At 39.6% G+C, this 71,700-nt stretch overlaps 5 protein-coding genes and 1 pseudogene across 9 annotated transcripts in view; 4 read left to right on the top strand and 2 right to left on the bottom strand.

The window, feature by feature from the left end:
- Positions 1-328, top strand: part of LOC145905860 (putative methyltransferase-like protein 24) — a 4,132-nt gene extending 3,804 nt beyond the window's left edge. For both annotated transcript variants that reach the window (XM_082993166.1, XM_082993167.1), the window contains exon 7: positions 1-328. This exon is cut by the window's left edge and continues 841 nt beyond it. The gene's annotated coding sequence lies outside the window, so the exon portion shown is untranslated.
- Positions 329-23,082: 22,754 nt separating this feature from the next.
- Positions 23,083-27,551, top strand: LOC145905713 (putative methyltransferase-like protein 24). Of its 4 annotated transcripts, none has more exons than XM_082992982.1 (8): positions 23,083-23,119; positions 23,272-23,351; positions 23,682-23,783; positions 25,136-25,224; positions 25,289-25,505; positions 25,849-25,962; positions 26,233-26,327; positions 26,401-27,551. In XM_082992982.1, the coding sequence occupies exons 2-8, from the start codon at positions 23,300-23,302 to the stop codon at positions 26,713-26,715; spliced, it is 984 nt and encodes a 327-aa protein (XP_082849108.1). In that variant the 5' UTR covers positions 23,083-23,119; positions 23,272-23,299; the 3' UTR covers positions 26,716-27,551. The 4 variants fall into 4 exon arrangements, with proteins under 4 accessions (XP_082849108.1, XP_082849107.1, XP_082849105.1 ...); XM_082992981.1 differs by having other exon boundaries at positions 23,091-23,198; XM_082992979.1 differs by lacking the exon at positions 23,083-23,119 and having other exon boundaries at positions 23,163-23,351.
- Positions 27,552-36,254: 8,703 nt separating this feature from the next.
- LOC145905614 (putative methyltransferase-like protein 24) lies at positions 36,255-49,939 on the top strand. Its single transcript, XM_082992860.1, has 7 exons — positions 36,255-36,377; positions 47,257-47,376; positions 47,720-47,808; positions 48,210-48,414; positions 48,586-48,699; positions 48,761-48,855; positions 48,914-49,939. The coding sequence occupies exons 1-7, from the start codon at positions 36,284-36,286 to the stop codon at positions 49,226-49,228; spliced, it is 1,032 nt and encodes a 343-aa protein (XP_082848986.1). The 5' UTR covers positions 36,255-36,283; the 3' UTR covers positions 49,229-49,939.
- On the bottom strand, positions 42,664-44,259 carry LOC145906276 (uncharacterized; annotated as a pseudogene).
- A 3,270-nt stretch (positions 49,940-53,209) lies between the features above and the next one.
- LOC145907121 (arylalkylamine N-acetyltransferase 1-like) lies at positions 53,210-54,458 on the bottom strand. The gene is made up of 4 exons (XM_082994556.1): positions 54,279-54,458; positions 54,003-54,140; positions 53,461-53,585; positions 53,210-53,405 (listed from the first exon to the last, which is right to left on the bottom strand). The coding sequence occupies exons 1-4, from the start codon at positions 54,456-54,458 to the stop codon at positions 53,210-53,212; spliced, it is 639 nt and encodes a 212-aa protein (XP_082850682.1).
- A 4,935-nt stretch (positions 54,459-59,393) lies between these two features.
- On the top strand, positions 59,394-60,641 carry LOC145907120 (uncharacterized). The gene has a single exon (XM_082994555.1). It carries the CDS (start codon positions 59,394-59,396, stop codon positions 60,639-60,641), a length of 1,248 nt encoding a protein of 415 aa, XP_082850681.1.
- Positions 60,642-71,700: the final 11,059 nt, after the last annotated feature.

The raw sequence follows: 71,700 nt of genomic DNA, 5'->3' as shown, positions 1-71,700 counted from the left end.
CGTCAACTTTTTGGTACAGAAAATTGAAGTACGAACCGGGAAAAAGTAATCAATTTGTTTTTACTATTAGCAAGATTTTTTACATATAAATGTAAAGTGGCCAAAGTGCAACCCTGTTTTATTATGTTTCGTCGAAAAGTACAACAAGTTGGGGCAGCAAAAAAAAACTGCATTAAGAACTAATAAAGTGAATGAATTCAAACTGAAATGGAATACTTTGTAATTTAATATTGATTTGTGTATTAGCGTACGTTTCTTGAGATCGTGTTTTGTTCTCTTTTCCTTTGTCGTTGTTGTAGTTCTTTTGGGTGTAAATAAAAAAAAAGAAAACGTCCACAATTTGTTCTTGCCTCGAAGGTTTTTTTATGCAGCACCAAAGGGGAAAGTCTTCATGTTAATTACAACTAATCTTTACTTGTTCAGTGATCAGCATATATATAAGCTTACTGTGAAAAATGAAGATGTTAAGAAAAGACTTAAGATTTGTTTTTGGATCGTTGTTAATCCTGTTCGGTATGAAAAATGTGGTTTGGTAAAGCAACAAGTCTGGTAAGTTTCGTTCATTGATACGTGAAATTTGTGTAACATTTAGATTTATTTTTGGGCCAAGTTTATTTTACTTATCACCGAGTGTCATTGATTTGTTGCTTGGTTGATGTTGTGCTTTTACTTTTGGTGACACGTCGCAATGCGTTCTTTTTCCATTAAACAAGACTTTTTGTTATATGACAAAAGCTGCTTTAATTATGCCTCTTATCCCACCCACTGCAAACTGCGAGATATTTATTAAAAGTTTTGATTTTTTAATCTTAATGCTGTGGTTCAGAAGTTTTGTAAACCTTGAAACGTTCCATAATATCCTTTTTCTGGCAAATCGTTTTCAGCTGTCTACAATTAAAGATTTATTGAAAGCAAAGATATGAAACAAAAACAAATCCAATCAAATTTTTCCCTCAGTGAGCACTTACGGGATGTTACCAATCCTATCAGGAATCGGGTGCAGTAGTTTTCCAATTACGAAATCTAGAGTTTTTGAGGTGTGGCAAAACAGAAAACAGATTATTTAAAAATCCTTGCGAAAAACGACAAATCACAATAAAAAGAAACGAAACAAAATCAGCCCAAGCAATTCAACCCATGAGCCCAAGGGTATACTGAGCAACAGAAAAAAATTAATGTAAAGCGTTTTGTTGCGTTGATAGGTCCAATAACACATTTCATAAAAAAAATTGAGATGTTTGACCGTTAACCCCCATTTTCTGGTGGGGTCACCTGTGACCCATTGTGCTCTGGAGGATATACAATGAAAAAAATTATTATCCGCAGTGGCAAGCCTGCATCGCACTCACGACAGGTGCCTCTGCGAACGCTGTCAAACAATTTTCCGAAGGTCATTGGGCCCCTCTTGCTTTCTTCAGCCGTCAGTTGAGAGTCGGGAACGAAGTACTGCGCCTTTGACCGCGACATTCAAGAAGACTGCCGACCCTTGGTCTGTTCGTCAGTAACGTCAACTTTCTTCTATTTCAGAGTTCATTACCGATGTCCGGCACATTAGCGGCAAGTCGAATGCTGTCGCGGACGCACTTTCCAGGTCTCTCTTGAATGCCCTACGGGTGCCTCTGTTCGACTTGATAGTGAGGCTCTGGCACGCGCGCAGCAAACTGATGAAGTGCAGTCTTATTACACAGCAATTACCGGGCTGTGTCAGCAAGATGTCCCGGTTGGCAATTCAGGAACCACGCTGCTGTGTGACACATCCCTTTGAAGACCTCGGCCCGTCGTTCCCTCGTCCTGGCAAAAGAGGGTGTTCGATGCCGTTTACGGGTTGTCCAACCTGTCCATTCGCACCACGAAGAACCTTGTTGCCTCCAAATTTGTTAGGTATGGGTCAAAGAAGCAAGTAGCGTTGTGGGCCAACCAATGTGTAGCTTGCCAGCGCGCCAAGGTTCAGCAGCACGTTCGGCTCCACTTGCCTAATACAGCCCTTCGACATCTCGTTTTCAACACATAAAACATTAATATGGTTGGTCCTCTTCCACCTTGTCGAGGTCAAAGGTATTTATTAACTGTGGTTGACCGCTTCATCCGATGGCCGGAAGCGATACCAATCGATGACGCCACCACCATCACTTGTGCACGTGCTTTCGTTTTTCATTGGGTTGCAAGGTTCGGCATTCCCAGTCACGTTTCGCCAGAACGTGGCCCTCAGTTTACGTCCCAACTGTGGATAACTAGAGGTCAACTGCTGGGTATCTGTCTTCACCGCACGACAGCTTTTTACCCACAATCGAACGGCCTGGTGGAGCGCTTCCATCGCCATTCTATACGCCAAAGGGTATCGCTTGGTTAGCGGCCCACCATATTCCTTGTATTCATTCATCCGTGATTTTTTACCACAGACGCTTTGCAGCGGATCTTATTCTGGGTAGCTCTGCGCCACTACATACAGAAAGCCAATTAAACCCAGCATTTGGACACCGGCCAATCGGCACCTTGCGGCCATCACGCTCTGTGTGCCGTCATGGTAACCGTGAGTCCATGATTCACGCGACCACCGTTCTATATGCACCTTCAACGGCACAATCAAGCTGTGGCAGCAACTAACATGTCGCGATTTTAGGATTTATGTGGGTTCGTATAAAACATGCGGAACCCAGTAACTGCTGGGTATCTGTCTTCACCGCACGACAGCTTTTCACCCACAAGCGAACGACCTGGTGGAGCGCTTTAAACGCCATTTAAAGAGCGCGGTAATGGCGCGTCTAACTGACTCCAATTGGTTGGATGAGTTATCGTGGGTGTTACTTGGTGTTCGGACCGCACTCAACGATGATCTGCAAGCCTCTTCCGCGGATCTTGTTTACATGATCGAGAAGTTTGTCCTGCTGAGGACCACTTTCTTTTAGTTCTTATTTCAGCAGCACATGCCTAAAGATATTAGGGTGGTTTTGGCCCGTAAAGATACAGACCGTCGGCAGCTGACCCAACGCGCAAATCTATTCTCGATATCACAAGACCAGCAAGGCGCAACACCGAAAAGCTCTCAAGAATGAGTTTTTGACACAGACGCTCTGCAGCGGATCTTACTTTGGGTAGCTCTGTGCCTATTCAAGTGAATAGAGAACAAATTTTTTGTGTACTTGGCGATGTACATATTAACCACGAAGAGTTAGTGGACTTAAACCCACGGCCTTGTGAACTCATCTGGGCAGGAGTATTTCCAAAAACACCACGTTCTTCGCCAAAAGAATTTGGCCTGCAAGTCAATGCTTTCATTGTTTATACTGCAGATGACCAACAATACTAAATAAACTGTACCACTATACATACAGCAAGCCAATTAAACCCAGCATTCGGACACAGGCCAATCGGCACCTTTCGGTCATTACGCTCTGTGTGCGGTCATGGTAACCATGAGTCCATGATTCACGCGACCACCGTCCTATATGTACCTTCAACGGCACAATCAAGCTGTGGCAGCAACTAACATTTCGCGATTATAGGATTTATGTGGATTCGTACAAAACATGCGGAGCCCAGTATGTTAGGTAGACAAAAAATATGGTCTCCACCCGTTGGAAAAAGCACAGAGTTACCTTGAATAACTTTTAAGTGCTTGCTAGACTCTGATGCAACAACACTTGGGCAATCACTTCCCATTTCAGCACTGTCACGCTTCCCGGAAAAAGCCCACGCTACAAAATAGCTGTAGCGTGATGAATTTTTTTATAGTTGAAAAACGTAATTGATTTAAATGCAAGCTTGATTCTAGTTCGATGCCAAACTGTCTAAGTGAATACCAGTAGAACTGCGTTTCTATTTTGTATGATACCAAAAGTGTTGAAACATCCCCCTCCCCTGTTACGCAGTCAGCATATCGTTGCTGTTTTCTTAACGGCAACAAAACTCGTCAACGACAAAATTGATCGGTACCTGCCCGTTCAGACAATACCAATCACGTTATATCAAGCGTGTGACTTTTGTGATCACATTAGCTTATGAGAACCACCATTCTTGTGTCTCAGTACAATCTTCGACTCTTTTATCGGTAAAACAGCCTAAAATTGCAATTCAAACACAAAGTTTAACCTTTAACCCTTTGGAGTCCCAGGGGTCACCGGTGACCCCATGAATTTAAAGATCCAGACAAGAAAGGTTTCTGATTATTAAATTTTTTATAACCTGAAACCCCCCCTTTTACCCCCTTGACTTGTGCATAAAGAGTCGAAGATTGTACTGAGACACAAGAATGGTGGTTCTCATAAGCTAATGTGATCACAAAAGTCACACGCTTGATAGAACGTGATTGGTATTGTCTGAACGGGCAGGTACCGATCAATTTTGTCGTTGACCACCACCATCACTTGTGCACGTGCTTTTGTTTTTCATTGGGTTGCGAGGTTCGGCATTCCCAGTCACGTTTCGCCAGAACGTGGCTCTCAGTTCACGTCCCAACTGTGGATAACTAGAGGTCAACTGCTGGATATCTGTCTTCACCGCACGAAAGCTTTTTACTCACAATCGAACGGCCTGGTGGAGCGCTTCCATCGCCATTCTATACGCCAAAGGGTATCGCTTGGCTAGCGGCCCACCATATTCCTTGTATTCATTCATCCGTGATTTTTTACCACAGACGCTTTGCAGCGGATCTTATTCTGGGTAGCTCTGCGCCACTACATACAGAAAGCCAATTAAACCCAGCATTTGGACACCGGCCAATCGGCACCTTGCGGCCATCACGCTCTGTGTGCCGTCATGGTAACCGTGAGTCCATGATTCACGCGACCACCGTTCTATATGTACCTTCAACGGCACAATCAAGCTGTGACAGCAACTAACATGTCGCGATTTTAGGATTTATGTGTGGGTTCGTATAAAACATGCGGAGCCCAGTAACTGCTGGGATCTGTCTTCACCGCACGACAGCTTTATACCCACAAGCGAACGACCTGGTGGAGCGCTTTAAACGCCATTTAAAGAGCGCGGTAATGGCGCGTCTAACTGACTCCAATTGGTTGGATGAGTTATCGTGGGTGTTACTTGGTGTTCGGACCGCACTCAACGATGATCTGCAAGCCTCTTCCGCGGATCTTGTTTACATGATCGAGAAGTTTGTCCTGCTGAGGACCACTTTCTTTTAGTTCTTATTTCAGCAGCACATGCCTAAAAATATTAGGGTGGTTTTGGCCCGTGAAGATACAGACCGTCGACAGCTGACCCAACGCGCAAATCTATTCTCGATATCACAAGACCAGCAAGGCGCAACACCGAAAAGCTCTCAAGAATGAGTTTTTAACACAGACGCTCTGCAGCGGATCTTACTTTGGGTAGCTCTGTGCCTATTCAAGTGAATAGAGAACAAATTTTTTGTGTACTTGGCGATGTACATATTAACCACGAAGAGTTAGTGGACTTAAACCCACGGCCGTGCAAACTCATCTGGGCAGGAGTATTTCCAAAAACACCACGTTCTTCGCCAAAAGAATTTGGCCTGCAAGTCAATGCTTTCATTGTTTATACTGCAGATGACCAACAATACTAAATAAACTGTACCACTATACATACAGCAAGCCAATTAAACCCAGCATTCGGACACAGGCCAATCGGCACCTTTCGGTCATTACGCTCTGTGTGCGGTCATGGTAACCATGAGTCCATGATTCACGCGACCACAGTCCTATATGTACCTTCAACGGCACAATCAAGCTGTGGCAGCAACTAACATTTCGCGATTATAGGATTTATGTGGATTCGTACAAAACATGCGGAGCCCAGTATGTTGGGTAGACAAAGAATATGTTCTACACCCGTTGGAAAAAGCACAGAGTTACCTTGAATAACTTTTAAGTGCTTGCTAGACTCTGATGCAACAACACTTGGGCAATCACTTCCCAATTCTGCACTGTCACGCTTCCCGGAAAAAGCCCACGCTACAAAATAGCTATAGCGTGATGAATTTTTTTATAGTTGAAAAACGTAATTGATTTAAATGCAAGCTTGATTCTAGTTCGATGCCAAACTGTCTAAGCGAATACCAGTAGAACTGCGTTTCTATTTTGTATGATACCAAAAGTGTTGAAATATCCCCCTCCCCTGTTACGCAGTCAGCATATCGTTGCTGTTTTCTTAACGGCAACAAAACTCGTCAACGACAAAATCGATCGGTACCTGCCCGTTCAGACAATACCAATCACGTTCTATCAAGCGTGTGCCTTTTGTGATCACATTAGCTTATGAGAACCACCATTCTTGTGTCTCAGTACAATCTTCGACTCTTTTATCGGTAAAACAGCCTAAAATTGCAATTCAAACACAAAGTTTAACCTTTAACCCTTTGGAGTCCCAGGGGTCACCGGTGACCCCATGAATTTAAAGATCCAGACAAGAAAGGTTTCTGATTATTAAATTTTTTATAACCTGAAACCCCCCCTTTTACCCCCTTTGCCCTGATCTACATAAAATTTTAAAGCCGGTATATGTCGCATAACGAATTTTTTACTGACACAGCTAGCACACCGGAAGGAAACGCACAAGACATCTGGGACAAAAGGTTAGGGGAAGACACCCCATGGCCCCTTGTTTACAAGAACGTCTACAAATCAACCATAGAAACCAAATTAAGAAGCTTCCAAATTAAATTAAATCTCAATGCCGTTACAACCAACAAACAACTACATTCTTTTGGGAAAGTAATTAGTAACATGTGCGTTTTCTGCAAGAAGCAAGTGGAAACTGTGTGTCATCTTTTTTGTTCATGCCCCATTGTAAATGTATACTGGGAGGAGGTAATTTCATATTTAAGTGCTAGAATAAGACAAAATTTAATTTTAACAGATGCAGAAAAACTTTTTGGAATGCATTCTGATTTGCCAAGTCAACTTTTTATGAATTGTGCGTTGTTATGCGCCAGATATGTGATTTACAGTAGCAAATACGCGGAAACGAACCCGACCTTAACGAAATTTGTGCTTTTTTTGAAGAATCTACGTAACTGTGAATTTAACCTAGCAAAAAAAAGAAATACTTTATATTTGCATAAAAGTAAATGGTCGCATACTGTCTAAAGTACTCAACGTAATTTGTCGTGTTTTTTTAACTTTTCGCTATGCTCCCTTTGGCTCTGCTTCTTATGTGTATTGTGGTAGCGTAATTGTGTAAAATAAATGTCACTGAGCAAAAAAAAAAAAAAACACCGGAAGGAAACGCAAAAGTGCTTCATAAGCTACATCTATATATGTAAAAAATATCAGTCAATTGGTGAACAATTTGCAAATAAAGTTGGTAATCCTTTAGCTAAGGCCTTCTATAGTTTCGAGGTAGTAGAGTCCAGCCCGTGAATGCTATCACTCTTCACTTATTAGGGATCTGGCACTCTTCACGTACGTTGAATCGCGCACACTTCACTTGGTCCGAGATCGCGCACTCTTCACTTGGTTTGCATTGGTCAAGCGCCCGACCCATATAGTTTCAGGTTATAAAAAATTTAATAATCAGAAACCTTTCTTGTCTGGATCTTTAAATTCATGGGGTCACCGGTGACGCCTGGGGCTCTAAAGGGTTAAAGGTTAAACTTTGTGTTTGAATTGCAATTTTAGGCTGTTTTACCGATAAATGAGTCGTAACAGGGGAGGGGGCGTTTCAACACTTTTGGTATCATACAAAATAGAAACGCAGTTCTACTGGTATTCAGTTAGATAATTTGGCATCGAACTAGAATCAAGCTTGCATTTAAATCAATTACGTTTTTCAACTATAAAAAATTTCATCACGCTACAGCTACTTTGTAGCGTGGGCTTTTTTCGGGAAGCGTGAGAGTGCTGAATTGGGAAGTGATCGCCCAAGTGTTGTTGCATCAGAGTCTAGCAAGCACTTAAACGTATTCAAGGTAACTCTGTGCTTTTTCCAACAGGTGGAGACCATATTTTTTGTCTACCCAACGTACTGGGCTCCGCATGTTTTATGCGAAGCCACATAAATCCCATAATCGCGACATGTTAGTTGTCGCCACAGCTTTGATTGTGTCGTTAGAGGTACAAAAGGAATATATGGTAGAACGCTAACCAAGCGTTACCTTTTTAGAGAAAGGCAGATTTTCCTTTTGAACGTCGATAATTTGTTGTTGCCTCGAAAGTTTCTCAGAGCGCAGTAGGTAAGATGTCAGCGCATTCGCAAAATATAGAAGTTCAGGCAACATTTACAACAAAGGTTTTAATTGATTTAATTCGGTTTATTTCGTTACAATTTCTTTCTTTGGAAACCCATGTTGTGATATTTTTGTAAACGGTGTGTTTCCATTTTGGGGTTTTGGGATTAAAGTGGTTTGGGTGTAAGACTTTTTAGAAAAATATCATCAACGCTACCAAGATATACTCACCGAGTACATGACTTTACTGTATATCAATAGTGCTGTACTAAATGACTGACTGCATTAACATGTCCAGACCAACATGCACGGTTTACAAATCAATCCACGCAGATACTAAAACGGGAGTAGTAGGAAACGAGCTGTGTTTTTTAGTCGAGCAACCTTTGTACGTGGTGTTGCAGAAAGCTTCACGCGCACATAAATAATTTTACTTGTAGGTTTGTCGCCCCAATCTTTGTTATCAGGTTTGGTGATGTCGAATTTATGCAGCACCAAACGGAAAAGTCTTCATGTTAATTACAACTAATCTTTACTTGTTCAGTGATCAGCATATATAAGCAAGTTACTGCGAAAAATGCAGATGTTAAGAAAAGACTTAAGATTTGTTTTTGGATCGTTGTTAATCCTGTTCGGTATTATATATGTGGTTTGGCAAAGCAACAAGTCTGGTAAGTTTCGTTCATTGATACGTGAATTTTGTGTATCATGTTGAGTTTTATTTTGGGCCAAGTTTATTTTACTTATCACCGAATGTCATTCATTTGTTGCTTGGTTGACTTCCAAGTCGATGGCAAACATAGTAAGTGTAAAGCTTTTGTCGGCCAACCGTCTGTATCGTTCGTAACTATTGACTCCTGGCGCACCCTCCCAAAACAATGCCGGGCGTCTTTTAAGTTGTGGCGGTCAAGCATAAAATAAATTTAAAATAATATTCCTTCCGTTGGTGCCACGTCGCAACGCTTTTCGTTTCCCATTTAACAAGACTTTTTGTTATATGACAAATCTGCTTTAATTAAGGAAGTTTTCCCACCCACTGCAAATTGCGAGATATTTATCGAAAATCTTGGTTTTCAATCTTTTTGCTGTGGTTCAGAAGTGTTGTAAACCTTGAAACATTCCATAAAATCCTTTTTCTGGCAAATCGTTTTCAGCTGTCTACAATTAAAGGTTTATTAAAAGCAATGATATGAAACAAAACCAAATTCAATTAAAATTTTCCCTCAGTGAGCACTTGCGGGATGGCTTGTTACCAATCCTATCAGGAATCGGGTGCAGTAGTTTTCCAATTACGAAATCTAGGGTTTCTGTGTTGTGGCAAAATAGAAAACAGATTATTTTAAAATCCTTGCGAAAAACGACAAATCACAACAAAAAGAAACGAAACAAAATCAGCCCAAGCAATTTAATCCTTTAGAGCCCAAGGGTATAAACAGAAAAATATTAATGTGCAGCGTTTTGTTGCGTTGTTTGGTCCAATAACACATTTCATAAAAAAATTATTAGATGTTTGACCGTTAACCCCCATTTTCTGGTGGGGTCACCTGTCATCCATGGGCTCTGGCGGATGACCAATGAAAAAAATTAACTTTCTTATTTTTTTGGAATCAGTGAAGCTATGCATTTCTTTGGTAGTACAAGTAACAACCTGAATGAAAGTTATTTTGTAGCGTGAGCTTTTTCCAGAAAGCGTGACAGTGCTGAATTGGGAAGTGATTGCAAAGTGTTTTTGCATCGGTGTCTAGCAAGCACTTAAACTTATTCAAAGTAACTCTGTGCGTATTCCAACGGGTGGAGATCACATACTTTGTCTACCCAACATACTGGGCTACGCATGTTTTATACCTGTGGTTCACAAAGTTGGCGCCAGCGCCCCCCTGGGGGCGTTTGCAATCGTACGGGGGGCGCTGGAGACCGAATGGGCGATAGAGGGGCGTTAGAAAGGAAATGACCGATTGGTGGGCGCTTGGTGACAGGGAAAATTTTCTCTTGTAGTGTAAGTCAGTGTTTCCCAACCGGTGGTACGCGTACCACTAGTAGTACGCGACCGCATTCCAGGTGGTACGTGAGCACCTTTCCGTAGTTTGCGTATAGTTTGAATTTAAAAAATCGTAACTGATGAAATTTTTGATAGGTTATCCCCTAGGTTACTTTGTTACTCCCAATAAGGTGGTACACGACGGAATTGTTTTACCTCCAAGTGGTACGCCACCATAAAAAGGTTGGAAATCACTGGCCCAAATGATTCAGTCCAATCTTTGTATGATTCATGCTACTTCAGAAAGGGCATTTCTCGCATGCTGAACTAGAAGTTTAACGTCACAACGAATTTTATTTATGCCACAATGTGTCATCAAAAAAGGCTAAATATTCAAATGAGACTTTTTGATGGTATGGTTTACTTCTTTTTAACTAAGGTTTGGTATTGGAATATTAGAAATCAAACGAAATTGGTGTCATACCACCAACCTCACCCGTCGCATTAATTGACAAGCAACAAATAAATTCGTTATGTGTTTTGGATGTTCTGTTTGGCGTTGTTAAATGACTAAGGTGTTTTGGGGGCGGGGCAAAAAAAAGTTTGAGAAACACTGTTTTATTCGAAGCCACATAAATCCCATAATCGCGACATGTTAATTGCTGACACAGCTTGATTGTGCATAGAACATAGGACGGTGGTCGCGTGAATCAGGGACTCATGGTTACTATGACCGCACACAGAGCGTAATGACCGCAAGGTGCCGATTGGCCTGTGTCCAAATGCTGAGTTTAATTGGCTTGCTGTATGTAGTGGCACAGTTTATTTAGTATTGTTAGTCATCTGCAGTAAACAGTCAAAGCATTGACTTGCAGTCCAAATTCTTTTGGCGAAGTACGTAGTGTTTTTGGAAATACTGCTGCCCAGATGAGTTCACACGGCCGTGGGTTTAAGTCCACAAACTCTTTGTAGTAATATGTAGATCGCCAAGTACACAAAGAATTTGTTCTCTATTCGCTTGAATAGGCACAGAGCTATCCAGAATAAGATCCGCTGCAAAGCGTCTGTGGGAAAAACTCGCGGATGAATGAACACAAGGAATATAGTGGGCCGCTAACCAAGCGATACCCTTTCAGAAAAAGACGGATAACTTTTTGCTTTTTATACGTCAATAATTTGTTGTTGCCTCGAAAGTTTCTCAGAGCGCAGTAGGTATAAGATGTCAGCGCATTCGCAAAATGTAGAAGTTCAGGCAACATTTACAACGAAGGTTTTAATTGATTTAATTCGGTTAATTTCGTCACAATTTCTTTCTTTGGAAACCCATGTTGTGATATTTTTGTGAAAGATGTTTTTCCATTTTGGGGTTTTGGGATAAAAGTGGTTTTGGGTCTAAGACTTGTTAGAAAAATATCATCAACGCTATCAAGATATACTCACCGAGTACATGACTTCATTGTGTATCAATAGTGCTGTACTAAATTACTGGCTGCATCAACATGTCCAGACCAACATACACGGTTTACGAATCAATCCACGCAGATACTAAAACGGGAGTAGTAGAAAACGAGCTGTGTTTTATAGTCCAGCAACCTTTGTACGTGGTGTTGCAGAAAGCTTCACGCGTACATAATGGGCTCTGGCGGATAACCAATGAAAAAAATTAACTTTCTTATTTTTTTGGAACTAGTGAAGCTATGCATTTCTTTAGTAGTACAAGTAACAACCTGAATGAAAGTTGTTACAGCGATAGTTGAAAACTTTTGCTGGTTAATGATTATTTATACCAATAAAATTTGAATAAACACAAATAGCTATATTACCGTGCACAAAACAAAAACCTGACCCGAAATCGAGATAATAGATGATGCACGTATTATTTCTAGTATCATGTGATGCTGTTATGTAATAATAATAATTAAAAAGCTTAAGCATGATTCAAAAAAATTCATCGTAATTGTCACCAATGCCCTATGTCATATACACGACCCCATGAAATTATAAGGTGTGCCGTTTCTTGAAAATACGTGCTACGAATACCTAACTTTTTTTATAGATACTATACAAGGCCTTAGCTAAAGGATTACCAACTTTATTTGCAAATTGTTCACCAATTGACTGGTATTTTTTACATATGTAGATGTAGCTTATAAAGTGTTACGACTTTTTTAATGGCAGTTATCACAGTGCCACACTGTAGCCGCTCAAACATAGAATGAAAACCTACAATGAACGTTGAATCCTTTTCAAGTGACTCTATTAGTCACAAGCTTATATACTGTTCATGCGTCAACAACACATACACGTATGTACAAGATATAAAGACAATGTATGTTATAAAGCACTTTCGCGTTTTCTTCCGGTGTGCTTTCTGTGTCAGTCAAAAATGCTTTCTGTGTCAGTCAACATCTACAGGATTTAAAATTTTATGTAGATCAGGGCAAAGGGGGGACTCTGGGCTTCAGGTACATAAAAATGAAAAATCAGAAACCTTTCTTGTCTGGTTCTTTAAATTCATGGGGTTACCGGTGACCCCTGGGGCTCTAAAGGGTTAAAGGTTAAACTTTGTGTTTGAATTGCTATTTTAGGCTGTTTTACCGATAAAAGAGTCGAAGATTGTACTGAGACACAAGAATGGTGGTTCTCAAACGCTAATGTGATCACAAAAGGCACACGCTTGATGGAACGTGATTGGTATTGTCTGAACGGGCAGGTACCGATCGGTTTTGTCGTTGACGAGTTTTGTTGCCGTTAAGAAAACAGCAACGATATGCTGACTGCGTAACAGAGGAGGGGGTCGTTTCAACACTTTTGGTATCATACAAAGAAGAAACGCAGTTCTACTGGTATTCAGTTAGACAATTTGGCATCGAACTAGAATCAAGCTTGCATTTCAATTAATTACGTTTTTCAACTTTAAAAAAAATCTAATATATATATTCTTATGTGGTATTGTTTGATGCAAAATGTGCTGAAAGTGTTCTCCTAACTGTTCCCAAACCAACACCAAGCACATATGACATAACACAAACCTATTCAATTGATAGAGTGGCTGGCGGAGCTTGATCACTGGAGCGTTTCTTACGACATTTAAAACATAATGTACGTCCGCATTGGCGTGAACTTTGCAGTCGCGTCAATTCGATGATAACCAAACTAGATACAAACCGAATAATGTAAACCAGCACGGTGGAACTCATTATAAACAAGCAACTGCTTAGGAACCAATAGTCTGTGTGAAACAAAAATCGAAAAGAAAATATGACATGTTTAAAGCTATAGGTTCATGCAGGTCTAAACTGCCTGAAGGTGGTTTCCGCACAAAAATCACGCCACAGCTACTTTGTAGCGTGGGCTTTTTCCGGGAAGCATGACAGTGCTGAATTGGGAAGTGATTGCCCAAGTGTTCTTGAATCGGTGTATAGCAAGCACTTAAACTTATTCAAGGTAACTCTGTGCGTATTCCAACAGGTGGAGAACATATTCTTTGTCTACCCAACATACTGGGCTTCGCATGTTTTATACGAAGCCACATAAATCCCATAATCGCGACATGTTAGTTGCTGACACAGCTTGATTGTGCCGTTGGAGGTACATGTAGGACGGTGGTCGCGTGAATCATGGACTCATGGTAACCATGAACGCACACATAGCGTAATGACCGTAAGGTGCCGATTGGCCTGTGTCTAATTGCTTGGGTTTAATTGGCTCTCTGTATGTAGTGGTACAGTTTATTTAGTATTGTTGGTCATCTGCAGTAAACAATAAAAGCATTGACTTGCAGGCCAATTCTTTTGGCGAAAAACGTAGTGTTTTTGGAAATACTGCTGCCCAGGTGAGTTCACACGGCCGTGGGTTCAAGTCCACCAACTCTTTGCAGTAATATGTAGATCGCCAAGTACACAAAGAGTTTGTTCTCCATACGCTTGAATAGGCACAGAGCTACCAAGAATAAGATCCGCTGCAAAGCGTCTGTGGTAAAAACTCACGGATGAATGAACACAAGGAATATAGTGGGCCGCTAACAAAGCGATACCCTTTTAGAAAAAGACAGACAACTTTTTGCCTTTTGAACGTCAATAATTTGTTCTTGCCTCGAAAGTTTCTCAGAGCGCAGTAGGTAAGATGTCAGCGCATTTGCAAAATATAGAAGTTCAGGCAACATTTACAACGAAGGTTTTAATTGATTTAATTCCGGTAATTTCGTTACTATTTCTTTTTTTGGAAACCCATGTTGTGATATTTTTGAAAAAGATGTGTTTCCATTTTGGGGTTTTGGGATAATAGTGGTTTGGGTCTAAGACTTGTTAGAAAAATATCATCAACGCTATCAAGATATACTCACCGAGTACATGACTTCATTGTATATCAATAGTGCTGTACTAAATGACTGACTGCATCAACATGTCCAGACCAACATACACGGTTTACAAATCAATCCACGCAGATACTAAAACGTAGTAGAAAACGAGCTGTGTTTTATAGTCCAGCAACCGTAGTACGTGGTGTTGCAAAAAACTTCACGCGCACATAAATAATTTTACTTGTAGTTTTGTCGCCCCAAGCCTTATTTTCAGGTTTGGTGATGTCGAATTTATGCAGCACCAAACGGAAAAGTCTTCATGTTAATTACAACTAATCTTTACTTGTTCAGTGATCAGCATATATAAGCAAGTTATCGCGAAAAATGCAGATGTTAAGAAAAGACTTAGGATTTGTTTTTGGATCGTTGTTAATCCTGTTCGGTATCATATGTGTGGTTTGGCAAAGCAACAAGTCTGTTTTTTTTCGTTCATTGATACGTGAATTTTGTGTAGCATGTTTAGTTTTATTTGGTGCCAAGTTTATTTTACTTCTCACCGAGTGTCATTCATTTGTTGCTTGGTTGATGTTGTGCTTTAACTTCCAAATCGATGAAAAACATGGTAAGTGTAAAGCTTTTGTCGGCCAACCTTCTGTATGGTTCGTAACTATTGTCTCCTGGCGCACCCTCTCAGTGAGGCAAAACTGTGTCGGGCGCCTTTTGAGTTGTTGCTGTCAAGCATAAAATAATACTCCTTCAGGTGGTGCCACATCGCAATGCTTTTCGTTTCCCATTTAACACGACTTTTTGTTATATGACAAAAGCTGCTTTAATTATGCCTCTTTTCCCACCCACTGCGAAATGCGAGATATTTATTAAAAGTCCTGATTTTTTAATTTTATTGCTGTGGTTCAGAAGTTTTGTAAACCTTGAAACGTTCCATAAAATCCTTTTTCTGGCAAATCGTTTTCAGCTGTCTACAATTAAAGGTTTTTTCCCTAGGTGAGTACTTTCCCTCAGTGAGTACTTACGGGATGGCTTGTTACTAATCCTATCACGAATCGGGTACAGTAGTTTTCCAATTACGAAATCTAGAGTTTTTGAGGTGTGGCAAAATAGAAAACAGATTATTTTAAAAATCTTGCGAAAAACAACAAATCACAATAAAAAGAAACGAAACAAAATCAGCCCAAGCAATTTAACCCTTTAGAGCCCAAGGGTGTAAAGAGAAAAAAATTAATGTATAGCGTTTTGTTGCGTTGATTGGTCCAATAATACATTTCAAAAAAATTGAGATGTTTGACCGTTAACCCCCATTTTCTGGTGGGGTCACCTGTCAATCATAGGCTCTGGCGGATATACAATGAATATAACTAGTGAAGCTATGCATTTCTTTAGTAGTACAAGTAACAACCTGAATGCAATCGATGTAATATTTTTCTATGTTTGGTCAAACAACTAAATTTTAGACCTCCTCTACGTGTGATTTTCGTGTTTCGCAGGTTTATATGGGCAGAAAACTTTGTTTTTCAATGTTTAAAGCTAAGCAACGCCTTATTTAGGTCCGTGTTGATGCTGCACAAGTTGTAACAGCGATATTTGAAAACTTGTGCTGGTCAATTATTATTTATACCACTAAAATTTGAAAAAACCTACGCAAATAGCTATATCACCGTGCATAAAACAAAAACCTGACCCAAAATCAAGACAATAGATGATGCACGTATTATTTCTAGTATCATGTGATGCTGTTATGTAATAATAATAATTGAAAAGCTTCGTACTTGTCACCAATGCCCTATGTCTCATACACGACCCCATGAAATTATAAGGTGTGCCGTTTCTTAAAAATACATGCTACGAATACCTAACTTGTTTAAAGGATTACCAACTTTATTTGCAAATTGTTTACCAATTCATAGGTATTTTTTACATATATTGATGTAGCTTATAAAGCATTTTTACGTTTCCTTTCAGTGTTTTTTTGTAGGTGTACAATTGAAGAAAGGGCTAAGCAAAACGACAAATAATAAGGGTTAAACGTAATGGCGAGAAACCGGCACATAGGTATGCACGTCAAGCAGCTTAGGACCACTTTCTTTTGTAAGATTTCGGTTCGGAACGGTATTTCTCACTGGCGATGTTTAGTTCTATAGATCTTTTTGTTTGCAACATATTTACAAATTATGTTATTGTTGGTTTCCTCTTAGCATGTTTGCATCGATAAATTACAAATCGGGCACACAGAAGGGCGCAGTTTAAAAAGCATTCAAAATGGTGTTATTTTGATGAAACCCGAACATGCGAAGAAGAAAAATACAAGAGGAAACGAAGTTAGAACTGAGCCAACCGCATACATTTTCCCAGTAATGTTTTACAATATGGCAATTTACAAATAAATGTAAAAGAGCATTTTCGCAGACACATGAACCTGTTTCTGTAAACTTCAGATCCTTTAACTTTTTGTTGGTCACAGTGGCCCTGAGATTTAGCTTAAATTGAAAGCTAATTAATTTAGTTTCCACTGTAGCTTGAGGTATATTTTTATATATATTTGCATCCAAGGTACTCTGTCATTGACTAAGGACTCCCATACAGCTTGTGCTTTGGGTTGAATTGTATTGGCGGTTTGGAGCCACGAATACAAAGCCTTTGTGCTCTCGCAATGTCTCAAGATCTTTTTGAAACGTCTGTTAGCTTTTTATGTGAAGGCACAAGTCCATAGTCCCACTCCTCGGGTATGCATGCTATAAGTTGAGAAATTTAGTGAAATCTGTTGTACTTGGGCCAAGACTAAATTTAGTAGTAAGTGCATCATATTTCAAATATTCTCCGTTGTGGTCTAGCAGGTCGTTGTGGGCTATTACTCCAGCGTCTATAAATTTTTCGAAATAGAAAGGTTTACTGCGTTACTTGTTAAGCCAGAGAGGTCTGTTGCATGCATGGTCGGGGTTTTTGCTCAGGATTGATTTTGCAATGTTTATGATACAACGGAGGGTTCTCAATGGGATGAGGCTCCTCCCAATTGTACTTGATGGGCCGACCGTCGAGTTTAATAGTGCCTCCAATCTGTTTGGGTGTAAGAATTGGAGTTTGAAGACCCGTTATATTTTTTGTTTCCTCGCAAATTAGTTCCCTAAGCGCTTTAAATTTTAAAGCCAACATATAGTTCTCAATATGTATCATCCCCGCCCCGCCGTTATCTAAACTTTTACACAAGGTAACTCTTTTAATTTGTTCCCAAGATGAGCCCTATATGAATTTAAATAATGCTCGGTCGATTTTACACATGCATTTTTTGGGATGATCACTGGTAGGACGCACAGTTTATATGTGAATAGGGGTATAATGAGACACTTAGCTATGGTTATTTTGCCGTGAAGGGTTTATCCTCTGATCGCCCAAAATTTGAAAGATTTTGGTGAAATCCGCATCAAAACCTTTTTGAAAACGAGTGTATCATCCGCAAATAAGGATGTTTTGTATTCTTTATCGTTAAGTCGTATGCCTTTAAAATCACCCTGTCTAAGCGCTGTTGCGAGGCATTCGATGCGGAGCATGAATAACGTTGGAGAGAGTGTGTCTCCCTGTCTGACGCCACGTTCTATGTGAAACGATTCTGAGAGAAAGTTACTGGTGACTCTCGCAGAAGCATTTTGGTGAAAGCATTTAATAAGATTGACAAATCTGATTCCGAACCCGAACGCAGAGAGAGTTGCATAGATAAATTCCCACCTTAAAGTGTCAAAGGCTTTATAAATATCCAAAGACAGTACTGCCCCAGGAACGCGGTAATGGTCCGTACTGTCAATCATGTCGAACAGCAACCGGATATTTGTTCCTATATAGCGGTGTGAAAGAAAGCCGTTTAAGTCGTTGGATACGATATCGTCGATAACACCGCGTATTCTTGTGTAAACCACTTTCGCGGCGATCTTATAGTCGACGTTCAGCAGAGTTGTTGGGCGATAATTTTGGGCCTGTAAAAGGTCTTTTCCAAGTTTGGGAATTAGGGTGATGAGTCCTGCAGATTGGCTTGCGGACCTTTTTCCGGTTTCAACCGTAAACTTCCATGCATTTAGGTTTGATATCGTCCCAAAAATCATGTAAAATTAAACCGGGAATCCATCCAAGCCTGGCGATTTGTTTTTTTGCATGGTTTTAATCACATTTAAAAATTCCGCTTCTGCTGTGTTCTCATTTAGTTATTCCGCTTGTTTGCAAGTGATTTTTGGTAGCGCGAGCCTTTCTAGGTTACTTGCCAGTGGGTGTTTGGATTCGAACATGGAGGTTTCTCATACAGGTGGTTATAGAAGCCAGTTAGTTTATTAAGTATTAATTTATGGTAAGTCCCGTTGATCAATAATCTAGAGATGGTTTTTTTAGCGACATGTCGTTTTTCTAAATTCAGGAAGTATTTTGTGTTTTTTTTCTCCTTCTTCTGCCCAACGTACGTGCCCTACTCCGAATAATGGCACTTTTTGTTTGTCGCTCTAAAAGGGTGTCCAACTTTCCTTCAGCTTTTGAAAGTGCTTCGATAGACTCGCTTTTGTTTATCGCCCCCTTGCATGTTGGTTATCTCAGTTTCCAGAGACGTAATTTGCTTCTCTAAGGCGTTATGTTTGACGGCTAATTTGCGCTTTAGTACGGCCGCAAATCGGATCGACTCACCCCGAATTACTGCTTTTAATGCGTTCCATCTGGTGTGAGGATTTGTGTCTGTTTCTGGGTTTTCAAGAATGAAGTTGTTAATGACTTTCCTGATTAATGCCCTGTATTTGTCGTCTTTTAAATGCATAGTATTTAGCTTCCAGTAGCCCCTTCCTATCGGAGATGGGTTTATTGCAACATCTAAGGTGTGATTTGACATAATTCCTGGGACAATGTCAACATTCACTACGTCCCTGATTAAGCTGTGGTCGACAAGAAAAAAGTCGATTCGGGATGGTGACAGTGAAGATTTCTGAGTGCGGGAGAATTTTTTTGTTGAAAACACACGTTCTTCGCCAAAGAATTTGGCCTGCAAGTCAATGCTTTCATTGTTTACTGAAGATGACCAACAATACAAGATAAACTGTGCCACTGCATACAGCAAGCCAATTAAACCCAAGCAATTAGACACAGGCCAATCGGCACCTTGCGGTCATTACGCTTTGTGTGCCGTCATGGTAACCATGGGTCCATGATTCACGCGACCACCGTCCTATATGTACCTTCAACGGCACAATCAAGCTGTGGCAGCAACTAACATGTGGCGATTATAGGATTTATGTGGCTTCGTAAAAAACATGCGGACCCCAGTATTTCGGGTAGACAAAGAATATGGTCTCCACCCGTTGGAATACGCACAGAGTTACCTTGAATAAGTTTAAGTGCTTGCTAGACTCCAATGCAACAACACTTGGGCAATCACTTCCCAATTCAGCAAAAATAGCTGCAGCGTGATTTCTGTGCGGAAACCACCTTCAGGCAGTTTAGACCTGCATGAACCAGTAGTTAAACATGTCATATTTTCTTTTCGATTTTTGTTTCACACAAACTATTGGTTCCTAAGCATTGCGACGTGGCACCAACGGAAGCATATTATTTTAAATTTATTTTATGCTTGACCGCAACAACTCAAAAGGCGCCCGACACTGTTTTGCCTCACTGAAAGGGTGCGCCAGGAGACAATAGTTACGAGCCATACATACGGTTGGCCGACAAAAGCTGTACACTTACTATGTTTGTCATCGATTTGGAAGTAAAAGCACAACATCAACCAAGCAACAAATGAATGACACTCGGTGATAAGTAAAATAAACTTGGCACCAAACAAAACTAAACATGTTATGAAACTTACCAGAATTGTTGCTTTGCCAAACCACATATATGATACCGAACAGGATTATCCAAAAACAAATCTTAAGTATTTTATTAACATTTTTCACAGTAACTTGCATATGCTGATCATATGCTGATCACTGAACAAGTAAAGATCATACTGCTATTTTTTTTTGCTGCCAGGCATACTAATTAATCAGAATTGTTCTTCTGGCATTTAAGTTTCTAAAGTTTTATTGAAACCAAACGTTCGTCTGCCATCCGGCGAGAATTCCTCAGGGTTATGTCAACATATTGCATCAAGCGCATCAACACTAAGAACGCAAAAAAAGCGCAAAAAAATGTGAAAAAGGGAATAGACATAGATAAAATTGGCACCGCTTGCATTGTCACGTGACTAGGTGTGTAGCGGGACGCAACACTCACAACAAGTTGTTGTAAACCGCTGGAAAGTACATACATTGCTTCTTGTCGTTTACTCAATGGTCGTTCTAGTGAATGTGGAGTGTCTCCAGGAACAGACGTTTTGTATGATCGTCCGACCTCTCTAGGACTCGGACCTTGTCGACGTTAACTCGTTGGCCAAGTGTGGCAGCGTGTTTTGCCAGGTGCTGTCCTCTGGCTATTCTTCGTTGCAACGTCGCAGCGATGCTCTTTTAACCGCGTCTGCAACGCTCTTCCGGTTTCACCTATCCACCGCAGTCCTTACATGGAAGCACGGACTTTAGAATGCACGTTTATAATAATCACCTTTACCAGTAATTGTGCCATAGCCCTGACGATATCAAGTAAAATGTGTTTATTACCGGGACATTAATAATCCATGTTTTCAATAAGAGGTTGAGCAAGGTTAGCTGCGACATCATGCGGCAAAAATATTTTACTGCTTTACCGCCAAGGTTTTTTTAAAGCCTTAAACAGATAACAAGACGGACATCAGCTGAAAATTTGTATCGCCGGCCAAACAAAGATACACATGGTAAATATTCTGGCGTAGGTTTGTGTGCAAAAATCGTAAAGGAAGAAAATATCGTGCAAATGTCTGTTCGGGTCAATGACACAATCACAAAGCACAGAAAGAATTGACGCTTTTTCCCGCTTTTTAGAAAAAAAACGTTATCGTTAGCATGGAAAAGCAATCATGATGCAGACGCAGTGAATCTGGGAGAGCCATAAGTGCTTTTGCCTAAAGGCCTGAATGTCTCCTTGCAGGAATAATTTGAAAACAGTTAAATCTGAATAAACAGTTCATTATCAGACTAGTGGAAGCAAATGTCAAACCGGCGAAAAACTTAATACCTTTCAGTAAATTGTCATGTCATATAAATAATTCAACATGTAATAGACTAAATTTAAAATGAACGTGGGATCATGTGCCATGTGGGGCTTTGCAGGTGCTTGCTTGCGTGCACTTGAGTGGTAGAGCTGCTGTCCGTCGCTGGTACAGGTGTACCGCAAAAGAACATGCGATCACTATTTGCACCACATAGTTATATATTTGTTCACATTTCGAAATTTTCAATCTTTCACGTTTCATTTTTCCTCACTGGTACAATGTTTTCTTTTGTGTCAATTCATATTTTAGTTTCGAAGACATGATGTTACCGCACGTGGATTGTTTATTTTGCAGCGCCTGCTCTTTTCCGTCTCCCTCTCACGACACACCTATGGGCCAATGACCGGCTTCAAAAAAATATCTCCTTTCCTGCTTAGCTTTAGAGCAACACTGGATATAAATCCAGTAAAGGGGAATTCAGGGAACTCCCGCGCTTTTTGTAAAACTTAAAGTAAAGTTGTGTGAATTGTCGTGTTGGAACAAGCTTTGTGGTTAATATAAGGTATAACAATTAACAATGATCAGTGTAAGCTGTAATTCTTTTGTGTTAGTTAGTTTTGTGTCTCCCTGTTTGTTTATTTAAAGGTATTCAAAAAAACTGCGTAATTGTGCAGGTTTTGTTCGAAAAGACGAGTTTTATAAACTTTGGAAACGCATAGTTTTAGTTGCCATGATGGTTGAGCACCGAAGGCATACCATGAATTTGTGCAAAGCAAACTCAAAATATGACGTTAGGTGATCAGGTGGTCTATTCATGTGGGGGTGCAACCACAGCAAAGTCTTATTGTGAATGAAAGCTTGACATTCTTAAAAAATGTTTCATTCTGAGCACTAACACAGTTGGTGTTTAAAACTTCACTCTGGTCCTCAATTTTGTAGATTTAGCTTTCCGATATGTAGCATAACAGAAATGTGTAAAACCGATATTTTAGTGTGTTATGCAATTACTTCACATATTTTTGAATGACGAAGCAGCAAACGATTTTTAATGTATTTATCACTCAAAGCAATTTCGAATAAATTTCGTTAGAGCTTAATATTCATGATGCATGACAAGCCTTAAAACGTGTCACGCCTTTTCTTCAAGCCAGCATCCGTCCCGTCGTCTGACAGAACAACGGGTAATTGAAACTTAATCGTGCTGCCACTGAGAAAACATTTATTAAGTGTAAAAACGAGTGTTGGCAAGCGACTACTTGGAAGCCCTTTCACGGCGGCACTACTTTATACGATAGCGTGTTTGCGGGATTCTGCAAAATCACCATTTAAACTTATGTGACGGTGTCTTTGTCAATTGTCCAAATGATTTGTTTTCCAATTAAACACTGAGCCAAAACAAACGATGTTTAGTGCATTTAGAATTCAAAATTTGTTCTTTTGAAGCAAGAATTTAAACATTCATGCCATGACAGCCTTATCATAGCATGTTTTTAGTCCTCATTTGCTACGCGAAACAGAGCAACGGGCAGCCGGAAACTTAATAGCGCACAAAAGGTACACCAAACCTCTTGTTGGAAGATAGATAAGAGTGATCAGGTGATTTTGTAAACCCATGGCCTAACGTTTGAGATGTACTTAAAAAGTCACACACCAGCTTAAAAAGCTGCAATTTCAGGTAATGGATAGTTCTTGTAGTCTTTGTTCAGTAAAAGTCTTGAATAGGCAATAGGTAAAATGTCTTTGTTCAGAACAAATTTGAGGCTTTCCTTCGGATTAATGCTTGTTCTGTCGGGGTTTATGTGTGTGATTTGGCAATGTAACAAAACAGGTGAGATATTTTTTTTAATTTCTTGGTAAAAAAAGCGAATAAACAAAACTTATGCCATTTTGCAATGCCATGATTTGAAAAGGCTTTTAAATGCGAATTAAGAATAACCTATTGGTGATGGTAAAAGCTTAACTTGTATTCATTATATTCATTTTAAAACCCAAAACAACACATGAAATGTGCATGGCTGCCTGGTTGTTGTTGTAGATTTGCTACGCTATAATTAATCTCTCGTTTGAAGCAAGATCGTCAGTTTTAGTAAAAAGTTTCATACACCGAGGTGAACCTGCCAAGAAATTTGGCAGATTTTTATTCATGCTGTTTTTTTAGCAGAGGTAACAGCGTTTGATCCCAACTACCAACCAAATGCAAAATTGGCCTCCGTTGCCAGCACATCAACAGTGACTTTGTCTCTTCCAGATATAATACAACGTAAGTATTGCTGTTTTTTAAAGCGAATCGATTCTACTAGCAGTAGTCTTAACCAGGGATACGTCAGTTTTTGCAAGGCGTGACCTCTTACTGTGAATGTACAATGACAACATGTCTCATGCGTTCGTCAAGGACGAGTGCACATTTTTTTTGAAAGAATTCGACTTAAATTTTGAGTATGTAAATGAGAATTACATTCAAATTATCATTACAATGTTTCAATAAAACGCTTAAAACGGTTGTTGCGTTGATACTCATATTACATACTCAGTAGCTTAGATCTTGAGTCAAATATCTCTTTGATGTGCATTATGTGCATTTCTTCTTCTCCCCTGTTCGCTTTGATTGTTTTCTTGTGTTGTCATTCGTACTTCATCCGCCCCTCTTTACTCACTTTAATGCACTGAGATTTCTTTTGGCATTCCATCTTAACAATTCCCTTTTCTCTCCCAGCAATTACGTCACTTTCTTTTGCTTTTATACTCCACGGCAACTTCGTTAAAGAAACAAAACTCAATTGTTTTTGGTATTTTGATTCAAACTTGACGGGAACACGTAAATGGGGTGTAAAGGGGGCGAGACAAAATATGGTTTAGAACCACAGTCCTAATCATGTAAATCTTGTATTACTTGCGGTGTGTAGTTTTCTGACAAATGTCAGCTAGTTAGATAGGGATCGAAATTTTAATTTTACCAAATGGCGAAAAGCTATCCTTGACATACTTAAATTGCATGGGACACGGAAAAATAAAACATGTTCATAATTAAACTAAGAGACGATCATAGTCTAAAACATTTTTGGCGAAAAAGCAGCTTAATACGGCGACTGGTTTCTGAGATACAGCTGATCAAAGTTACGTTTCAAAAAAAACGAAAACGAAATTGTGCGAAAGCGAGATTATTGTTGCGTGATGTCATAGAAGGCGTTTTAATCGTATGAGTGCTGGTAGCAAGCCTTATGCGTAGGAATGGAAAAAATTATAAAACAGGTTTAGTATAGTATTGCATTAAACAGGGCACCACAAAAAGTTTGAAACAAGTCGCCTTGTGTGAAGTCACAGTCGCCACAGCAAAAATGTTTTTTTTTACGCCGCTACTTTTCGTGAAGTTTTCTACATTTTTTAGTTGACGTAGAACCGAAACACTTTGGAAATATGTTTTTTTGTAAATATACCTTTAATTTTACACAAAGTTGCCATGACCGTGTCATACGTACTTTAAGTGTTCATAGCGCAGGGATTTTATAGCTATAGCTGTTATAACAGTAGATTTTAAGCCAAATGTTGCCGTATTCTCTCTTACAAGCAACTCGATCACCTTAATTTCGCCCTATAATAGTGTTTTCTGTTCAGCTGAAGCCAATTTAAAGTTTGGGATACCGGGGAATTCCACACCGGAGGAGGAGTTTGAACGTTTGTGGAATTACGTTTATAAAACACAGGTTAATTATTGTCTGTTTTTTTTTAATTTTTAATTCACTAATTTTTTTTTCTATCTCTTCACAGTTCCAGTGTCCGAACAAGGAAATAGTTGGAGGCCGCACTGCGAATGATTGGATGTATAGGGACGGTGCTTATCCGTTGTGCAACGAGCCACAGCTTTGGAAGGGAAACACTGCGGATGGTAACCGCTGTTTGGTTTACTCATTCGGCGTGGGGGAGGACTTTAGCTTCGATGACGTAATGGCAAAGAAAGGATGTGAAGTTCACTCGTTTGATCCAAGTAGGTGGTTTTTTTATACGAAAGTAATATATTTGGATACCAAAATCAAAATTCATGAAACGAACTCGTGCCTATAGCAACATTTTAAAGTTTTTACAACAATTGAATTTGCATAGTGAGCTGCAGACAAGGCCATTGTTGTGACCCTAATACGTCATCAGTACACCTGCCTGTAGTTCATAAAACAACAGTATTGGCTATATTTCCCATGCAATATTTTTTTTTTTCATCAAAAATTTTCGTTTTGTCAACAACGAGTATATTTTGAAACATAAGAAACGAAAGAAAAAAATTATATGTCATGTATTTATCACAACCGTGGTAACAAATATTTATTTTGTAGGTATGGAACTTATTGACGGATTAAAAAGAGATTCTGGAGTCGTGTTTCACAAAATAGGAATCAGTAAACAAGACAATGACCACGGGATTAAAGGATGGAAAATGCGGACTTTACGTATGAAAAACTAACAATAACTGTAGAAAATTAGATGTGGCGCCCACAAAATAAGTGAAAACAAATCATTTCAAAATCTGATTAAAGCAGGTACTTCGCAAACACCAGTTTGTGCTTGAAACATAAACCAGACCAAACTTCATTGCCAAGTTTGTTGCCACGACACTGTTATACTTTGTTGCAGTTTATTAATGTGATATTAATAGACTATAGGTAAACTAATTGCGTAATTACGTTTCATGTGATAACGCTCTAATTGTGTAATGATAGGTTCACTGATAAAGGAACTTGGACACAACGGGCGATATTTGGACTATTTAAAAGTGGACACGGATGGCCCCGAAGGAGCAGGATTTGAAGATGAGGTAATTCTTATCCAGTATTTGTTTCAAAACGATGTGATTGCTTCGCATGTAAAAATTATCTTCAATATTACAGATTATCCAAGAGTTACTCGACACCGGTCTGTATAAATGCGTCAGACAATTCGGCCTTGAAATTCACTTACCAGGACCGATTGTCCACCCCAAGTGGTTGAAACGTTGCAGATTGTTGTACCAGCAGATGTCGCAGTTAAATGAGCGCAAATATCGTTCGTTCTCAATCGAAGACAATATAAAATACGATAAATTTATCAGTAAAAACCCTAATTTCTCTCAAATGGACAAAAAACTAAAAATAGTAAAAGCAGGAGGTGTAATTTTGTGGGAAATAGCATTTGTAAATTTCGATCCCCAGCCTTGCCAAATATGACGTAATCTTCTAGAGTTCGTTAAAAACTTTCCTATCATGTAGATGTGGTGGCCACAAACCTGCTTAGCTCGAAAATATATCGAATATTATTCGAATTGCTTTAACGATGCAAATTTGTCACCAGTTCCCTTGGATTTAAATTGTTTGTAGATTTCTATTAGAATCTTTTGTTTTAAATATTATGCAGAGTGCTGAAGATAACGATTTTTTCTAAAACGCTACGTCCAATGTTATAATTAGGAAAGTCCAAAGCGGGAAACAGGGTCAATTATTTTCTGTGCTTTGTGATTGTGTCATTGACGCGAACATATATTCGCACGATATTTTTTTCTTTACGTTATTTTGCACACAAACCTACGCCAGAATATTAACCATGTGTATCTTTGGCCGGCGATACAAATTTTCAGCCTATGTCCGTCTTGTTATCTGCTTACGGCTTTGGAAAAACCCTTGCCGGTAAAAAGGTAAAAATATTTTTGCCGCGTGGTGTCGCAATAATTATAAAGTTGACTTTTTGATTTTGAACGTCAACTTTTTGGTACAGAAAATTGAAGTACGAACCGGGAAAAACTAATCAATTTGTTTTTACTATTAGCAAGATTTTTTATATATAAATGTAAAGTGGCCAAAGTGCAACCCTGTTTTATTATGTTTCGTCGAAAAGTACAGCAAGTTGGGGCAGCAAAAAAAAAACTGCATTAAGAACTAATAAAGTGAATGAATTCAAACTGAAATGTAATACTTTGTAATTTAATATTGATTTGTGTATTAGCGTATGTTTCTTGAGATCGTGTTTTGTTCTCTATTCCTTTGTTTGGGTGTAAATAAAAAAACAGAAAACGTCCACAATTTGTTCTTGCCTCGAAGGTTTTTTTATGCAGCACCAAACAGGAAAGTCTTCATGTTAATTACAACTAATCTTTACTTGTTCAGTGATCAGCATATATAAGCTTACTGTGAAAAATGCAGATGTTAAGAAAAGACTTAAGATTTGTTTTTGGATCGTTGTTAGTCCTGTTCGGTATCATATGTGTGGTTTGGCAAAGCAACAAGTCTGTTTTTTTTCGTTCATTGATACGTGAATTTTGTGTAGCATGTTTAGTTTTATTTGGGGCCAAGTTTATTTTACTTCCGAGTGTCATTTATTTGTTGCTTGGTTGATGTTGTGCTTTTACTTTTGCTGACATGTCGCAATGCGTTCTTTTTCCATTAAACAAGACTTTTTGTTATATGACAAAAGCTGCTTTAATTATGCCTCTTTTCCCACCCACTGCAAACTGCGAGATATTTATTTAAGTTTTGATTTTTTAATCTTATTGCTATGGTTCAGAAGTTTTGTAAACCTTGAAACGTTCCATAAAATCCTTTTTCTGGCAAATCGTTTTCGGCTGTCTACAATTAAAGATTTATTAAAAGCAATGATATGAAACAAAAACAAATTCAATCAAATTTTTCCCTCAGTGAGCATTTGCGGGATGGCTTGTTACCAATCCTATCAGGAATCGGGTGCAGTAGTTTTCCAATTACGAAATCTAGGGTTTCTGAGGTGTGGCAAAATAGAAAACAGATTATTTTCAAATCCTTGCGAAAAACGACAAATCACAATAAAAAGAAACGAAACAAAATCAGCCCAAGCAATTTAATCCTTTAGAGCCCAAGGGTATACTGAGCAACAGAAAAAAATTAATGTATAGCGTTTTGTTGCGTTGATAGGACCAATAACACATTTCATAAAAAAAATTGAGATGTTTGACCGTTAACCCCCATTTTCTGGTGGGGTCACCTGTGACCCATTGTGCTCTGGAGGATATACAATGAAAAAAAATAACTTTTTAATTTTGTTGAGACTAGTGTATAGTTATGCATTTCCTGAGTAGTACAAGTAACAACCTGAATGAAATCGATGTAATATTTTTCTATGTTTGGTGAAACAACTAATTTTTAGACCCCCACTACGTGTGATTTTCGTGTTTTGCAGGTTCATATGGGCAGAAAACTTTATTTTCCATATTTAAGCTAAACAACTAAACAAAGCTAAATAACGCCTTGTTTAGGTCCGTGTTGATGCTGCACAATTTGTAAGAGCGATATTTGAAAACTTTTGCTGGTCAATGATTATTTATACCAATAAGATATACAATGAAAAAAATTATCATCCGCAGTGGCAAGCCTGCATCGCACTCACGACAGGTGCCTCTGCGAACGCTGTGGGTGCGGTCCTTGAACAATTTTCCGAAGGTCATTGGGCCCCTCTTGCTTTCTTCAGCCGTCAGTTGAGAGTCGGGAACGAAGTACTGCGCCTTTGACCGCGACATTTAAGAAGACTGCCGACCCTTGGTCTGTTCGTCAGTAACGTCAACTTTCTTCTATTTCAGAGTTCATTACCGATGTCCGGCACATTAGCGGCAAGTCGAATGCTGTCGCGGACGCACTTTCCAGGTCTCTCTTGAGTGCCCTACGGGTGCCTCTGTTCGACTTGATAGTGAGGCTCTGGCACGCGCGCAGCAAACTGATGAAGTGCAGTCTTATCACACAGCAATTACCGGGCTGTGTCAGCAAGATGTCCCGGTTGGCAATTCAGGAACCACGCTGCTGTGTGACACATCCCTTTGAAGACCTCGGCCCGTCGTTCCCTCGTCCTGGCAAAAGAGGGTGTTCGATGCCGTTTACGGGTTGTCCAACCTGTCCATTCGCACCACGAAGAACCTTGTTGCCTCCAAATTTGTTAGGTATGGGTCAAAGAAGCAAGTAGCGTTGTGGGCCAACCAATGTGTAGCTTGCCAGCGCGCCAAGGTTCAGCAGCACGTTCGGCTCCACTTGCCTAATACAGCCCTTCGACATCTCGTTTTCAACACATAAAACATTAATATGGTTGGTCCTCTTCCACCTTGTCGAGGTCAAAGGTATTTATTAACTGTGGTTGACCGCTTCATCCGATGGCCGGAAGCGATACCAATCGATGACGCCACCACCATCACTTGTGCACGTGCTTTTGTTTTTCATTGGGTTGCGAGGTTCGGCATTCCCAGTCACGTTTCGCCAGAACGTGGCCCTCAGTTCACGTCCCAACTGTGGATAACTAGAGGTCAACTGCTGGGTATCTGTCTTCACCGCACGACAGCTTTTTACCCACAATCGAACGGCCTGGTGGAGCGCTTCCATCGCCATTCTATACGCCAAAGGGTATCGCTTGGTTAGCGGCCCACCATATTCCTTGTATTCATTCATCCGTAATTTTTTGCCACAGACGCTTTGCAGCGGATCTTATTCTGGGTAGCTCTGCGCCACTACATACAGAAAGCCAATTAAACCCAGCATTTGGACACCGGCCAATCGGCACCTTGCGGCCATCACGCTCTGTGTGCCGTCATGGTAACCGTGAGTCCATGATTCACGCGACCACCGTTCTATAAGTACCTTCAACGGCACAATCAAGCTGTGACAGCAACTAACATGTCGCGATTTTGGGATTTATGTGTGGGTTCGTATAAAACATGCGGAACCCAGTAACTGCTGGGATCTGTCTTCACCGCACGACAGCTTTATACCCACAAGCGAACGACCTGGTGGAGCGCTTTAAACGCCATTTAAAGAGCGCGGTAATGGCGCGTCTAACTGACTCCAATTGGTTGGATGAGTTATCGTGGGTGTTACTTGGTGTTCGGACCGCACTCAACGATGACCTGCAAGCCTCTTCCGCGGATCTTGTTTACATGATCGAGAAGTTTGTCCTGCTGAGGACCACTTTCTTTTAGTTCTTATTTCAGCAGCACATGCCTAAAGATATTAGGGTGGTTTTGGCCCGTGAAGATACAGACCGTCGACAGCTGACCCAACGCGCAAATCTATTCTCGATATCACAAGACCAGCAAGGCGCAACACCGAAAAGCTCTCAAGAATGAGTTTTTAACACAGACGCTCTGCAGCGGATCTTACTTTGGGTAGCTCTGTGCCTATTCAAGTGAATAAAGAACAAATTTTTTGTGTACTTGGCGATGTACATATTAACCACGAAGAGTTAGTGGACTTAAACCCACGACCGTGTGAACTCATCTGGGCAGGAGTATTTCCAAAAACACCACGTTCTTCGCCAAAAGAATTTGGCCTGCAAGTCAATGCTTTCATTGTTTATACTGCAGATGACCAACAATACTAAATAAACTGTACCACTATACATACAGCAAGCCAATTAAACCCAGCATTCGGACACAGGCCCATCGGCACCTTTCGGTCATTACGCTCTGTGTGCGGTCATGGTAACCATGAGTCCATGATTCACGCGACCACCGTCCTATATGTACCTTCAACGGCACAATCAAGCTGTGGCAGCAACTAACATTTCGCGATTATAGGATTTATGTGGATTCGTACAAAACATGCGGAGCCCAGTATGTTAGGTAGACAAAGAATATGGTCTCCACCCGTTGGAAAAAGCACAGAGTTACCTTGAATAACTTTTAAGTGCTTGCTAGACTCTGATGCAACAACACTTGGGCAATCACTTCCCAATTCAGCACTGTCACGCTTCCCGGAGAAAGCCCACGCTACAAAATAGCTGTAGCGTGATGAATTTTTTTATAGTTGAAAAACGTAATTGATTTAAATGCAAGCTTGATTCTAGTTCGATGCCAAACTGTCTAAGTGAATACCAGTAGAACTGCGTTTCTATTTTGTATGATACCAAAAGTGTTGAAACATCCCCCTTCCCTGTTACGCAGTCAGCATATCGTTGCTGTTTTCTTAACGGCAACAAAACTCGTCAACGACAAAATCGATCGGTACCTCCCCGTTCAGACAATACCAATCACGTTCTATCAAGCGTGTGACTTTTGTGATCACATTAGCTTATGAGAACCACCATTCTTGTGTCTCAGTACAATCTTCGACTCTTTTATCGGTAAAACAGCCTAAAATTGCAATTCAAACACAAAGTTTAACCTTTAACCCTTTAGAGCCCCAGGGGTCACCGGTGACCCCATGAATTTAAAGATCCAGACAAGAAAGGTTTCTGATTATTAAATTTTTTATAACCTGAAACCTCCCCTTTTACCCCCTTCACTTGTGCATAAAGAGTCGAAGATTGTACTGAGACACAAGAATGGTGGTTCTCATAAGCTAATGTGATCACAAAAGTCACACGCTTGATAGAACGTGATTGGTATTGTCTGAACGGGCAGGTACCAATCAATTTTGTCGTTGACCACCACCATCACTTGTGCACGTGCTTTTGTTTTTCATTGGGTTGCGAGGTTCGGCATTCCCAGTCACGTTTCGCCAGAACGTGGCCCTCAGTTCACGTCCCAACTGTGGATAACTAGAGGTCAACTGCTGGGTATCTGTCTTCACCGCACGACAGCTTTTTACCCACAATCGAACGGCCTGGTGGAGCGCTTCCATCGCCATTCTATACGCCAAAGGGTATCGCTTGGTTAGCGGCCCACCATATTCCTTGTATTCATTCATCCGTGATTTTTTACCACAGACGCTTTGCAGCGGATCTTATTCTGGGTAGCTCTGCGCCACTACATACAGAAAGCCAATTAAACCCAGCATTTGGACACCGGCCAATCGGCACCTTGCGGCCATCACGCTCTGTGTGCCGTCATGGTAACCGTGAGTCCATGATTCACGCGACCACCGTTCTATATGTACCTTCAACGGCACAATCAAGCTGTGGCAGCAACTAACATGTCGCGATTTTAGGATTTATGTGGGTTCGTATAAAACATGCGGAACCCAGTAACTGCTGGGTATCTGTCTTCACCGCACGACAGCTTTTCACCCACAAGCGAACGACCTGGTGGAGCGCTTTAAACGCCATTTAAAGAGCGCGGTAATGGCGCGTCTAACTGACTCCAATTGGTTGGATGAGTTATCGTGGGTGTTACTTGGTGTTCGGACCGCACTCAACGATGACCTGCAAGCCTCTTCCGCGGATCTTGTTTACATGATCGAGAAGTTTGTCCTGCTGAGGACCACTTTCTTTTAGTTCTTATTTCAGCAGCACATGCCTAAAGATATTAGGGTGGTTTTGGCCCGTAAAGATACAGACCGTCGACAGCTGACCCAACGCGCAAATCTATTCTCGATATCACAAGACCAGCAAGGCGCAACACCGAAAAGCTCTCAAGAATGAGTTTTTAACACAGACGCTCTGCAGCGGATCTTACTTTGGGTAGCTCTGTGCCTATTCAAGTGAATAGAGAACAAATTTTTTGTGTACTTGGCGATGTACATATTAACCACGAAGAGTTAGTGGACTTAAACCCACGGCCGTGCAAACTCATCTGGGCAGGAGTATTTCCAAAAACACCACGTTCTTCGCCAAAAGAATTTGGCCTGCAAGTCAATGCTTTCATTGTTTATACTGCAGATGACCAACAATACTAAATAAACTGTACCACTATACATACAGCAAGCCAATTAAACCCAGCATTCGGACACAGGCCAATCGGCACCTTTCGGTCATTACGCTCTGTGTGCGGTCATGGTAACCATGAGTCCATGATTCACGCGACCACAGTCCTATATGTACCTTCAACGGCACAATCAAGCTGTGGCAGCAACTAACATTTCGCGATTATAGGATTTATGTGGATTCGTACAAAACATGCGGAGCCCAGTATGTTGGGTAGACAAAGAATATGTTCTACACCCGTTGGAAAAAGCACAGAGTTACCTTGAATAACTTTTAAGTGCTTGCTAGACTCTGATGCAACAACACTTGGGCAATCACTTCCCAATTCTGCACTGTCACGCTTCCCGGAAAAAGCCCACGCTACAAAATAGCTATAGCGTGATGAATTTTTTTATAGTTGAAAAACGTAATTGATTTAAATGCAAGCTTGATTCTAGTTCGATGCCAAACTGTCTAAGCGAATACCAGTAGAACTGCGTTTCTATTTTGTATGATACCAAAAGTGTTGAAATATCCCCCTCCCCTGTTACGCAGTCAGCATATCGTTGCTGTTTTCTTAACGGCAACAAAACTCGTCAACGACAAAATCGATCGGTACCTGCCCGTTCAGACAATACCAATCACGTTCTATCAAGCGTGTGCCTTTTGTGATCACATTAGCTTATGAGAACCACCATTCTTGTGTCTCAGTACAATCTTCGACTCTTTTATCGGTAAAACAGCCTAAAATTGCAATTCAAACACAAAGTTTAACCTTTAACCCTTTGGAGTCCCAGGGGTCACCGGTGACCCCATGAATTTAAAGATCCAGACAAGAAAGGTTTCTGATTATTAAATTTTTTATAACCTGAAACCCCCCCTTTTACCCCCTTTGCCCTGATCTACATAAAATTTTAAAGCCGGTATATGTCGCAATAACGAATTTTTTACTGACACAGCTAGCACACCGGAAGGAAACGCACAAGACATCTGGGACAAAAGGTTAGGGGAAGACACCCCATGGCCCCTTGTTTACAAGAACGTCTACAAATCAACCATAGAAACCAAATTAAGAAGCTTCCAAATTAAATTAAATCTCAATGCCGTTACAACCAACAAACAACTACATTCTTTTGGGAAAGTAATTAGTAACATGTGCGTTTTCTGCAAGAAGCAAGTGGAAACTGTGTGTCATCTTTTTTGTTCATGCCCCATTGTAAATGTATACTGGGAGGAGGTAATTTCATATTTAAGTGCTAGAATAAGACAAAATTTAATTTTAACAGATGCAGAAAAACTTTTTGGAATGCATTCTGATTTGCCAAGTCAACTTTTTATGAATTGTGCGTTGTTATGCGCCAGATATGTGATTTACAGTAGCAAATACGCGGAAACGAACCCGACCTTAACGAAATTTGTGCTTTTTTTGAAGAATCTACGTAACTGTGAATTTAACCTAGCAAAAAAAAGAAATACTTTATATTTGCATAAAAGTAAATGGTCGCATACTGTCTAAAGTACTCAACGTAATTTGTCGTGTTTATTTAACTTTTCGCTATGCTCCCTTTGGCTCTGCTTCTTATGTGTATTGTGGTAGCGTAATTGTGTAAAATAAATGTCACTGAGCAAAAAAAAAAAAAACACCGGAAGGAAACGCAAAAGTGCTTCATAAGCTACATCTATATATGTAAAAAATATCAGTCAATTGGTGAACAATTTGCAAATAAAGTTGGTAATCCTTTAGCTAAGGCCTTCTATAGTTTCGAGGTAGTAGAGTCCAGCCCGTGAATGCTATCACTCTTCACTTATTAGGGATCTGGCACTCTTCACGTATGTTGAATCGCGCACACTTCACTTGGTCCGAGATCGCGCACTCTTCACTTGGTTTGCATTGGTCAAGCGCCCGACCCATATAGTTTCAGGTTATAAAAAATTTAATAATCAGAAACCTTTCTTGTCTGGATCTTTAAATTCATGGGGTCACCGGTGACGCCTGGGGCTCTAAAGGGTTAAAGGTTAAACTTTGTGTTTGAATTGCAATTTTAGGCTGTTTTACCGATAAATGAGTCGTAACAGGGGAGGGGGCGTTTCAACACTTTTGGTATCATACAAAATAGAAACGCAGTTCTACTGGTATTCAGTTAGATAATTTGGCATCGAACTAGAATCAAGCTTGCATTTAAATCAATTACGTTTTTCAACTATAAAAAATTTCATCACGCTACAGCTACTTTGTAGCGTGGGCTTTTTTCGGGAAGCGTGAGAGTGCTGAATTGGGAAGTGATCGCCCAAGTGTTGTTGCATCAGAGTCTAGCAAGCACTTAAACGTATTCAAGGTAACTCTGTGCTTTTTCCAACAGGTGGAGACCATATTTTTTGTCTACCCAACATACTGGGGTCCGCATGTTTTATGCGAAGCCACATAAATCCCATAATCGCGACATGTTAGTTGTCGCCACAGCTTTGATTGTGTCGTTAGAGGTACAAAAGGAATATATGGTAGAACGCTAACCAAGCGTTACCTTTTTAGAGAAAGGCAGATTTTCCTTTTGAACGTCGATAATTTGTTGTTGCCTCGAAAGTTTCTCAGAGCGCAGTAGGTAAGATGTCAGCGCATTCGCAAAATATAGAAGTTCAGGCAACATTTACAACAAAGGTTTTAATTGATTTAATTCGGTTTATTTCGTTACAATTTCTTTCTTTGGAAACCCATGTTGTGATATTTTTGTAAACGGTGTGTTTCCATTTTGGGGTTTTGGGATTAAAGTGGTTTGGGTGTAAGACTTTTTAGAAAAATATCATCAACGCTACCAAGATATACTCACCGAGTACATGACTTTACTGTATATCAATAGTGCTGTACTAAATGACTGACTGCATTAACATGTCCAGACCAACATGCACGGTTTACAAATCAATCCACGCAGATACTAAAACGGGAGTAGTAGGAAACGAGCTGTGTTTTTTAGTCGAGCAACCTTTGTACGTGGTGTTGCAGAAAGCTTCACGCGCACATAAATAATTTTACTTGTAGGTTTGTCGCCCCAATCTTTGTTATCAGGTTTGGTGATGTCGAATTTATGCAGCACCAAACGGAAAAGTCTTCATGTTAATTACAACTAATCTTTACTTGTTCAGTGATCAGCATATATAAGCAAGTTACTGCGAAAAATGCAGATGTTAAGAAAAGACTTAAGATTTGTTTTTGGATCGTTGTTAATCCTGTTCGGTATTATATATGTGGTTTGGCAAAGCAACAAGTCTGGTAAGTTTCGTTCATTGATACGTGAATTTTGTGTATCATGTTGAGTTTTATTTTGGGCCAAGTTTATTTTACTTATCACCGAATGTCATTCATTTGTTGCTTGGTTGACTTCCAAGTCGATGGCAAACATAGTAAGTGTAAAGCTTTTGTCGGCCAACCGTCTGTATCGTTCGTAACTATTGACTCCTGGCGCACCCTCCCAAAACAATGCCGGGCGTCTTTTAAGTTGTGGCGGTCAAGCATAAAATAAATTTAAAATAATATTCCTTCTGTTGGTGCCACGTCGCAACGCTTTTCGTTTCCCATTTAACAAGACTTTTTGTTATATGACAAATCTGCTTTAATTAAGGAAGTTTTCCCACCCACTGCAAATTGCGAGATATTTATCGAAAATCTTGGTTTTCAATCTTTTTGCTGTGGTTCAGAAGTGTTGTAAACCTTGAAACATTCCATAAAATCCTTTTTCTGGCAAATCGTTTTCAGCTGTCTACAATTAAAGGTTTATTAAAAGCAATGATATGAAACAAAACCAAATTCAATTAAAATTTTCCCTCAGTGAGCACTTGGCTTGTTACCAATCCTATCAGGAATCGGGTGCAGTAGTTTTCCAATTACGAAATCTAGGGTTTCTGTGTTGTGGCAAAATAGAAAACAGATTATTTTAAAATCCTTGCGAAAAACGACAAATCACAACAAAAAGAAACGAAACAAAATCAGCCCAAGCAATTTAATCCTTTAGAGCCCAAGGGTATAAACAGAAAAATATTAATGTGCAGCGTTTTGTTGCGTTGTTTGGTCCAATAACACATTTCATAAAAAAATTATTAGATGTTTGACCGTTAACCCCCATTTTCTGGTGGGGTCACCTGTCATCCATGGGCTCTGGCGGATGACCAATGAAAAAAATTAACTTTCTTATTTTTTTGGAATCAGTGAAGCTATGCATTTCTTTGGTAGTACAAGTAACAACCTGAATGAAAGTTATTTTGTAGCGTGAGCTTTTTCCAGAAAGCGTGACAGTGCTGAATTGGGAAGTGATTGCAAAGTGTTTTTGCATCGGTGTCTAGCAAGCACTTAAACTTATTCAAAGTAACTCTGTGCGTATTCCAACGGGTGGAGATCACATACTTTGTCTACCCAACATACTGGGCTACGCATGTTTTATACCTGTGGTTCACAAAGTTGGCGCCAGCGCCCCCCTGGGGGCGTTTGCAATCGTACGGGGGGCGCTGGAGACCGAATGGGCGATAGAGGGGCGTTAGAAAGGAAATGACCGATTGGTGGGCGCTTGGTGACAGGGAAAATTTTCTCTTGTAGTGTAAGTCAGTGTTTCCCAACCGGTGGTACGCGTACCACTAGTAGTACGCGACCGCATTCCAGGTGGTACGTGAGCACCTTTCCGTAGTTTGCGTATAGTTTGAATTTAAAAAATCGTAACTGATGAAATTTTTGATAGGTTATCCCCTAGGTTACTTTGTTACTCCCAATAAGGTGGTACACGACGGAATTGTTTTACCTCCAAGTGGTACGCCACCATAAAAAGGTTGGAAATCACTGGCCCAAATGATTCAGTCCAATCTTTGTATGATTCATGCTACTTCAGAAAGGGCATTTCTCGCATGCTGAACTAGAAGTTTAACGTCACAACGAATTTTATTTATGCCACAATGTGTCATCAAAAAAGGCTAAATATTCAAATGAGACTTTTTGATGGTATGGTTTACTTCTTTTTAACTAAGGTTTGGTATTGGAATATTAGAAATCAAACGAAATTGGTGTCATACCACCAACCTCACCCGTCGCATTAATTGACAAGCAACAAATAAATTCGTTATGTGTTTTGGATGTTCTGTTTGGCGTTGTTAAATGACTAAGGTGTTTTGGGGGCGGGGCAAAAAAAAGTTTGAGAAACACTGTTTTATTCGAAGCCACATAAATCCCATAATCGCGACATGTTAATTGCTGACACAGCTTGATTGTGCATAGAACATAGGACGGTGGTCGCGTGAATCAGGGACTCATGGTTACTATGACCGCACACAGAGCGTAATGACCGCAAGGTGCCGATTGGCCTGTGTCCAAATGCTGAGTTTAATTGGCTTGCTGTATGTAGTGGCACAGTTTATTTAGTATTGTTGGTCATCTGCAGTAAACAGTCAAAGCATTGACTTGCAGTCCAAATTCTTTTGGCGAAGTACGTAGTGTTTTTGGAAATACTGCTGCCCAGATGAGTTCACACGGCCGTGGGTTTAAGTCCACAAACTCTTTGTAGTAATATGTAGATCGCCAAGTACACAAAGAATTTGTTCTCTATTCGCTTGAATAGGCACAGAGCTACCCAAAGTAAGATCCGCTGCAAAGCGTCTGTGGGAAAAACTCACGGATGAATGAACACAAGGAATATAGTGGGCCGCTAACCAAGCGATACCCTTTCAGAAAAAGACGGATAACTTTTTGCTTTTTATACGTCAATAATTTGTTGTTGCCTCGAAAGTTTCTCAGAGCGCAGTAGGTATAAGATGTCAGCGCATTCGCAAAATGTAGAAGTTCAGGCAACATTTACAACGAAGGTTTTAATTGATTTAATTCGGTTAATTTCGTCACAATTTCTTTCTTTGGAAACCCATGTTGTGATATTTTTGTGAAAGATGTTTTTCCATTTTGGGGTTTTGGGATAAAAGTGGTTTTGGGTCTAAGACTTGTTAGAAAAATATCATCAACGCTATCAAGATATACTCACCGAGTACATGACTTCATTGTGTATCAATAGTGCTGTACTAAATGACTGGCTGCATCAACATGTCCAGACCAACATACACGGTTTACGAATCAATCCACGCAGATACTAAAACGGGAGTAGTAGAAAACGAGCTGTGTTTTATAGTCCAGCAACCTTTGTACGTGGTGTTGCAGAAAGCTTCACGCGTACATAATGGGCTCTGGCGGATAACCAATGAAAAAAATTAACTTTCTTATTTTTTTGGAACTAGTGAAGCTATGCATTTCTTTAGTAGTACAAGTAACAACCTGAATGAAAGTTGTTACAGCGATAGTTGAAAACTTTTGCTGTTTAATGATTATTTATACCAATAAAATTTGAATAAACACAAATAGCTATATTACCGTGCACAAAACAAAAACCTGACCCGAAATCGAGATAATAGATGATGCACGTATTATTTCTAGTATCATGTGATGCTGTTATGTAATAATAATAATTAAAAAGCTTAAGCATGATTCAAAAAAATTCATCGTAATTGTCACCAATGCCCTATGTCATATACACGACCCCATGAAATTATAAGGTGTGCCGTTTCTTGAAAATACGTGCTACGAATACCTAACTTTTTTTATAGATACTATACAAGGCCTTAGCTAAAGGATTACCAACTTTATTTGCAAATTGTTCACCAATTGAATGGTATTTTTTACATATGTAGATGTAGCTTATAAAGTGTTACGACTTTTTTAATGGCAGTTATCACAGTGCCACACTGTAGCCACTCAAACATAGAATGAAAACCTACAATGAACGTTGAATCCTTTTCAAGTGACTCCATTAGTCACAAGCTTATATACTGTTCATGCGTCAACAACACATACACGTATGTACAAGATATAAAGACAATGTATGTAATAAAGCACTTTCGCGTTTTCTTCCGGTGTGCTTTCTGTGTCAGTCAAAAATGCTTTCTGTGTCAGTCAACATCTACAGGCTTTAAAATTTTATGTAGATCAGGGCAAAGGGGGGACTCTGGGCTTCAGGTACATAAAAATGAAAAATCAGAAACCTTTCTTGTCTGGTTCTTTAAATTCATGGGGTTACCGGTGACCCCTGGGGCTCTAAAGGGTTAAACGTTAAACTTTGTGTTTGAATTGCTATTTTAGGCTGTTTTACCGATAAAAGAGTCGAAGATTGTACTGAGACACAAGAATGGTGGTTCTCAAACGCTAATGTGATCACAAAAGGCACACGCTTGATGGAACGTGATTGGTATTGTCTGAACGGGCAGGTACCGATCGGTTTTGTCGTTGACGAGTTTTGTTGCCGTTAAGAAAACAGCAACGATATGCTGACTGCGTAACAGAGGAGGGGGTCGTTTCAACACTTTTGGTATCATACAAAGAAGAAACGCAGTTCTACTGGTATTCAGTTAGACAATTTGGCATCGAACTAGAATCAAGTAGATATTCTTATGTGGTATTGTTTGACGCAAAATGTGCTAAATGTGTTCTCCTAACTGTTCCCGAACCAACACCAAGCACATGTAACACAACACAGACCTATTCAATTAACAGAGTGGCTGCCGGAGCTTGTTCACTGGAGCGTTTCGAACGATGTACGTTCCATTGGCGTGAACTTTGCAGTTGCGTCAATTCGATGATAACCAAACTAGATACAAACCGAATAATATAAACCAGCACGGTGGAACTCATTATAAACAAGCAACTGCTTAGGAACCAATAGTCTGTGTGAAACAAACCGAAAAGAAAATATGACATGTTTAAAGCTACAGGTTCATGCAGGTCTAAACTGCCTGAAGGTGGTTTCCGCACAAAAATCACGTCACAGCTATTTTGTAGCGTGGGCTTTTTCCGGGAAGCTTGACAGAGCTGAATTGGGAAGTGATTGCCCAAGTGTTGTTGGATCGGTGTCTAGCAAGCACTTAAACTTATTCAAAGTAACTCTGTGCTTTTCCAACGGGTGGAGAACATATTCTTTGTTTACCCAACATACTGGGCTCCGCTTGTTTTATACGAAGCCACATAAATCCCATAATCGCGACATGTTAGTTGCTGCCACAGCTTGATTGTGCCGTCAAAGGTACATATAGAACGGTGGTCGCGTGAATCATGGACTCACGGTTACCATGACGGCACACAGAGCGTAATGACCGCAAGGTGCCGATTGGCGTGTGTCCAAATGCTGGGTTTAATTGGCTTGCTGTATGTAGTGGCACAGAGCTACCCAGAATAAGATCCGCTGCAAAGCGTCTGTGGTAAAAAATCACGGATGAATGAACACAAGGAATATGGTGGGCCGCTAACCAAGCGATACCCTTTGGCGTATAGAATGACGATAAAAGCGCTCCACCAGGCCGTTCGCTTGTGGGTAAAAAGCTGTCGTGCGGTGAAGACAGATACCCAGCAGTTGACCACTAGTTATCCATGGTTGGGACGTGAACTGAGGGCCACGTTCTGACGAAACGTTACTGGGAATGCCGAACCTCGCAACCCAATGAAAAACAAAAGCACGTGCACAAGTGATGGTGGTGGCGTCATCGATTGGTATCGCTTTCGGCCATCGGATGAAGCGGTCGACCATAGTTAATAAATACCTTTGACCTCGACAAGGTTGAAGAAGGCCAACGGTGTCGATGTTTGTGTGTTGAAAACGAGATGTCGAAGGGCTGTACTCGGCAAATGAAGCCCGAACATGGCTGCTGAACCCTGGCGCGCTGGCAAGCTACACATTGGTTGGCCCACAACGCTACTTGCTTCTTTAACTCATGCCTAACAAATTTGGAGGCAACAAGGTTCTTCGTGGTGCGAATGGACGGGTGGGACAACCCGTAAACGGCATCGAACACCTTCTTTTGCCAAGACGAGGAAACGACGGGTCGAAGTCTTCCAAGGGATGTGTCACACAGCAGCGTGGTTCCTGAATTGCCAACCGGGAGGTCTTGCAGAGGCATCCCGGTAATTGCTGTGCGATAAGACTGCACTTCATCCGTTTGCTGCGCGTGTGCCAGAGCCTCGCAATCAAGGTCGAACAGAGGCACCCGTAGGGCACTCAAGAGAGACCTGGAAAGTGCGTCCGCGAGAGCATTCGAATTGCCGCTAATGTGCCGGACATGGGTAGTGAACTCTGAAATAGAAGAAAGTTGACGCTGCTGGCGAGCAGACCAAGGGTCGGCAGTCTTCTTGAATGCGAAAGTAAGGGGTTTGTGGTCGGTGTACGCAGTAAACTCGCGCCCTTGCAGAAAATAGCGGAAGTGCCTAATGGCCAGGTGCAGCGCAAGAAGCTCGCGGTCAAAGGCGCTGTACTTCGTTTCCGACTCTCAACTGACGGCTGAAGAAAGCAAGAGGGACCCAATGACCTTCGAAAAATTGTTCAAGGACCGCACCCACAACGCTTGCACAGGCACCTGTCGTGAGTGCGAGGCTTGCCACTGTGGATGCAAAAGTGTAGCATTGGCCAGCGCGTCTTTAGCCTTATCGAAAGCCCTCTGCAGGTCGACCGACCACACCAGTTGTTTAGGTTTGCCCGCTAAAGCACCATAGAGCGGTTTCATAATATTGGCAATATTGGGCACAAACCTGTTGTAGAAATTGACCATCCCTGAACACTCCTGTAAACCTTTGATGGTTGTCGGCACAGGGAAGTTCCTCACAGCGTCAACTTTGCTGGACAGGGGTTTGATACCGCATTGGTCAACGAAATGCCAAAGAAACTCGATGCTGCTTTTCTATCTTTGAAAAGAAGGAACCAGCCGCGAGATGCGCGGTGAAATCATGGATATGCCGGGTGGAATATCGAATGGCCTGTGTGGCGTCGTTAAGGCGACCATAATCGCCGCAAGGGCGCCACCCACCGGAAGGCTTTTTCTCCATGTGAAGAGGGGATGCCCAAGGGCTGGCTGATCGGCACACTATGCCCAAATCCAGCATCTTTTGAAACTCGGCTTTAGCCAACACTAACTTTTCAGGCGAGAGGCGCCTGACTCGCCAATGTACAGGTCGGCCATCAGTTACTATGTGGTGCTTAACACCATGCTTGGGCAAAGAATCACAAAATCTAGGAAAACTTCTTGGAAACTTCTCCATCAACTTCTCGTGGGGGCAAAGCACGGAATTGAGAGTGCGATGTTGTGGTGGTTGGCGTAGAGACGTTTTCAAGGGGTAGCTTGCGAACACCTCTGAGTGAACTAGACGTTTTCTGTCAACGTCGAAAAGCAGGCGATCAGCGAAAGTCAGCACCGAGCAGTGGGCGTGAGACATCGGCCAACACGAACTTCCATTTGTAAACACCGGAGGGGATGGGCAATTGAACAACTTCGTAGCCGTAAATGGCTATGAAGCTTCCATTAGCGGCCTTGAGAACCCTTGGGTATGGTGCGACGTTCGAAGACAGTGGGGGGAAGTGCGCTTACTTCAGCACCAGTGTCAACCACAAAGTTGCTGCCGAAAAACTTTGTCCCAAAGGAAGAACAGGCTTAAAGAGTCGCTGGTTGCCCCAGCCATTACGGGCAACCGTCGTTGTTTTTTCCTTGATAAGAGCAGGAGGCGCGCGTCTGCTCCAAAGCGCCTGTGATAGAAGCACATGCTTGAGGGCTTTGCAATGCGGCGTGGAGCTGACCGAGTGCTTAGCTCCTTGCTGACAGCAAATTCCGCCCTGTTATTGTAAGAAATCCATGATAAATCCGCCCGTTGGGCAAGCTGCCGCGGATCTGCAGTATCTTCACGGGCCAAAACCACCCTAATATCTTCCGACATGTGCTGCAGGAACCAGTGATGAAAAAGAAAGCAAGCGTGGTGGTCACCTAGCAAGGCAAGCATTTCGTCCATGAAACCGACGGTTTCTTGTCACCTAACGGTGGCATGTTCAGGAGACGGGCCGCACGTTCTTGCGGGGAAAGAGCAAATGATTGCAGCAAGCGCCTTCGAATGGCTTGGAACTTGTTTTCGGCGGTCGTTCAAGCAAGATAATAAGTCGCGCTGCTGTGGCCTGGCCCAAGGCCGAAATCACGTGAAAGTACTTTGTTTCATCTGCTGTGATCTTCTTTAGCGCAAACTGCGCCTCAGCTTGTTGCAACCAAACATGTGGCTGGGTTGGCCAAAACGTGGGCAGCTAAAGTGCGACAGCGTGTTCCGTTTCCATGACCTCCAAATAACGTTTTTGGAGCCTCGGGATCACCAGGAATGCGGTTGATGCTTTATTGTGAGAGTTGTGCAGAGTCAGAATAACGAGCAACACCAAAAACACGAGTATATAAGGTGGCAACCGCGAAACGAGAAAAAGGCAATAGCACGCTTTAATGCACAGGCGAACACTACAGTTCGGTCGCCAAAACGTATCAACAACGCATAAACAATCGTCAATTGTCTTTAACTTCAACAATGCACATTCTTCTGTCGTACAAGACTGTTTTTATTGGTTAGCAACTGTACATCCCAGTCGACAAATATCAAGCTCCAAGTCCAGATCTACACAATGGCTAAACGACCATCAGCTAACATAAAAATTGATTCCTTTTTTGTTCCCATAAACAAAAGAGCAAATCAAGAAAGAAATTTCTCGCAAGCTAGTTCGTTGTCAGAGACCTCTAGTTCATGGGAAAGCAATAGGGAAACGACATCTTCTACTAAAGGTTACACAAGAAAATTTCAAATAAGTTGGATAGACGATCATTCTTGGATATCATACGATGATACCACAGGTCTTGCGAAGTGTTCTATTTGTAAGTGGGCATTTCAGTCTGGCAAGGTTTGACCCAAAACAAAAACCATTCTCATAAATAAAGATAAAGTGTTTTACAACTGGAAAAGGGGAAAATATGCGTTTGATAAGCATGCTGGCACAAAATACCATAAGGAATAACAGGAATCAAAATTGTTCAACTCTAGCTCACATGGGATTGAGATCGTTGAGGAAATAAGAAGGAACCAAAGCAAAACTGCTGCAGAGAACAGAAAAGTAGTGATGCACCGAAACAGCATTTTTTTATTCGGCCGGAACCGAATATTCGGCAACTTTTGCCGAATAAATTCGGCCGAATAAACCGAAACTAATTTTGGTATCTATCTCTTAATACGCAATGAATTTAAACAAAACATGTGCTGTATTGGATTTAATCCTATCATACAGCCTTTTGTGGGCACTTAAAAAATAACCTCGACTTCTGTACCAGCTGCTCAAAGTTGATTTACATCATTTCGGTGAAAATAAACAAATAAAACGAACACATGCGTGCAGTTTGAACAATGATTCCAATCGTTACATGCAGTAAAAAAGTTTCGGTTTCGGCCGAATTTTGCAAAAATATTCGGCCGAATTTTGCAAAAATATTCGGCCGAAACCGAATAATGATTAAAACCTTGGTTTCGGCCGAATAAATTCCGAAATTTCGGAGTATCCCTACAGAAAAGCGCTCGGAGCGATCTTCGATGTGATTACTGGTTAAGCGCGGCAGGGGCAAGTGTTAAGGGGTCACATGGATAAAAGTTCAAATCTAACTGTTTTAATGGATATCTTAAAGAAACACAGCTCACATGTCAACCCCTGGCTGAGTAGACCTCAACATACAAGTGGTTGAGCCACGACATCCAAAATGAAATTTTCCAACTTTGTGCCCATCAAGTGTTACGCAATGTGGTAGTTAGAGTGAAAGATGCAAAATTACAGTTTTATTGCAGACGAAACGACAGATGCGTCTTGTAAAGAACAACTGTTAATCTGTGTCCGTTATGTCGACTCAACGTTTTCTATTTTTGAAGATTTTCTTGGGTTTTACAACGTCGCAAAAACTGATGCAAAATCATTGTTTTCAGTCATAAAAACTGCCCTGTTGTCCTTAGATATAAATATTCAAGATTGCCGTGGACAGGCTTACGACGGCGCAGCAAATATGCGTGGCCATCTAAAAGGTCTTCAAATGCTGTTTAGAGAAGAGAACAGTCTTGCACCATATGTATACTGCGCAGGTCACCAACTGAATTTAGTTTAGTTTTAATGCAAACCACGATGGTATAAATGCATTAAATGCTGTAAGTGCTGCTGTGGTAAACTTTGTTAGAGGTTTGTTTGAGAATTTCACGCGTGGCAACGAGGAAGTTAAGTTAACTTCCAACTCGTTGGGTCTTGCGACTTCCAGCTCTCAATGCGTTTTTGGCAAACTACGAAAACATACTCGATTGGCTGCACGAAGTGAATTCGAATACCGAGACAGATAGTTTGACCAGAGAGAAAGCAAGAACCTATTTGTTGTCACTGGAATTTTTTTCCACGTACTTTATGATTCGCTTGCTTCAACGCTTGCTTTTATCGTATCATCCAGTACATGTTGCCATTCAAAGTAAAGACATGTCGACTGGAAAATGCATGACATTATTGGGTAACTTGGGTGACATTCTGTCAGCTGATGCAGCATCTACACCAAATGCCGAAGGGTTTTTTACAAGTACAAAGCAGGACCCAGATTTTTATGTTGGTATGTCAATTTAGACCGAGGTATGTCAATTTAGCGCGTACAAGCAACATAAAGGGTTAGGGAACTTTACGCCAGACAGCCTTCACAAATTGTTCTGTGATGATGACACTTTGCCTGTGATTCTTCCGAACACCGCAAAGCTTTTAAAATTATATCTAACGCTGCCCTGCACGTTCTGCGAGGCCGAACGGTCCTTTAGCACTTTGCGTCGATTGAAGATGTATCTTCGATGAACCATGACACAAAAACGCCCCAATCACGCGTGTTATATGTCGTCCCACAAGGAAATGGTTAATAATGTGGACAAAACAAAGCTAATCGCCGAATTTATTTCTGCTAACGTTGTCAGAAAAAACACTTTCGCTTGAATAGTGTACATCCCCTTGTGTGTGCTGTAAAAACCTTGTATGTTCTGTTTTGTTCTACGTTAATAAACTTGTTGTAGCCATTGATTCTGCTCAAAAAAAGCATGCAGCTGGGCAATCACCTACATACACTATCACTATTTACACCACATACGTTGACGTCATAAAAATTTTGCCTGCTGTGGCTTGGTGCAACGTTAACGTACCGTAGGTTAATACCATTTCACCAAACAACCTTATCTAGAAATAGTGCGGTGAAAACCCAGAGCGGTATAACAAAATTTAACATTGCAATTATTACAGCTGACATAAAGGAAATTCTCTCCAGCTACATCTCAAACACAAAATCTATGACCAGCACAACCACAAATATCGAAACAAAAGAAGAACAAACCGGCTCCATCCTTCCGGCTATTATTCCACGTAAGTTCGCTCCAAAGTGAAATCTCACGCCCAAAATACACGTTTTTTCAAAAATGTGCGACGTAACAGGTGTATGAAACATATTGTGTTGCTGTTGCTGCCAGGCATATAGTAATTGCATATAATCTGTTCTTCCGGGACAATTAAACGTACTTTTACTAGGACTCATCAGAGTAAAACAGGCGAAAACGTTAAATAGCAAGCGACACGTTGGTGAATAAAAGTATACCTTAAATTATGCCAGAAAAACAGATTCAATAAAGTATGAAACATAATTTAGAAATGAGTGATATTTACGACTTTTATGAAGTAAAATACCTAATGTGTGTATTGTATGTTTTAGCTGAAGAGAATTTAAAATTTGGGCCACCAGGTGAATCCCCACCGGAACAGGAGTTTGAACGCCTGTGGAATTACATTTACAAAATACAGGTTACCTTCTAACATACAATGTACAAATATTAAAAAATTCAGTCGCCCAAAATGGTGTCTTTTACAATTGTACCAGTTTATCAAGATACCAGTTTTCACCTTTTTGCTTTCGTACACTTAAAGCTTCCCTGAAATTTCCTCGTACCCGTAGTCCACAATGGTCGACGGGGATAAATTAGATCGTAATAATGGGAAATAATCTTATTGTATTCATAACTCGTGTGTTGAATGCATAGATTAAAACTTTAAGTTCACCAATATTTATAGGATACCAACAATTAGTTAATTTACTAAATGGCCATTAACTTGACATCGCAACTCGTATCCCCTGCATTGATGCTTTGCCCCTGGTTAAGAACCCCTATAGACTATATCGTTTGAAATGATGTACTCTGTATTAGTATCAGTGCCAGAAAATGGAAACACTTGGTGGCAGGAGTTACGGCGATGGCGACGGAGCATATCCTCTTTGTATTGAGCCACAATTTTGGAAGGGAAAAACAGATGATTACCAATGTTTGCTTTACTCATTCGGTGTGGGAGGGGATTTTAGTTTTGATGACTTAATGGCGAAGAAAGGATGCGAAGTTCACGCATTTGATCCAAGTACGGATTTGACGTTGTTTGTTCGACCCAGCAAGCTGTTATTCGGAAAGTTTAATTTGTTTGGCCGCACGAAACTTTACCAGAATGTATTTCGTGTTGGGCAAAAGTTGATTAAAAAAGTTAAAGATATTTAAAATATGTACATTGGCACATGACATACATTTCCTGCAGCAACCGACCTCGCTGATGGATTTAAACGGGAATCTGGTGTATTGTTTCATAAAATTGGAATCGGTTCCAAGGACGAAGAGAAAGATTCTCACGGATGGAAAATGCGAACTTTGCGTATGGAGTAGTTTGGTTAAATTTATAATTTCCTGTTAGTGTAATGTATATTTGTGTTCAGGCACTATCCTCAAGGAGCTTGGTCACAGCGGAAGGTACTTGGATTATTTGAAGGTGGATATTGACAGTCCCGGAGGAGGTGGATTTGAAGATGAGGTATTTTTCGTATCTTATTTCTATTGTTTGCAGAGTCACAATTTTGTGTGAATTGCAGGTCATACAAGAAATGCTTGACACCGGCCTCTTCAAGTGTGTCAGGCAGTTTGCTCTTGAAATTCACCTGCCCGGACCCATAGTCAATCCCAAGTGGTTGAAGCGTTGCAGATTGTTTTACAGCCAGTTGACGCAGTTGAATGATCGCAAATATCGCCTGTTTCAGACCACCGACAACGTACGGGCCGAAAAGATCCTGCGAAAGAATCCGAATTTCTCTCAAAGTGAAAAAAAGGGAAGAATGGTGAAGGAAGGGGGAACTGTTTTGTGGGAAGTCGCTTTCGTTAACTTCGAACCCGAGGCTTGTCATCCCTGAACAGCAAAATTGTGACAATGTCACACATGTTAGACAATAATTTTTTGTAAGTTGAACTTAATGCAATTATTACAGAAAATAGGTGCTGATGTTGAAAACTTACAAGGCTTGCTTATCAAGCTTTGGAGGAAATTGCCTGCCAGCATTTAAAATAAAACTTAATCCCGCCTTCAAAGCATTAAAATTTCTCAATTTTGACACGCACTGAGCTGATAACAAGATGCGTGAAATTGTATTTAGTATTTTATGATGTTTTTGTGTAACACATAACGCAAAGGAAATTTAATTTCCTGACAAAGTTCAGTTGATAGCAACCGAAACGTTTACATTGGTTTACTGCATATTTTCCTGCCAGAAGAACTCTTATAAGTACTGGCAGCTTCAGTAGCAAATTGTACGACTTATTTCAGTTCAATCGGAAGCTAGTAGCGTATTTATATCAAGCCTAAAAACTGTTTGACATTTGCCTATTCAAATTTTCACACCTTTTCCTGATGTGTGTGTGTATGCAATGCAATATTCCATGCATATTATGCTTTTGTGGTTGCAGATGTTTATAGTTACAAAGTATACACAGCAGCCTATGAATTACTCAATTTCCACCATAGATTTAATTATAAAACTTAACTAAATTGCAACGGACAGAACAGAGCATGATTTCTTTGGGTTTTCTTGGCTCGTTCATGCGTGTAAAGGTGTAAATAAACAAAATGCGATACAAAAAAACAATCGCAAGACGGTCAAAGAAAAAAGGCAAATGAAACGAAAAACTGTCGTCAGTTGACAATGAAACACCAAGTCGCATGGTTTGTGCCAAAAAGCATCAGTGAAACTGTGTAACCACGTGTTGAGAATAATGTAGAGCAAGCAGAATAACTTAACTGAGAACATTTGAGTTGAAAATGGCGAGGACGTGGAAACATTTGATTGGGCCAGAACCCAATACAACACCACAAAACTAATTAACAATAAAAATCGTAAATTACATTACTTGCTAGAAGAGAAGCATCCTACTTCACATATCAAAAAACAAGGGGAAACGAACATAATTAACTTATCTGGCAGAACCTAAGCAGTGGTCAAACATCGCTTCTGCGAAGAGGCCTCAACTTTTGTCCATCGGCAACGTTAGACAGAATTAAAGTGTGCGCAGATGTAGAGGCGTTCTTTCGCCGAATGCGCTTGGCACAATATTTCCATGGCAAGGAAACCAACACACAGGAAAGCTACAAGGGCAAGGTGAACTCTTAGCTAAATTTTTCGTGTTTTCGCAATCGTGTTAAGGCAGAAATTCTTAACCATAAACGCATGCAACTATCGACCAAACTTGTCACGAGAAGAATCAGAAGCTGTCCACCAACTAAGAGTGTGAAAATTTTGTTATCAAACCTGCTGATAAGGGAGGCGCCATAGTTGTTATGAACGCCGAAGCTTGCACACAAGAAGATCGTCGTCGGCTAGATAACGTGGAATATTACCAGAAGCTGGAAACGGACCCAACTGACAAGTTCTGGAGGGAACTGATGAAGTTGATGAAATCGTTTCCGGAAATTGTGAGAAACGAGATTGCGTCTCTAGTTCCTGAAGAAGATACACTAGGCTTCTTTTACTTGCTACTCAAGGGGCACAAAGCCAACAATCCTGGACGCCCAATTATAAGCGGTTTAGAAACGCTCACGGAAAGAATATCCGGGTACGTTAAAAGAATTTTGAAGCCACACGCTCAATCCGCGAAAAGGCACATTTAAGGCACAAGGGATTTCATGAAGCACTTGTCAACCATTACAAATCTTCCATTCAACGCTTTATTGCCATACAGCAACATTGACCACGAGCGTGGACTAAAGGCTATACAAGAGGCACTCCCTGATGAAGATTCCCAGTCCAAACCGGCCCTATATCCCGATTTATTCTTGAACACAACAATTTCCAATTCGACAGCGACAATTATATCCAAATTAAAGGTACGGCGATGAGTACTCGCTTGGCACCACAATACAACCATACGAGTCATTGATAACAATCTGCCACCGCATTATCGATGACATTTTCTTGGTTTAGTCTGCGGGAGAACAACCCCTTTAGCTATTTGTGCAGGAATTCAACCAAGTGACCCGAACATACGGTTCACGGTGGAGTGGTCTGACACATGTGTCCACTTCCTGGATGTAACAGTCACATTGCAAAACGGTGAACTCTTTACCTCCATCTACCGTAAACCGACGGATCGAGGTGCGTATCTACACCCTTCTAGTGTCCACACCAGACATGTGTATCGATTCATAATGCATTCCCAAACACTGCGACACAGACGGATATGTTCCCGTTACGACGACTGCAACACATGTTTGTGTGCTTTGTGGGATATATTTTGGCGAATGGCTGCCAGGCCAGCTTGGTAGAAAAAAATGAATGAGCAGAAAAGATCTCAAAAGACCGTCTTCTCCAATACAACGACCAAAGGTAGAACCCAACACGCATACCACCTACAACAATTCGATTGGCCTGATCGAAAAGATCACAAGAGACGTGCAACCCATTATTCATCAAGATAAAGCAGTAAGTAACGTGTTCCCACACTTACCAATAATAGCCTATTGACAACCTCCTAATCTTAAGAAACTTTTAACTTCCTCCACACTGACGGCAACCAAACAACAGTTATGAACTCGTCCTTGCGAAGGCACCAACTGCTCTCTGTGCAAATTGATCAACCTAGTGAACCACATTACAACAAAGAATAAAGGGAAAACATGCACCAAAGGGATCATTCAGCTGCAAATCGACCAACGTGGTATAGGCCATAGCTCTGTACATTGGACAAACGCTGCGAAGGTGAATGAAAGGCCACAACGCCACATTGATCGCACATGCTTCGGGAACGATGCCGCAACACCACGATGCCAACTAACGACAGCTTATCGTTTTATAGTGCGCTTGTTTTTTTCTATCGCATCGTGTTTATTTACACCTGATGAAGAGAGAGGTACTCGCGAAATCTAGTGTACATTTTTCAATACAAAAGTCAGTCTTCTTAAAGAGTGCCAAATCAAGAGAATTCAGAACATAAATATGGTAATTACCGCTAAATCGTAACCAACTCGTATGTTTTACAGCTGCAAATTTAGTGTAATTATAGGATTTGATGCAATCCTTGATACAATGTAGAGTAGTTTTTTTAAAGGTTTTTGTTGAAACAAGTCCGGAAAATGAGGGGAATTAAATCACAACATTGAAAGCAAAATCACAACACATGCGGTTTTGAAAGCAAAATATTATTTTTTTCTCTTTTCGCCCGCCTTGGCATTAAATCTGGCAAACAAAACGTGAACGGAAGACACATGATGTAATTACTTTTGGCATTTTGTCCATCAATTGATTTGTGGAAAACAAAAGTGACAAAAATCAAAATTTATTCAAAATTCGGATGAAAATCAAATCAAAATTATGATCGAATTCAGTGCGTTTTTTATCTTCTTGTAGCACAATTTCTTAGTTAGGTTTCATAAAATTTGCTTTTACCAAGAAATGGTATAGCACATTTAATAGTCTGTTCAGAAAACAGAAACATGGTATAGCACATGTTGTGGCACTAAGTTGTGAGAAACTATATTGCAGTGTGTGCAATTTGAACTTAACTTTGTATGCGAGGTAAGCAAACGTTGGTTTACAGATTTCGTTTAGCAAGGGTCTTCTCTGCTGTGGAACGTGGTGATAATTTTAAATCTTGTTGTAAGGAACCGGCAGACTGTGTGTTGTTGTCATAAACATTTGGCCGCAATTTACCACTCTGGGACATTCTAAAAGAAGCAGTTATTAGATGTATTAAATGGAGCCGCCCCAAAAATTATGCATTGTTTTGGTTAAAGCAACCATGGAGATCGATTTTTTCCCGCCACATTTCGCTTCAATCAATTTTCACAAGTTGCAATCTTTATATATTATTTGTCATTTGTTATTTGAAGTTTAGACAAAATAATTTTATTCAAGACACATGATTTTTGTTGGTGGTTGCTTTTCAATCCCAGCTGGGTGGTTATTTCCTTCCTCATCCCAAACGAAATCCATTTCTTTGATGCATTTTGCTCCAGCATTTGCGAGAGCTTTTTCGGCGTATTGCGACGAACAGACAACAATATATAAACTGCAACCTGCTTGCCGTACCAACTCCATTTGTCTGCAATAAGAGTTTTTTCATTATTGCAAAGTTTTATTTTTAAACCAGCACTTACTTCTTGAATAAAGCTTCGGCAATTCCAAGTCTGGTGTAGGTTTGTGTGACGCACATTATTAACCCACGAACATAATCTCTGTCTCCTGCGTAGGCATTGATGTATTTTGTTGATTGATTGATCATCTTCGATGTAAAGAATATAATGAATCCCAAATTTTGATTATTAAAGTTTCGCAAACATAGCATCCAAGCTAAGCAGGATCAGTCACTGGTTTGAACTCACGACTCTGGGCTTACCAGGCCCAACGCTCTACCAACAGAGCTACGGTTGAACGGGACATATTGTTGTCAAGGTACACTACCAGGCAACCTTCGCATAAACGTAGGGGATCTCTACCACTATCTCAGACAACGCAAAAGTGTTTCATTCAATCGCATGATTGTCAGGATCGTCCCACCGCGCACGTCCTTACGTGGCGATCACAGATATTGTATCTCAAGTTTTGCTGATTTTTTTAGGTACAGATATAGTGTATGAGCTAATAGTTTATCTGTTGGAGAAGTTTGCGGTAAAACATCATTAAATTTGAACCAAGCTACCTGAAAATACTGCGACACTTTGGGAGACATGTCATGCACGGACAGTTGAAAGTTCCGTTTGTAAACGATGCAGATTCCACATATTTTTCCACTTTTTATGTCGTACGCGCAAAGTCCAGGTGTTCTGAGGTAATGGTCCTGTTCGCACAATCAACAATAATCTTTAAAGTCGTTACATTATTTTCATGTGTAAGAAACAAAATTTGAGATAGAATAAAGGAAATCAACGTTTGTTGTTCAAGTGAATTTGATAGATTCAAAGGATAATTTGCCAACCTTAATGATATTAACAAACAAAGTTACGTCATCTTCTGAGAGCTGAAGTTTAACAGCAAATGGTTCAAGTGAGTAATATTGTTGTAGCAGTTTGTCGATTTCTGGCAGATCATCTTCAGTGGTTTGTCGCCAAGATATCAAGTAACTTGAATTTTTTAACTTTAGAACGTTTTTGCTCATGTTCGATTGAGAATTGTTTTAACCAACTCGCAGGAAAAGTTACAACTGATGTATCAAGGTACCTAAAACGATCCTGCAATTGTACCAACCAGAGATTTTCTCCATGTAAAAATAGTTTGGCTGACCGAAACTGCTGTGCGGAATAGAGTTGGTAGTCTATCTTATACGAAACAACCTTATATGTTACTCATTTTTGTGACGCTTGTGCGAAAAATGATACTTTGCGGTTTCCATGCTGGTATATATTTCTGGAAATTTGCTTTGGTACTGCTAACTGAACTAACGTCTGCTTTACGTGTTCATTCCGTAGGCGACTGATTTGCCTCTGTGAGCTGATTTACTTTAATAAATTGAAAGAATCGTTGCAATATCAGGCGGCGGAATTAAAGTAACCAAGCGCGTCAGTGACAGAGTGATAAAAAGATTATCAAGACAAAAGAATTAGAACACTTCACTGATGTTACAGAGATAATTACCACGCGAGAGAGTGCGTACGAACACGAGAACAAATAGTAACTATATACTGGCGTAACAAGGATTACTGGGCGTTTTCGTAAAGAAGTGTCAGTAAAACGTATGTAGCCTGGATAGCACAGGAAAAACTCCGTCTGCATTCTTCCTTCCGTCCGCGTTCCAGCTTAGTGATGAATTAGTTCAGGGAACATGCGAGCTGAAAAAGCGCTCGTTTTATTCCTATTTAAATAGATGCAATACAGGGTAACGATGAACAATATTGTCAGAAGTAAACATTCTTCTGTTGGTCTACAACTATTGAAATAGGCTATAGTTGCCATGTGCCATACTACGTGAATGTCAATAGTCAAATTTGCATAAATCTATAATGCCTGTCTTACACCAAAAACAGATAAAGCCCGAAAACCACCAAGCTTTTTAACCATCTTTTGTTTTAGTATAAAAGACGTTTAATCCTTAAACTTAATATATTATGATCACAAAAAAACACATGGAAGAAATACACTCAATTCCGACAAAGTAACGAAGACATTACGAGGGTTTGCAAACAAAAGTAACGGGACATGAGAGATGTTAGAAAGGTGTTGATTGCTGAAAGGAATACTGCTGACAGCATAGACGCACAAACCTGTCTTGTATTTCTGTGAAACAAACAAACACATCAAGTTTAATAATTTTGTAAAACGTATTTTACAGTTTTGTGATCGTGACACTATATTTTGCGCGTCCGCCTTTTTGAATGTCACAGGACGTACACAAAGAAATGACAAAGATACTTAAATTACCAACAGTTATTCTAATGAGTATTGTGCTTGCCATGAATATTGTTTCCCAATATTTCCCGATTAAAACAAGTTTTTGGGACTAAGACTTTCCATTTTACCGTCTAAAAATAGTTACATGGTACTTTACTTCAAACACTATCTTACTGTGGAGTGGCAAAGTTATGTTTATTTCATGCCTTCTTTCTGGAAATGAAAACCAGTCGTCTTAATTATTACAGGAAATTGGTTTCGTGTTGCAGAAGTGTTCAGCTGGCAAGAGCTTGCAGCGTACCAAATGATTTCGGTCGGCTGCTATAACTGAAGCTAAGTATTCTTGCGCGTTCTTGCTGTTAATACTAAATTTAACTCCGAGAGCAGATTTATTTGTTAATTAAAACACACGTTTGCAAAATCAGGCAGCGTAAAGTTAAATTTGTTCCAAACAAGAGTTTAACGCATGACTGAAGTTACAGCGAATTAACTGCAAAAAGCTTGGTTGTCCAGCAGGGTGTCAGAAAGCTTGTTCAAACTCTGCAGGAAAGCTTAACTCCGCCTGCATCCTTTCCGTCTGGCTTGTAAAGTTTCAGGAAACATTTGTAGTGGTCAGAACTAGGCCAGGGAAATATGCGTATTGCTGCAAGCTGCAGTAACGCCCGCCTAGTATTTGAATTAAATCTCTACTGTGACGACAACGAAGCATGACACTGATGCTTTTCTTTATGCTTTCTTTGATCATCTGTGTTGTTTATTTAAAACACCCCTTATGATATATATGCGCACAACACATCGCACTATGCTTTTGTTTTTCTTCTGTTTCTTGCACTCGCGTTTTATAAAACTTCCGGCGTTTACTTCGATTATTCCAGTATTGTAAACACCGTGTGTGCCAGACTCAGTGTTGCCAGGTAAAATTTTCTAAAACCGCCCAATGCCTTGTTAAAACTAGCCCAAAAACCGCCCAAACAAGAAATTTCTGAAACAAGCCCAAAACCAGCCCAATTTTACTCTTGACTTAGCTTGAAATCGACAACTGTTAGTGAATTGTCGCACTCGGTAGCTTTAACCTACTGCGGTTACGTTTTTTCACATTTGGTTCTGACCATGGCGCCACCTATTACGTTTTCTTTAATTGCAAGGAGAATTAATACAGAGCAAAAACGTTGCAATATTCGATAAATTTGGGTCACAATATAACTGAAACCAACAACTTTAAAAAACGCAATCAATTAATACATGTCTATTTACAACTACAAAATCTCGTACATCTGTATTCCGTAGTTTCGTCATACGCGTGCGTAAAGCGATCAAACGTGGAAGCTGTAAGCATTATGGCCAAAAAATTTACACACTACGAAAGACCTCTTGACTGCATTGTTTCCTCAAGCAATCCTTAGTTCATTGGTTACTATATTTTTTGTTTGCAAAAATAACATTTCCTCCGCACCATTGTTGCTTTGCAAAAACGACTCCAGTTGCATGGTTCAAGTTTCTGTCGCACCCACCCACACACTGCGTGTTTCTCTGAACGCATTATTACTCTCTGCGCCGTACGATTGTTTCGTTTGTCGGGAAGTGAACGCATTGGTTTACACTTGGTATGAGACATTAGTGCCAGAATGCGTGATTATAGGGGTTGAAAATGTCATTGGCGAACCCGCCCAATAAACCGCAACCCGCAACTCGTAAAAATAACCCGCAACTCGATGTTGAAAACCAGCCCAATTGGGCGGGAATACCGCCACCCTGGCAATCCTGGCCAGACTGTGCTGTGCCGTTCGTGTGTAAACAGTCCCGCAGTTTTCGAGCAATAAATATGTGAATAGCGTAATTCAATTTCGATCTCCTCCAATGCGTCAGCCAATCACGTTGTCGAATGCCGAGCGCGCGATTTTAAAAAAGAAACAAAGGTTTTCGCTGCGAAAAAAAATGGTGAAGCAAAAGCTTCGCTTGTCTCAAGGCGACTGACAAGAATTTCGCTCGCTGCCTCCGGGGTCGCCGGAGAGAAGAAATGATCGAAGTTGTTTAGAGTGGAGATGGGCGTCGTGCTGTGCGGTTGTTTTTAGTGTCGCCAAATAAGTAATTAGTATACGTACGTTTTTATTGTCGTTTTAACTTTAGCTCGTTTGTTAAAGTCAGACGCTCATTTAGTAAAACCAGTGTGAGGTATTTTGGCTTTGGTGGTGAGCCGTTATTGCAGGACCCGGGCCTTTTTTTGAATTAGGGAGGCAGCGTTGGGTTGCCAATATAATTCCGTGACAGTACCATAGCCTCTATCGTAATGTTCATGTGGTTTACCAGTTTGGGTGAAACGATTTTTGTTGCGATGTCAGCAAACATAATTGCTGAGATCACCGAGTAAGGTTTTCGCATAGGCCGATCTTTAGTATGTGAAGTTATGTAAGCCTTCTGCGTTGTCAATATAAAATGTGTTTCCTGTCTCGGTGCAGACTATAGTCTACTTGTCGAAGATAATCTGGTCCAATGTATCCAAGTGAACTTTTTTAGACATATAATAAATAAATAAATAAATAAATAAATAAATAAATACATAAATAAATAAATAAATAAATAAATAAATAAATAAATAAATAAATAAATAAATAAATAAATACATAAATAAATAAATAAATAAATAAATAAATAAATAAATAAATAAATAAATACATAAATAAATAAATAAATAAATAAATAAATAAATAAATAAATACATAAATAAATAAATAAATAAATAAACAAAAAAAAATAAATAAATAAATAAATAAATAAATAAATAAATAAATAAATAAATAAATAAATAAATAAATAAATAAATAAATAAATAAATAAATAGATAAATAAATAAATAAATAAATAAATAAATAAATCATTGTGTTCAACCTGTTGTTTTCTGGCGAACCGCAATATTCTCAGTCAAGTAAACACTTTCTATCATCAAGCTTGCTTCAGATGCAGACTTTCAGAGACAAATCTCTTTAGAAAACTTTGAATTTAGAAAAAACACTTTTAACTATGAGGGGTGCTTTGGTTTGTTGAAGCACGTTACTCCACGCTGTACAATTCCACGTATGGTTTTGCAGTTTAGCACAAATTTAGTGTCTTACCATGTGCTAAAGTCAAATCACAATTTTCATTTTGTGCTCTTGCTTAGGATTTTATGTGATTTTTTCGGGACATTTATCGCAGAAACTTTTGTGTTTGCTAAACACCATTATGCGTCACTCTTAGAACTCGCAGAAACAAATACTCACTATTTTGCAATATGTCGCATTGTTACGTCACAATTACAAGGGCAAACCTTTATGCTCTGTGAAATATTCAAAGCCTGTTTTGGTCCATTCTTTGCCTGTTGACATATTGTTTTTTCGACTACGTTTTAGGTAAAACAAACTTTGGATATTGTCCATCATAAGTTCGTACCTTTCACTTAAAAAGCCAATTTATTTCGCTCACTTATAGGCCTAGACATCGACAGTATTGTTGACAAAATAACCAAGTTAAAGTAACTAAATCTGTTTCTTAATACAGTATTGTTATACTTTTTATTAGGTATTAATTTAAATTAAGGTCCAATACGATTACGCTTATTGTGAGGAATGTGTACAAGGAAGTGGATTATATGCAACGTGATGGATTAGAAGCTGTTTATATTTTTTCTTTTTAAAGGAACTTCAGACTAATAATCCCTTGCTCCGGTAAAATGCAAAATCCCAAGAAAGGCACCACCAAACTTAAGAATGCCAACTGGACAAAACGAGAAACGATTGATGAAAATTGTGCACCAGAAAATAAACGACCCAGAAGTTCTGACGCGGTGCTATTGGATACTACAAGTTATGCGGTTGAAGAACGTCAAGAAAATAGTTTCAAAATACCGAAGTGTCAAACAAAATGTTCTGCACGCACTTGCAACGTTTGTGAAAAAAAGTTTAAATGTCCTTCTGACCTCTTGAAGCATCAACGTATTCACACCGCAGAAAAACCCTTCAAATGTGAGATTTGTGAGAAAAGATTTTCCCAAGCTGGCCACTGCCAATTCCACATGTTCACCCACACAGATGTGAAGGTGCACAGTTGTAGTGTTTGCGACAAGAGATTCAAAACCCCTCAATATCTAAAAAATCACATGAAGGTTCATAGTGATGAAAAACCACACCATTGTCAAGTGTGTGAAAAGCAATTTCGAACCTCATCAGCATTGAATTCTCATTTTTCTGTACATACAGAAGGGAAAAAACATAGGTGCGAAGTTTGTGAGAAATCTTTTCGACGAATCGACCACCTTAGAAAGCACATGATGTTACACAGCGGTGAACAACCTCACCAATGCAAGATATGCCAGAAACGTTTCCGCCAAGCTTCTAATCTCACCCAGCATTTGTTGCAACACGAAAATAAAAAGCAGCATAAGTGTGACACCTGCGAGAAGAGATTTAATACAGCAGGAAATCTGAACAAGCATATTTTATGCCACAACACGGAAAAACGATTTAAGTGCGATATTTGTGATTTTAGGTTTTCTTCCAAAACCGCCTTGAAGAGTCACATGATAACCCATACAGACTTAAAACCTTTTAAGTGTACTGAATGTGAAATGGCATATAACAACATTTCAACTTTAAAACAACATATTTTGACACACAGCGGTGTAAAACCATACAAATGTGAATTTTGTGACAAGCGCTTCATAAGTGTTGGAAACCGCAATCAGCACCAGTGGACTCATTTTGAAAATCGACCACACAGATGTGATCTCTGTCCGAAGTCCTTTGTTAACGCTGTAAATTTAAAACAACATAAGTTAGCGCATTTGGAAGACAAACCATTTAAATGCGAGGTTTGTGGGATTGGATACAGTCATGCTGGAAGTTTGGCGAGGCACATGAGAAAAGTTAAACATCCAAAGAGAAGAATAAAAATGAATGTAGATTCAAAATTGATCAACTAAACACTATGCGACACCATCGTTTCGCTAAAAGAAATTTTCATCAAAGGTTGCAGATAGCTTATTGTGAAATATGTTATTTTGTAAACAATACCGAAATGTTTTCTTTTTTTTTAACTTTCTTTTTATCTCTCTTTGCAAATATTATTGTCAGGATTTACAACAATGTTGTGGTTTTTTTGACCTCTCAAAATGTCTTTCTGTTATATTTGAACTCGAGTTGTGGACAAATTTCAACTAAACTTAAATCCAGTTTATTGAATTCAACTTCCCCACAATTCGTAAATGTTGGGTTTGATTACAGCATGTCACACATCTTATTATACCTAAGTGCGTTTTAGATGCAGCCGCAGTCAATCTGTTGTTAACACGCCTGTTAAATACGTCTTTTGATTAAAAACGCAAGTATTGCAGTTATTATGACGCCATGTAAACACAATTGTCTTGTATAGGACATATCGTTTCTGTAGTGTGTATTGCACATTAGTGTCGGCCTAATATTGACCAAATTAAGTGCATGGACACGACCGGGTATAATACACTACAAAGTAGCGATTATCCGACATACAAACACGTTACTTGTTTTGTTTGCTTTCCTACACCAAACGATACTAACCTATTGTAGGTGTGTAGGTGTGCGATCATATACAATATCAATGCATAAAATCGGGTTTGAAAATATGTTGTATTTGTTTGTTTTTTATGACAACATGGAGGGTATGAAAAGACTTTTTGGCATCTAGTGATTGCGAAAATTAATGGGGTTATTTTATAATTTTCTTTGTTGTACATTTGTGCACTCCCCCACTCTTGTTTGTTTTACTCACTTATAAGCAAACTTAAACAAAGCAAATGCAGCTTGTCGCAACCCATCACCTCCCAGTGCGACTGGCTGCGATCTAACGGCACAGTGTGATTCTCCGTGAGGCTATGACCTTCACGTGGGCGCCTGACTCGACAACCTTAATGGCTTTGTCGGTAACCATATCCCTTGTTTCTTGTTTATTGTTTTATTCGCCACAAAAAATGATGTGGTCCGAAATAATTGAAATCGTGCTGAATGAAACGCAGGCATGCAACGATAAATTCAATGTTCTTGTATAGTAGTTGACGCGGGGCAAACATATAGAACAGAATACGATCGCGGATCGCAGCATGTAGCGGTTGAACTTTTGTACAAGCAATACATTTGATAAACAAAGTTTATGTATGTTGTTGTACCAACAGAAGTATATTAAAATACAGGCCAATGCTATGTAGGCGTAAAACACACAATTTTAAAGTTGATTCAGCGCCTTTCTCTTCAGCTTTCCAAGACCAACCCTGGTAAGATGACCATAAACTCCAGTCCACCAAAAAAGCTTCTAATATTCTGCCACTTGTGGAATGACATAAGTCAGTAAAGCTTCTTTAGTCAAACTCGGATCTTTTTACAACGAAAGCCTTCGCCGTCTCGTTGCAAGTTTCATGATGGGAACAAGTCTTGACGTAGTAAAACGAGGCGCTTTACTGCGCCTGAACTGGCGATCGGTCGGGCGGTCTAGAAGGGGTTGCCTGACCGAGTTGAGGCGGAGTATACTCGGCCCGACGGATTTCGGTTTTTTTGAAGTTGTAACTGTGCAGTCGTATGGTGATAAGAAATAGTTCTGCGAATGGCGTTAGTGTTGTTAACTTGAGTAGTAACAATTTATTGAAAATATTATCCTTGCAGGGAGACAAAAATGTGACTATATAGCCACCTTGCAAAAATGCTATGAACCGGATTGTGGTAGACTCACTGTACAGCTGGTTGCTGATGAAATTAGAAAGGTCACAGCTTCACCATTTATGACTAATTATTTGCAATTTAATTCTTTTTTGTAAATTCATGGATATTAATTGTCAGGTAGCTACTGGCTTGAAAGTTCAGAAATCAAGTTGTATTTGAAGGAACTTCCCATTCTACAAGGATCACCATATGCTTCCCTTGTTATCACATACATTTTGATGAATTGTTATCACATACAAATGTTTTGTAAACAATGCATTAGGTTGTTAATCCAGTAAACATTTAAAGCTCATGCAGACATATGAAAATGGTCAGTCATTGAAACTTCACATGAGCTTGATCATGGTGCACAGTATTATGTGTGTATGGACCTAACCATTGAAAGCAAATGGGTCTTGTGAATGCTCACCTATGAATGAATTGTGTACCATGTTGTTTCAATTCAATAAATAAAATCACAAAGTTTTGTGTGGATTAAAAAAATCAAAGATATAGAAAATATGTCTACCAGCATTATGATGAACAGCATTCTAGCTTTGGCTTTTTTATTTAGACTATTTAACTCCAGATACTTTGCACCCTAGAAAATATGTTACTGTCTAATGCTGGGCACAGTTATATGATGGAATCTGTAATGTGTACAACTGTTTAAAACTTCTTAATTTTTACAAAAAGTGGAAATAGACAAGGTTGGTGGTGTTTTACAGTATTTTATAATTTTCTTGGGAATTCAATGTTCTGTGGCACCCTTTTATGTCTAATAACCAGAAAGACAGCATTATTTGGCCGTACTTTCCACAACATGCACAAGTCTGAACGGACATGGAAACGCAAGCCGTTTTGCGCCTGTTCGTTCGGGCCTAGTATATGATGGGGCCATGTTTTCGGGCTATGTACAAATGTGGCCATGGAAACGTAGGAGTAGCAAAGCTCTGTTTACTTTTCGTGCCTTTTGTTTGGAAAGGAAAACTAGTTGTCATTATTACAGGAAATTGGTATTTCTTGTTGCAGAAGTAAGTGTTAAACTGCACTGCAGTAACGCCCGCCAAAATAAAGCTTGTTAGGTTCTGATCTAGTATTGGAATTATATCTGTACCATAGCCTCTATCGTAATGTTCAAGTGGTTTACTAGTTTGGGTGAAACGATTTGCTGCAATGTCAGCAAACATAATGGTTGATATATAATTGCTGAGATCATCGAGTAAGGTTTTCGCATAGGCCGATCTTTAGTATGTGAAGTTATGTAAGCCTTCTGCGTTGTCAATATGAAATGTGTTTCCTGTCTCGGTGCAGACTACACCCCCGGGTAGGAATTGATTGAACTTAAGTTATAAAGTGTTAACAGCATCAGTTTTCTAACACAAGGCAGCCAGTCTACTTGCCGAAGATAATCTGGTCCAATGTATCCAAGTGAACTTTTTTAGACACAAAAAGCAAAATGACGTGAAAATACATGTATTTAAAAACATTGTAATCAACATGTTGTTTTCTGGCGAATCGCAGTATTCTCAGTCAAGTAAACACTTGCTATCATCAAGCTTGCTTCAGACATAGACTCTCAGAGAAAAATGCCTTTTTATTTTACCTTTAGAAAGAACACTTTGAACTAGTTAGGGGTGCTTTGGTTTGTTGAAGCATGTTACTCACTGCACAATTTCACGTATGGTTTTGCAGTTTAGCACAATTTTTGTGCCTTACCATGTGCTAATGCCAAATCTCAATGTTTAGTTTGTGCTCTTGTTTGTTTTTTTGTGTGATTTTTTTCCGGACATTTATCGCAGAAACTTTTGTGTATGCTGAACTCGTATATTGTGTCAGGGGCTTAGAACTCGCAGAAACAAATGCTCCATTCTTTGTAAAAGATCGCATTGTTACGTCACAATTACGAGGGCAAATGGTTGTACTGTGTGAAATATTTAAAGCCTGCTTTGGTTGAGGAAACTGTTTAATCACGCGGGCTTTTATGTTCCAGCCAAGCATGTTTCTGCTTCAATAGCTTCCTCTGTTAAAGCTTAAATAGCTTCCTCTGTTACTGCGCTTGTAAGCAGGTGGTTGTTTATTCTACTAAATAAGTTTCGAAACTTCTGTACTGTTAACTAGTATGTTAACTAAAGGCTGTAAAAGTCAGAGAAGAGTGACTACGATCTTTGTGTTAGAAGACTAATATATATACTCTGTAAGTGATGATCTCGGACGATACGACTAGCAATTACAACCTTTATGGTTGTGTACAATTCCGTTCCGCAACAGACGCTTATTCGCTATGCTGACTGCAACATTCGTTTGGATTCGGAAAATTCATTGTGCAACACACAAAAGTCGAAATGTAACGCCAAATTTTATCGTATTATTTTCGATTAAATTTTTACGCGAAGTCCGACCTAAACCATTTAAGGCGAAAAATCGCATTGTTAAGTTTATTTGTGATAAAGTTTACTGCAAAAGATCAAAACATGTTTCAAATTTACACTATTTTTACCAAATAAACCATATTACACCAAACGTGAAACAGGTATTAGTCACTAAGAAATTGCTACTGTGACAACAGCAGACATATATGCATGTTTCCTGACTTAATTCACGCACAACCAAAACGTAGAAATAAATTAAAGGTGTAGACGGAGCAACCTTTTCCGCAGAACTCACAAACTTGTATCACCTGACGTACCATTTTCTCCGAAACTTTACCCAATCTTGAGAATATCATTAAAAATCGCTTCATCATCATTGTAAACAAGCGTATTGATCTCACAAATTTCTTGCCAGTGTGTTTGAGCTCGAGTTGTAGGTAAACATTAACTAAATACAGTTTGAAGGACTTTGTGCCTTATCGCAATTTTATTGAGATTTTACAGAGGATGTTGATCCTCGTTGACTTGTTCAGTGATTTACGTTGGTTGTTTTTTGACAAAAAAAAGGAATGTGTACTAGAAAATGGATTATATGCAACTTTATGGATTAAAAGTTGTATTTTTTTTTATTTTTAAGGAACTTTAGACTAACATATCCCGAGAAACAATCATAATAATTGGTTAAATCTAAGTACACAACGAAGAAGTTTTAAAGCTGTATCGTCTATTGATCAGTTAAAATGCAAAATCCCAAGAAAGGCACCACCAAACTTAAGAATCTCAACTGGACAAAACGAGAAAGGATTGATGAAAATTGTGCACCAGAAAATAAACGACCGAGAAGTTCTGGCGAGGTGCTATTGGATACTACACGTTATGCGGTTGTAGAATGTCAAGAAATGACTTTGAAAAAGTCGAAACGTCAAGCAAAACGTTCTGCACGCACTTGCAATGTTTGTAAAAAAAAGTTTAAATGTCCTTCTGACCTCTTGAAGCACCAACGTATTCACACCGGAGAAAAACCCTTTAAATGTGAGATTTGTGAGAAAAGATTTTCCCAAGCTGGCCACTGCCAATTCCATATGTTCACCCACACAGATGTGAAGGTGCACAGTTGTAGTGTTTGCGGCAAGAGGTTCAAAACCACTCAATATCTAAAAAATCACATGAAGGTTCATAGTGATGAAAAACCACACCATTGTAAAGTGTGTGAAAAGCAATTTCGAACCTCATCAGCATTGAAGTCTCATTTTTCTGTACATACAGAAGGGAAAAAACATAGGTGCGAAGTTTGTGAGAAATCTTTTCGACGAAACGACCACCTTAGAAAGCACATGATGTTACACAGCGGTGAACAACCTCACCAATGCAAGATATGCCAGAAACGTTTCCGCCAAGCTTCTAATCTCACCCAGCATTTGTTGCAACACGAAAATAAAAAGCAGCATAAGTGTGACACCTGCGAGAAGAGATTTAATACAGCAGGAAATCTGAACAAGCATATTTTATGCCACAACACGGAAAAACGATTTAAGTGCGATATTTGTGATTTTAGGTTTTTTTCCAAAACCGCCTTGAAGAGTCACATGATAACCCATACAGACTTAAAACCTTTTAAGTGTACTGAATGTGAAATGGCATATAACAACATTTCAACTTTAAAACAACATATTTTGACACACAGCGGTGTAAAACCATACAAATGTGAATTTTGTGACAAGCGCTTCATAAGTGTTGGCAACCGCAATCAGCACCAGTGGACTCATTTTAAAAATCGACCACACAGATGTGATCTCTGTCCGAAGTCCTTTGGTAACGCTGCAAATTTAAAAAAACACAAGTTAGCGCATTTGGAAGACAAACCATTTAAATGCGAGGTTTGTGGGATTGGATACAGTTATGCTGGAAGTTTGGCATGTCATATGAAAAAAGTCAAACATCCGAAAAGAAGAATAAAAATGAATATGGAGTTAAATTGATCTCCTAAACACTGCTATGTTGCCATTGTTTGACGTAAAGGCGATTTTGTGGTATTTTTTTTCACAGACAATTATTTACCTTTTTGGCAATCCTCGATCTTCACTAACATTGATGTAATTACAACTTCGTAAATTCCGTATATGAACACAAATCGTCCTGCTCATGTCTCCTGAGTAGTCACGGATCTTTGACAAATCATAGCTGTAAAATCAGAGAAATGTGTTCCGTTCGTGCCTACGTCTAAATTCGTCCCAAAAGATTTATTTGTCGAAAAATTGACGTTTTTTCATCGCGACATGGTGAAGGTTCGCTGTTTTGTTTTCGTTTGTTTTCCAATGATGTTTGAGTTCGATTTTTGAAAGGTGACGAATTGGTATGACTCAATACATTTTGAATACAACATTGGTCGAATGTTTGTATTTTTTATTCTGCTGCATACAAAACAAACTCAGTTATTTAGTTGCTGCAGACAGGGCTACTGATGTTTCGATCTAAAATTTCTCATCAGTGCAACTTTCTTGCAACTTACAACGATCTTGCCATCTAAATAACCAAGTCAGTTATCATGTTTATGTATATCGAACTTGATCTGTTTGGGAGAACTACTTTTCAAGTAAGTTAATATTTTCCATTGCTCATTTCGATAAAAATATGATTTCCAAGTGCGGAAATCCTTAAAGATTTGAAGTGGTCGGTTGGCGACTTGCGGTCGTGGTAAATAACTCTTCGCGGTTTATAAACCCCATTTCAAGTACCTTCTTTTGTACAACAGTCGATACGTTAATGAACACTTTGTTTAAAATTGTGTATATGTTGCAACACCGTAACGAACGACCAGCGATTGATTAATTTTGCGTAACTATTTAGGATCATGAAAAGATAGGGCGGAATTATATGCAAGTATATGTATATCATAATGGACTGAGTTCAGAGAGTTTATGAACAATTGCTTCGTTGGTTAGAAAGTTGCCAACAGCTCCTGAAGAATGAAACTTCCAACAAAGCCTTTTATCATGTGAAAATACTCACGAAAGCTTTTGCGATGATTTAACGCCACTTTATAAACAGTTGGCAGTGTTTACTTTGCACTTGCTCGCGTCGAACCGCAGCCAAAGAATGATCAATGAATCGTAGTTGGATAATAATGCGATAAATGTTCCCGTGTGAAACGTTAGAATTTTACCCTATATATATTCAATTTGTATTTCCATGTCTCATAATATACATGTGCCATAAATGTACATGGTCGCTATGTTTGCCAAAGTTGATAATGATTCTAGCATTAGGTTGGGACAAACAAAAGTTTGCTTATGATTGGAAACGTGTGTAGTTAGCTAAAGTAAAGTTGGCACGTTGGAAAGAGATAGAAACAATGAGCCCCCGTTCAAGACCGACCGGATTGCAGTGAAAATACTTGGTGATAATCTTACCAGGTCCCTTTGTACAGTGAACTATTCGCACATATTTATGGCTAACTCATATTATAAAGGCCATCTATGACCACGCATTAAGAAGACGCAAAGTAATGCTAAACATCCAATGCTATGACATAGGACAAACGCGGCCCATGAAAACTTTGTTCTGCTGCGACGTTTGGGGCGTGTTCTGGGTGCGTCGTCATCATGTTCTATTCGGTTTTGCGCCGCGAACATATTTTTGTGATCTAAGTGTGCCGCGGACAAACAAGTTTGAGAATCACTGCACTCAAAACGTTATAGTTGTTTAGAAACCGCTGTTAAGATCCTAATGGTGTTTCCTTTGGTCGAATTCCTCGTAATACAAGGTCGAGTTCGTTGATAATGAAAGGTATGAAAAGTATTAACGGCGTTTCCTTGCAATTAACGGATAAAACAATTACTTTCAAATTAATTCTACCCATATTTGCAATGTGGTATGTTCGCTAGAGATATAATGTTCAACTCTCGGGCCATGTATTTCTGGACCCTAATCAGCCCTTGTACTTCAAATAAAATGTGGTTGAATATATGCGCTATAACTTCCATGATTATTTGTCGACCACTCAACACAAGCACCGCTTCATACAAAACTAATCGATAATTTCAAACTTCTCTCTGTGTACAAGGTATATCTGCGCTAGTGGTTCTTTAATTTGTTATGTTTTAAATGAGAAAATAAGAATGAGAGTGAACAAGTTCTTATTGTCTTGTTTTTTTGTTGCTCTCCATTTCACAGGTAAGTTTTGACATTGCAATTGCTGTGCTAGAGATAGTACAACAATCTTTTAGATCTGTGCTGTGAGTTACGGTGACATGAGTTATACTCTTATTTAGTAAACTCTACAATAAATAGCTTACCTGTAAATCTCATTTATTTACCGACACTTTTCAGCGTCACATTGCGTTGTAAATATTTGTTCACTTCGTGCTGTGACGTAAGATTTTATATCATAACTACTTTACCAAGAACTTATTTTTGCCTATTCATCAGATATATTTCCAGCAATTTATAATAGGAGGTGGTAATCCTTGTAATGCCACTTTACGTAAATGATTCAGATGCAATACTGTTGTTTATATGCGCGTTTGTCTATGCAGGAAAGGTATCCGGACAGGAGTGTGGTTCGTTACTCACTGCGAAAACCGGAACAATTCGAAGCACAAATTACCCGGAAAAATATCCGTCATTCCACGACTGTTCATATACGATAAAGGTTTGTTTGTTTTTAGCAAAGCTTGTTTTTATCGATGCATTGGTTGGTGTATAATGTGCATGAATATTTACGTCACGATTTGCTTAACTATCAGTGGAGAATGGACATCTACGTGTCAAATTTATTGTGCTATGTTGTTTTAAAACTTATCAGTAAAAACGTTTATTCAAATCAAGGACTGTTGAATTTGTACCAATAATACACAAGAAAGGTTACATTGTTTGTTTTTTTTCAAGACATAAACCACGTGGTTAAACTATTGTTTTTTTAACATTTATACATGAAGTATATTATTTTTAGTCTAAAAACAGTAAAGCACATAAAATTTATTGAACAGGCCGATAACAGCGAGATGATCGTTATGACGTTCAGTGATTTCAGAATTGAAGTAGGAGAAGATTGCGAATTTGATTATCTGCTCGTTACTACTCGATACGGCGAAGACAGGTTGTTTACCCATGTCCGCGACATGCTTAACTTTCTACTTTTTGTGCAAAAGTTTCACTCATATGTTAAATATTTCTGTAAGGTATTGTGGCGAATCACTAGAGAGGGTGGGAGACAACGGTGTCATTACTGTGGATGGACCGGCCCGCTTAACCCATAAATCCGACGATTCTGTTGAACTTACCGGATTTGCCATGACATATGAAGGTACATAAAAAATTTATAATTTTTGTTTTAATAATCACTTCTTTATTTGAAAAAAGTTGGATTCCAAACTCACATGGCAAATTTGTAAACGACTAGCTGTTAAAACTTCATGCATTATTGATAATTCCGTTGTTCATACATATTCCAAGGATGGGTAATCTGCACTTAATGTCGATAGTAGCTCTTCGGACTGAAAAGTAATATAGTATCTCAAACGGAGAGAGTTATGGCCTTCAATAGTAACTGATTTTGCGACTCACCGCTTTTTTGGTTTCCGCAAGTGTCTCTTGTACAAAAGGTGTTTTATCCACCACTGTCATAAACATTTTACAATATTTACCCTTTGAGTGAATATGCAAGATTTACGGATCCGAAGCCTAAGCTTCCGGTAAAATCTGGAAGGCAAATCTGAATCTAAAATCGAGATGCATTTGGTTTTAGTAAAACCTAATCCGAACCCCCCCACCACGACGCCACCCCCAACTACAACCCCACCACCCACAACCCAACCTCCCACCACCACAACTTTACCAGCTGGGGTTACATGTGATGACGAACCTTGCCAAAATGAAGGGGATTGTGCCATGGATGGATCAGATATTATTTGCTTCTGCCAAGATGGATTCGATGGACAATATTGCGAAATAAGTTAGTAAATGATTGAGATGGGATCTCCTAGAGAGATACTGCATGATTTTTGTTCAACTTCATCAGATTTTCTAACATTAAATAATATTTATACACAATCTTCGTTAGTTATGTTTGATAGCAATTTATTCACCTAAAGATAAAACTTTTTAAGATGTTGACGAATGTGCTTCTAATCCCTGTGAAAACGGGGGTAGTTGTATTGATGGAGATAACTCCTGGTCCTGCGATTGTGTTCCTGGGTTTATTGGAGAAACGTGTGGGATCGGTAAGTTGCTTTAATTGAATAATATTAAATACAGGGATAACATTTCCTGAGGGTGCTTTTATTGAGGAGAAACGAATCCAAAACCTTAATCCAAGTTATAAACATAAAATTTTGTGTTAAGATTTTGACGAATGTCGAACGGAACCTTGCAAGAATGGTGGGACGTGTGAAGATTTGGTAAATTCCTTCAACTGCGTTTGTGAAGTGGGGTGGACAGATTGGGATTGTGGAGAAGGTAACGATGTTGCATAAAACAATAGATTTACAAAATTATGTCAGAAAAGTTACCCCCAATTAAAAATCATATATTTTTGTTAAATTTTCCAAACTCAGAATTTATTGGCTTATGTGGCGTGTCTGCATTAACTACTATTAACACTGTAGCTGCAAAGTTTGTGACAAAGATACTTATATAGTTAAAGTTTTGTACATCAATTTGACGTATTCTTGTTCCGGCAATTTTAACATTTTATGTATCTCACAGAAATCGACGAGTGTGAACCAAATCCTTGCAAAAACTACGGAGTTTGTGAAGATTACGTTGGTTCATATTCATGTGTTTGTCATCCTAAATTTACTGGAACGAATTGTGATATCCGTGAGAAGTTGTTATTTCTTCTGCTTTGCATATTTTCCTAATAGTGATTTTCCCAAATGCTTCCCGTAGTTAAGCAAACATCGAAACAATCGAAAAACTTGTGAAAGAAATTTTCCAAACCAAA

The sequence above is a fragment of the Ascidia mentula genome, chromosome 6, assembly GCF_947561715.1.
Source record: "Ascidia mentula chromosome 6, kaAscMent1.1, whole genome shotgun sequence".
Taxonomy (NCBI): Eukaryota; Metazoa; Chordata; class Ascidiacea; order Phlebobranchia; family Ascidiidae; genus Ascidia; species Ascidia mentula.
The sequence above is the reverse complement of the archived record's forward strand: the minus strand, read 5'-3'. Positions and strand labels throughout refer to the sequence as shown.

What these genes read in the sequence shown, in the direction of transcription:
- LOC145905713 (XM_082992979.1), top strand. Translation starts at nt 23,258, where the DNA reads ATGTCTTTGTTCAGAACAAATTTGAGGCTTTCCTTCGGATTAATGCTT. An exon ending in TTGGCAATGTAACAAAACAG is followed by an intron (nt 23,352 to 23,681) that starts GTGAGATATTTT and finishes CTGTTTTTTTAG; the next exon opens with CAGAGGTAACAGCGTTTGAT. An exon ending in ATGGAAAATGCGGACTTTAC is followed by an intron (nt 25,963 to 26,232) that starts GTATGAAAAACT and finishes GTGTAATGATAG; the next exon opens with GTTCACTGATAAAGGAACTT.
- LOC145905614 (XM_082992860.1), top strand. Translation starts at nt 36,284, where the DNA reads ATGCAGATGTTAAGAAAAGACTTAAGATTTGTTTTTGGATCGTTGTTA. An exon ending in CCTTCCGGCTATTATTCCAC is followed by an intron (nt 47,377 to 47,719) that starts GTAAGTTCGCTC and finishes TGTATGTTTTAG; the next exon opens with CTGAAGAGAATTTAAAATTT. An exon ending in GAGGTGGATTTGAAGATGAG is followed by an intron (nt 48,856 to 48,913) that starts GTATTTTTCGTA and finishes TGTGAATTGCAG; the next exon opens with GTCATACAAGAAATGCTTGA.
- LOC145907121 (XM_082994556.1), bottom strand. Translation starts at nt 54,458, where the DNA reads ATGAGCAAAAACGTTCTAAAGTTAAAAAATTCAAGTTACTTGATATCT. An exon ending in TGTTTGTTAATATCATTAAG is followed by an intron (nt 54,141 to 54,278) that starts GTTGGCAAATTA and finishes TTGTGCGAACAG; the next exon opens with GACCATTACCTCAGAACACC. An exon ending in GCCGAAGCTTTATTCAAGAA is followed by an intron (nt 53,406 to 53,460) that starts GTAAGTGCTGGT and finishes CTCTTATTGCAG; the next exon opens with ACAAATGGAGTTGGTACGGC.
- LOC145907120 (XM_082994555.1), top strand. Translation starts at nt 59,394, where the DNA reads ATGCAAAATCCCAAGAAAGGCACCACCAAACTTAAGAATGCCAACTGG.